Source organism: Pleurodeles waltl, chromosome 1_1 (genome assembly GCF_031143425.1).
Source record: "Pleurodeles waltl isolate 20211129_DDA chromosome 1_1, aPleWal1.hap1.20221129, whole genome shotgun sequence".
NCBI classification, from domain to species: Eukaryota; Metazoa; Chordata; class Amphibia; order Caudata; family Salamandridae; genus Pleurodeles; species Pleurodeles waltl.
Genome location: NC_090436.1, coordinates 223,592,195 through 223,664,283, shown reverse-complemented (window position 1 = coordinate 223,664,283; position 72,089 = coordinate 223,592,195). Strand labels below are relative to the sequence as shown.

The following is a 72,089-nucleotide window of genomic DNA, read 5'->3' as shown; positions in this document are numbered from 1 at the left end:
ACCGCCAGCAGCTGAACCGCTGCCCAGGACACCACCGCCAGCAGCCCCGAAGGGCAGAACAAGACCGCCAGCAGCTGAACTGCTGCCCAGGACACTGCCCCCAGCAGCCCTGCAGGGCAGAACAAGACCGCCAGCAGCTGAACCGCTGCCCTGGACACCGCCGCCACAAGCAGCGCTGCCAAGGACACCGCCACAAGCACCGCTGCCACAAGCAGCGCTGCCAAGGACACCGCCACAAGCACCGCTGCCCAGGACACCGCCGCCAGTAGCCCCACAGGCCAGTCAGCGCAAATGATTCCGATGCTACTGAGTCCGCCACGGGCAGGATGAAGCACTCTGGGCACCATGCCCACTCCAGAACCAGTGGAGAGCTACATCCACTACCTCTGTCCTTAGCAGGATGAAGCACTCTGGGCACAAGGCCCTCTCCAGAACCAGTGTAGAGATAAAGCACTACCTCTGTCCTTGGCAGGATGAAGCACTCTGGGCACAAGGCCCCCTCCAGAACCAGTGGAGAGATACATCCACTACCTCAGTCCTTGGCAGGATGAAGCACTCTGGGCACAAGGCCCCCTCCAGAACCAGTGGAGACTGTTATCCACTTGAGAGACTGTGCCTTTGCACTCCCCAGGATTGAACAGTGGGCAAACCACCCACTGTAGAGACTTGAGAGACTGTGGCTTTGCACTCCGCAGGATTGAACAGTGGGCAACCCACCCACTGTAGAGACTTGAGAGACTGTGGCTTTTCACTCCCCAGGATTGAACAGTGGGCAACCCACCCACTGTAGAGACTTGAGAGACTGTGGCTTTGCACTCCTGAGGATACATCAATGGGCATGGAGCCCACTCATGGATCTGGCGTTGTGCACTCAACCGGCTGAGGTGCCCACCCTTCCCTTCCCCCTCAGGTGCCTGTTTTATTTTTACCTGATGCCCCTGCAGTCTTCTCTCCGTTTTGATTTGGTATTGAGTGTGGGCCTCGCCCATGCCTTTTGGGCCCAGTGATCCACGGACTATGATGATGGTATCCCTTAGATTTGTGTTCTTGGTGTATATAATTGTATATCGTATAAATGTATATATTTGTATATATTTTAGATTAATGTCTTTGAATATATCCAATTATTCGACTCATTTCCTTTTGTCCTTGCATTCTTCCAGGGAGCGGTGGGGGGTGTAAATGTGATGTATCAACATGTACTTGTGTGTGTGTTGTAGTGTGTGAGGGTGGGGGTGGGGGTTTTGCGTGTTGCTTGTGTGTGTCACTGTTTTTTCCCTCCCCCCTCCCCTGTGTCGTAGGTGCAGTACTCACCGTGGTCTTCGCCACCGGCATTCGTGTTCCTGGTAGAGGAGCAGGAAGATAAAGGCTGGCAGAATTTGGAGCTCCGGTTCCATGGCGTCCTGGTTCCTCATGGGGTGTGTAGAGGTGAGCGTTTTCCCTTCGAAGTCCTGTTTCCGCCGTGCTTTTGTTCGCGGTGAATCCGCCCCGGAAAAGGTGGAGGATTGGTGGGTTGTAATTCTGTGGGCGGTACATTGTCCTTCGCCTGTCTATTGGCGGTTACCGCCGCGGTGTTTGTTTGTACCGCCGTGGCGGTCAGAGTGTTGAAGTGGCTGTCTATGTTGGCGGTTTCCGCCACGGTCGTAATTCAATTTTTTTTACCGCCGGCCTGTTGGCGGTTTTACCGCCGCTTTAACACTGACCGCCAGGGTTGTAATGACCACCAATATGCCAAACGTATCTCAGAGGATACCCTCACTAAGAGGTAAGTAAAATACACAAATTATATGTACACAAACCAAAATCAGGTAAGTAACAGTAAGAAAAGTATTGCAAACAATGTAGAATCACAATAGAATGCAATAGGTAGAAATAGGCCTAGGGGCAACACAAACCATATACTCCAAAAGTGGAATGCGAATCACAAATGGACCCCAGGCCTATGGTAGGTTGTAGAGGGTCGCTGGGACTGTTAGAAAACACAAAGGGAGTCCAAGATACCCAACCCCAAGACCCTGAAAAGTAGGAGCAAAGTTATCCTACTACCCCAGAAAGGCAGTAAAGTCGAGATAGGGGATTCTGCAAGAACAACAACTGCCAGCAAAACACTGAAGACGGATTCCTGGACCTGAGGACCTGTAAAGGAAGGGGATCAAGTCCAAGAGTCCAAGTGTCCAGGGGGGGCAGGAGCCCACTAAATCCCGGATGAAGGGCTGCCTCTGGGTGGAAGAAGCCGAAGATTCTCCAACAACAGAAGGTGCCAGGAACTTCTCCTTTGGTCAGAAGATGTCCCACAGCGTGCTGGAGGACGCAGAGTTGTTTCAACGCAGAAAGACTGCAAACAAGCCTTGCTAGCTGCAAGAGTCACGGTTGAGGATTTTGGGTGCTACTGGGGACCAGGATGGACCAGGATGTCGCCCCTTAGAGGAGGAGGCAGAGGGGGCGCTCAGCAACTCAGAGAGCCCCCGCAGAAGCAGGCAGCACCCGCAGAAGTACCGGAACAGGCACATAGAAGATCTAAGGACAGCGGTCGACTCAGTGCCACAAAGGAGTGTCCCACAATGTCGGAGTCCAACTCAGCGAGTTGGGCAATGCAGGACGGAGTGCTGGGGACCTGGGCTAGGCTGTGCACAAAGGAAGTCTTGGAAAAGTTCACAGAAGCCAGAACGGTATTGAGTGACAAGTCCATGATCCTAGACATATTACATGCCCATGTTCGGAGTTACCATTGTGACACCACATATAGGTAGTGACCTATATGTAGTGCACGTGTGTAATGGTGTCCCCGCACTCACAAAGTTTGGGGAATTTGCCCTGAACAATGTGGGGGCACCTTGGCTAGTGCCAGGGTGCCCACACACTAAGTAACTTGGCACCTAACCTTCACCAAGTGAGGGTTGGACATATTGGTGATTTATAAGTTACTTATGTGCAGTGAAAAATGGCTGTGAAATAACGTGGACGTTATTTCACTCAGGCTGCAGTGGCAGTCCTGTGTAAGAATTGTCTCAGCTCCCTATGGGTGGCAAAAGAAATGCTGCAGCCCATAGGGATCTCCTGGAACCCAAATACCCTGGGTACCTAGGTACCATATACTAGGGAATTATAAGGTTGTTCCAGTGTGCCAATGAGAATTGGTAAAATTAGTCACTAGACTGTAGTGACAATTTTAAATGCAGAGAGAGCATAAACACTGAGGTTCTGGTTAGCAGAGCCTCAATGATACAGTTAGGCACCACACAGGGAACACATACAGGGCATACATTATGAGCACTGGGGTCCTGCCTAGCAGGATCCCAGTGACACATAGGCAAAAGCAAACATACATACAGTGAAAATAGGGGTAACATGCCAGGCAAGATGGTACTTTCCTACACAACTCCCCCCCCCCTCCCAAACGAAGGACAATAAGGCTAACCTTGCCCAGATGAGTCTTCATTGTCTAAGTGGAAATATCTGGAGAGTCCATCTGCATTGGAGTGGGTACTCCCATGTCTATGTTCCACTGTATAGTCCATTCCCTGTAGGGATATGGACCACCTCACCAATTTAGGGTTTTCACCTTTCATTTGTTTTACCCGAAGTAGAGGTTTGTGGTCTGTCTGAACAATAAAGTGAGTACCAAACAGGTATGGTCTCAACTTTTTCAGTGCCCAGACCACAGCAAAGGCCTCCCTCTCTATGGCAGATGCTTTTCTCTAGGGGTCAACCTCCTGTTGATAAAAGCAACAGGTTGATCCTGGCCCTCAGTATTCAGCTGTGATAGCACTGCCCCAACCCCTAATTCAGAAGCATCAGTTTGTACAATGAATTTCTTGGAGTAAGAAGGGCTTTTTAGGACAGGTGCAGAGCACATGGCCTGTTTGAGCTTCTCAAAAGCTTTTTGACAGCTGGCTGTCCACAATACCTTCTTAGGCATCTTCTTGCTAGTGAGATCATTAAGAGGGGCTGCTATGGAGCCATAATTCCTGATGATTCTCCTATAGTACCCTGTGAGGCCTAAAAAGGCTCTCACCTGGGTTTGTGTTGTAGGGGGAGCCCAATCCATAATAGTCTGGGTCATCCCCTGTAGCGGTGCAATCTGTTCTTCACCTACCAGGTGGCCCAGATAAACCATTTTCCCCTGCCCTATCTGGCACTTTGAGGCCTTGATAGTGAGGCCTGCCTTTTGCAGGGCCTCCAAAACTTTCCATAGGTGGACCAGGTGATCATCCCAGGTTGAGCAAAAGACAGCAATATCATCTAGATATGCTGCACTGAAAGCTTCCAACCCTTGCAGGACTGTGTTCACCAACCTCTGAAAAGTGGCAGGTGCATTTTTCAAACCAAAAGGCATTACTGTGAATTGATAGTGTCCTCTAATGGTTGAAAATGCAGTCTTGGGTTTAGCATCTTATGATAACCTAATCTGCCAATACCCTGCAGTTAGATCAAAAGTGCTTAGATACTTGGCAGAAGCCAGTGTATCTATGATCTCATCTGCCCTGGGCATAGGGTGAGCATCTGTCTTGGTTACTTGGTTGAGCCCTCTATAATCAACACAAAACCTCATCTCTTTCTTTCCATCTTTGGCGTGAGGTTTTGGGACAAGCACAACTGGGCTAGCCCCGGGGCTTTCTGAAGGTTCAATCACCCCTAAGGCCAATATTTTTTGTACCTCTTGTTTAATGCAGTCCCTGACATGGTCAGGCTGCCTATAAATTTTAGTTTTGACAGGCAAGCTGTCTCCAGTATCAATTGTACGTTCACACCAAGAAGTAGTGCCTGGTATAAGTGAAAAGAGTTCAGAAAACTGACTTAAGAGATTGACACAGTTGTCTTTCTGTTCAGCAGTAAGACAATCTGCTAAGACCACTCCCTCCACTAAGCCATCAGCTTCAGTGGTGGAGAAGAGATCAGGGAGAGGGTCACTCTCTTCTTCCTGTCCCTCATCTGTTGCCATGAGCAGGGTGAGATCAGCCCTGTCATAGTAGGGTTTTAGGCGGTTGACATGAATCACCCTAAGGGGACTCCTGGCAGTGCCTAGGTCTACCAAATAAGGAACCTCACCCTTCTTTTAAACAATTAGATGGGGTCCACTCCATTTGGCCTGGAGTGCTCTTGGGGCCACGGGCTCTAATACCCACACCTTCTGTCCTGGGTGGTACTGAGTCAGGACAGCCTTCTGGTCATGCTATTGCTTTTGCTGCTCCTGGCTGGCCTGGAGGTTTTTACTGGCCTTTTTCATATACTCAGCCATTCTTGATCTTAGGCCAAGTACATAGTCCACTATGTCCTGTTTAGGAGCTTTTAAAGGTTGTTCCCAACCCTCCTTCACAAGATCAAGGGGACCTCTCACAGGGTGCCAATAGAGGAGTTCAAAGGGCTGAAGCCCACTCCTTTTTGAGGTACCTCCCTGTAAGCAAAAAGGAGGCAAGGTAACAGGACATCCCATCTCCCTTTGATTTTTTCATGGAGTCCCATTATCAGACCTTTGAGAGTTTTATTAAACCTCTCAACCAGACCATTTGTTTGTGGATGGTAAGGAGTTGTGAACTTGTAAGTTACACCACACTCCTTCCACATTGCTTTGAGGTATGCAGACATGAAGTTACTACCTCTGTCTGACACCACTTCCTTAGAGAAACCCACCCTGGAAAAGATCCCCAGGAGTGCCTTTGCCACTGCAGGAGCTGCAGTGGTCCTTAAGGGGATGGCTTCAGGATACCTAGTGGCATGGTCCACTACCACAAGGATGAATCTATTGACTGAAGCTGTTGGAGGGTCAAGGGGGCCAACTATGTCAACCCCTACCCTTTCAATGGGCACCCCAACCACTGGAAGTGGAATTAAGGGGGTCTTTGGAGTGCCAACAGTCTTGCCACTGGCTTGGCAGGTCACACAAGAGCGGCAAAACTCTTTAGTGTCCACTGACATATGAGGGCAGTGAAACAGGGGGACAAGTCTCTCCCAAGTTTTCGTCTGGCCCAAATGCCCAGCCAAAGGAATGTCATGTGCCAAGGTAAGAAGAAACTCTCTGTACTGCAAGGGAATTACCAATCTCCTGGCAGCTCCAGGTTTAGGGTCCCTGTACTCAGTGTACAAGAGGTTTTCTTCCCAATACACCTTATGGCTATCACTGACATCCCCATTCTGCTGTTTGACAACTGGCTGTCTTAAACCCTCTAGTGTGGGACAGGTTTTCTATGCCACACTCAGCTCTTCCCTAGGAAGCCCCCCTGCACCCAAAGGCTCAACTGCGTCTGCTGCCAGCTCCTCTGGTGTAGGTTCTGCACAGGAAGAGGATTCCTCTTCCTCAAAAGGGGAATCTTCTGTAGAGGGAGGGATAGTGGGCAGGGATTTACCCTTTCTACCCCTAGCTTTTGGGAGCACTTGGTCCATTGTTCCAGGATCCAAGTTTCCCTGTCCTTTTTGCTTCTTGGCCTGAGCCCTTGTCAAAGCAAAAATATGCCCAGGAATGCCCAGCATTGCTGCATGAGCCTCCAATTCCACTTCTGCCCAAGCTGATGTTTCCAAATCATTGCCCAGTAAGCAATCTACAGGTAATTCAGTGGCTACCGCAACTTTCTTTGGACCAGCAGTAACCTCCCCCCCCCCCCAGTTGAGATTCACAACAGTCATGGGGTGGCTAAGAGTGTTGTTATGAGCATCAGTCACTTGGTACTGCTGACCAAGTAGGTGTTGATCAGGGTGGACCAGTTTTTCTATCACCATAGTTACACTGGCTCCTGTGTCCCTGTAGGCCTCAACCTCAACACCGTTGATTAGGGGTAGTTGCTTGTACTTACCCATATTAAGGGGACAAGCAACCAAGGTGGCAAAGTCAATGCCACCATCAGAGACTAAAACAGCTTATGTGGTCTCCCTAACAAGACCAACCCCAACTATATTGCCAATAGTGAGCCCAGCTGCACTCTTGGATTGGCTATTAGTAGTAGACTTCCCACCACCACTGCCATTACTAGGGGCACTAGAGGTTGCAGTTGGGGTTGTGGTGGTGGGAGGTTTGGTGTTTTTCTTTGGACAAGTGGAATCACTTGCCCAATGGCCTTTTACTTTAAATAAATAACACCAAGGCTTTTTCTGATTGTTTGAAAAGGATTTGGACCCACCACCCCCAGAGGCTTTTTATGGGCCTGATGAAGACTCAGAATACTTACTTTTGTCCCCACCTTTGTCAGAAGACTTACCATCCTTCTTCTTGCCATCCTTGTCACCCCCTGTATGAACTTTTCTGTTCACTCTTGTTCTGACCCATTTCTCTGCCTTCTTCCCCAATTCTTGGGGAGAGGTCTGATCTGAGTCTACCAAGTACTGGTGCAACAAATCAGACACACAATTGTTAAGAATATGCTCTCTCAGGATCAGATTATACAGGCTTTCATAGTCAGATACTTTACTGCCATGCAACCAACCCTCCAATGCCTTCACTGAACAGTCAACAAAATCTGTCCAGTCTTGAGAGGACTCTTTTCTGGTGTCTCTGAACTTAATCCTGTATTGTTCAGTGGTTAAGCCAAATCCATCCAAGAGTGCATCCTTCAAAACTCTGTAGCTATTGGCATCACTTTCTCTGACAGTAAGGAGCCTAAACCTACCCTTTCCAGTGAAAGATAGCCACAAGATAACAGCCCACTGCCTTTGAGGGACCAACTGTACCATACAGGCCCTCTCAAGTGCAGCAAACCACCTATTAATGTCATCCCCCTCCTTGTAAGGGGGACTATCTTATGCAGGTTTCTGGAATCTTGCTCTCTAACAGGATTGCTATCAAAAACACTGCTGCTGCCACCATGGGGAACTAACCCCAACCTCTGCCTTTCCCTCTCTATATCCAGGGATTCACTGTCTAAGGCCAGCTGCTGCTGTTTAATCTTCAGTCTGGTCTCTTCCAACCTCAGCTTTCTGAGTTCCCTTTCCATTAAGTTATCCTCAGGGTGGGAGGCTTTCGAATGTTTGGACACAGAGGATATTTGGGAATTGGCAGAGAGAGACCTGTCCCTAACTGGCTGGATCCTAGTAACCTGGCCTCTAGGAGTGAAAGATGCCCTACTAATGTGTGACCCTCTAACACTACCAGTGTCACTAGGTGGCCTGCTAGATGGTAGGTCTTTGTAATAACCCTCCCTAGCCTCTTCAGGGAACTCCTCTGAGTCTGACTGGGCAGCTTCCCCTCCTACCTCCTCTTCCTGAGATGGGCCAGACTGGTTCTGGTCACTTTCTAAGAGCAGGTTAAAGAGAAACTCTTTTGTAGGATTCTTACCAATACTTAAACCTCTTTCCAGGCAGAGACCCCTCAAACTTTTATAGTTTAAACTCTCATAGGTTGCTTGAACAATTTTGGGAGTGGGCTCTACTGCAGACATGATAGAAAAGGTTTAAGACAGAGAGAGAAAAAGTTTTAGAACTTTTGAAAGGACAGAGAAAAAACATTTTCAAACTTTTAAAAGTTTTCAGAACTTTTCAGAAACTTAGTAGAAAGTTTTAGAGCAGAGCAGTAAACTGTTTTGGTTCAATGTGGTAAAGCAGTTACAAGTACTTATCCCACCGCTGCACCACCAATGTAGGAGGCTGGCCTGGCTTATAGTGGGTACCTTGTGGTACTTACACCTTGTGCCAGGTCCAGTTATCCCTTATTAGTAGAATAGAGGTGTTCTAGCAGCTTATGCTGATAGAGGTAGCTATAGCAGAGCAGCTTAGGCTGAACTAGGAGACATGTAAAGCTCCTACTACACCACTTATATCATATAGCACTATATCACAAGAAAACACAATACTCAGAGTTACTAAAAATAAAGGCACTTTATTTTTTTTGACAATGTGCCAAAAGTATCTCAGAGGATACCCTCACTTAAGAGGTAAGTAATATACACAAATATACACAAATTATATGTACACAAACCAAAATCAGGTAAGTAAGAGTAAGACAATTAGTGCACACAATGTAGAATCACAATAGAATGCAATAGGTAGAAATAGGGCTAGGGGCAACACAAACCATATACTCCAAAAGTGGAATGCGAATCACAAATGGACCCCAGGCCTATGGTAAGTTGAAGAGGTTTCGCTGGGACTGCTAGAAAACACTAACGGTGTCCAAGATACCCAACCCCAAGACCCTGAAAAGTAGGAGTAAAGTTACCCTACTACCCCAGAAAGACAGTATAGTCGAGATAGGGGATTCTGCAAGAACAACAACTGCCAGCAAAACACTGAAGGCGGATTCCTGGACCTGAGGACCTGTAAAGGAAGGGACCAAGTCCAAGAGTCATGCAAGTGTCCGGGGGGGGCAGGAGCCTACTAAACCCCGGATGAAGGTGCAAAAAGGGTTGCCTCTGGGTGGAAGAAGCTGAAGATTCTGCAACAACGGAAGGTGCCAGGAACTTCTCCTTTGGTCAGAAGATGTCCCACAGCGTGCTGGAGGATGCAGAGTTGTTTCCAAGCAGAAAGACTGCAAACAAGCCTTGCTAGCTGCAAGAGTTGCGGGTGAGGATTTTTGGGTGCTGCTGGGGACCAGGAAGGACCAGGATGTCGCCCCTTGGAGGAGGAGACAGAGGGGGCACTCAGCAACTCAGAGAGCCCCCGCAGAAGCAGGCAGTACTCACAGAAGTACTGGAACAGGCACTTAGAAGATCTGAGGACAGCAGTCGACTCAAAGCCACAAAGGAGGGTCCTGCGACGTCAGAGTCCAACTCAGCAAGTTGGGCAATGCAGGACGGAGTGCTGGGGACCTGGGCTAGGCTGTTCACAAAGGAAGTCTTGGAAAAGTGCACAGAAGCCCAAGCAGCTGCAGATCACGCAGTACACAGGATTACTGTCTGGCGTGGGGAGGCAAGGACTTACCTCCACCAAATTTGGACAGAAGGGTCACTGGACTGTGGGAGATACTTGGACCCAGTCCCTCTGTTCCAGGGACCACGCTCGTCAGGATGAGAGGGGACCCAGAGGACCGGTGATGCAGAAGTTTGGTGCCTGGGGGAAGATTCCATTGACCCATGGGAGATTTCTTCTTGGCTTCCAGTGCAGGGTGAAGGCAGACAGCCCTCAGAGCATGCACCACCAGGAAACAGTCGAGAAAGCCAGCAGGATGAGGCGCTACAATGTTGCTGGTAGTCTTCTTGCTACTTTGTTGCGGTTTTGCAGGCGCCCTGGAGCAGTCAGCGGTCGATCCTTGGCAGAAGTCGAAGAGGGAAATGCAGAGGAACTCTGGTGAGCTCTTGTATTCATTATCTGAGGAATAGCCCAGAGGAGAGACCCTAAATAGCCCAAAAAGGAGGATTGGCTACTGAGAACGGTAAGCACCTATCAGAGGGGGTCTCTGACGTCACCTGCTGGCACTGGCCACTCAGAGCTGTCCATTGTGCCCCAACACCTCTGTATCCAAGATGGCAGAGGTCTGGGACACATTGGAGGAGCTCTGGGCATCTCCCCCGGGAGGTGCTGGTCAGGGGAGTGGTCACTCCCCTTTCCTTTGTCCAGTTTCACGCCAGAGCAGGGCTGGGGGATCCCTGAACCGGTGTAGACTGGCTTATGCAGAGAGGGCACCATCTGTGCCCATCAAAGCATTTCCAGATACTGGGGGAGGCTACTCCTCCCCAGCCCTTCACACATATTTCCAAAGGAAGAGGGTGTAGCACCCTCTCTCAGAGGAAATCCTTTGTTCTGCCTTCCTGGGACCAGGCTGTCCAGGCCCCAGGGGGCAGAAACCTGTCTGAGGGGTTGGCAGCACCAGCAGCTGCAGTGGAGACCCCGGAAAGGCAGTTTGGCAGTACCCAGGTTCTGTGCTAGAGACCCGGGGATGCATGGATTTGTCCCCCAATACCAGAATGGTATTGGGTGACAATTCCATGATCCTAGACATGTTGCATGGCCATGTTCAGAGTTACCATTGTGACGCCACATATAGGTAGTTACCTATATGTAGTGCACACGTGTAATGGTGTCCCCGCACTCACAAAGCTAGGGAAATTTGCCCTGAACAATGTGGGGGCACCTTGGCTAGTGCCAGGGTGCCCACACACTACGTAACGTGGCATCTAACCTTCACCAAGTGAGGGTTAGACATATGGGTGACTTATAAGTTACTTATGTGCAGTGAAAAATGGCTGTGAAATAACGTGGAAGTTATTTCACTCAGGCTGCAGTGGCAGTCCTGTGTAAGAATTGTCTCAGCTCCCTATGGGTGGCAAAAGAAATGTTGCAGCCCATAGGGATCTCCTGGAACCCCAATACCCTGGGTACCTAGGTACCATATACAAGGGAATTATAAGGGTGTTCCAGTTTGCCAATGAGAATTGGTAAAATTAGTCACTAGCCTGTAGTGACAATTTTAAAAGCAGAGAGTGCATAAACACTGAGGTTCTGGTTAGCAGAGCCTGAGTGATACAGTTAGGCACCACACAGGAACCACATACAGGGCATACATTATGAGCACTGGGGTCCTGCCTAGCAGGATCCCAGTGACACATAGGCAAAAACAAACATACTTACAGTGAAAATGGGGGTAACATGCCAGGCAAGATGGTACTTTCCTACAGACCTTAATAAGTAAACATACAATGGGACGTGAATAGGTCGATGAACCTTTTGACACACAATTAAGATGTTCTTACCATAGATCCCATACATAATCAATAATCAATACACAATAATCTATAATCATTCCTAATCAATAAATCAATAATCAATGGAGTCAGTAATTGTCACGCACCATGACATTTCAGTCATGAATAACCACACCTTTAGTAAATGATTAGAATGTTTATTTCCCTATATTAACAATGCTAAGGTCATGTAGATTAATCTCAGAATCAGATAAAGCACATACAGAAACAACACTGGCTTTCCAAAGTGGCAGAAGAAACGTAATCTAAGCAAAGCTTGAACAACAACACATTCTAAAGTTATGGTACAAATCAGTAACAAAGTCAGTTGCATCAATATTATGATGTACGTGAAGTTCAGCAGAGACATTTTTCAAAAATCAGTCCCTGTTATCATAAGTCATAAGTGAGAATCCTTAACTAACATTAAATTAGCATCAGCATGTTGGGCTTCATGCACAACAATTTAGTAACACAAGTTTGGAAAAACATCTAACTATGGTAGAGCCATAGACAAAACAGCGCATCTGGTACCTAGAAAGAAAAAAGCAAATGTGCATAATAATCACAATCTGGATATACCTATCCTCAGGGTGGATCAGCAAAGCAGAATCAGTCTTCGTCCTCAGGACACCAGTCGATCAGCAAGGATCAGGATTCATCATCAGAATTTAAAAGAGCAAAGTCTTTAAGCATTAAAGTTAAGCACATCTCTTGTCAAGACACATAGGAAAGTAATAACCTCCCGGGCAGGAAGAAAATCGGCAATAGGTTATCTTCTCTCAGAATGAATCTCTTCTCTCTCTGCGGTGTCGTTAAGTCAAAGTTACCTAAACTACCCCCAAATCTCTATTGGTCAGTTAATCATATGTTCACACTCCGTCCAATAAAACTAAAATCCCAAATCGATGAATTTTAATATTACTCCGTTCACATATCGTTGATTGGTTCGTCTTGCGATGTCCTCATCATCCGGCTTGTCAGGTAACAATATTGTTGCAGCTTCTACTTTAGTCAGTATCTTCATTGTTCTTGTCCTGGGAAAGTCAGTCTCACACACATTACATATAAAATGTTGCATTAGTGAGAACATCATCTCCTAGAAGTCGGTTCACACGAGAAGCTTCCGTTATGAGCACATTTAAACAATACAATAGAAATTCACAGTTTAACTTTCTTAGTCAGCTATTTTATTAAACGCTAAGAAATACAGCTTTTACATGAGGCCTGGCAAGTGGGCCAAGACACTCGCTAAGTTAAGGTCCACAATTAATAAAGCTTAATTCATAACCCTTAATATGACATATTACTGCATTAGTCTAACATATATTCAACATTTCATATTATTTAATCATTGATTAGTACACTTTGTTAACATTGGTGGCCATTCTTCGTGATCAAATTTTCAAATGCGTGCATTATTTTTCTACATTATTTTATTTTCTACATAAACTTATTATTCAAAATACATAAACGCTCATTAATAATTGTGGTTAAAACATCTGTTCTAGCAATAGATAGATAGATAGATAGATAGATAGATAGATAGATAGATAGATAGATAGATAGATAGATAGCTAATCCCCCTAAATCTCCTTGTACTTATCCCTACCAATAGACATTTACCTTTAACCAGCTTGACCATTAATAAAAAAATAAATGAATTATCAACTATTATTAAAAATAACGAGTAATGTAAAAATCATGAGGTAAAGGTACACATGATGACATGAGATGTTGACAGTAAAATAGTTTAAAAAAAGAGTTTAACCACAAAATGATGAGGAACTAGTTAACCAGGAAAAAGCTGCAAAGAACAGAATGAGGAAATGGTAGCAATCCAATATCATTAGCTAGATAGGCATGGGTGCAAGTCATAATGGCTTTGTAGATGATGCAGCTTATTTTGAAGCTGGTGCATGCCTGAAGGGAGGCAGTGGAGTCCCATAAGGGTAGGGGTGATGTGGTCATATTTATTCAGGCCCTTGAGGAGGTGTGCTGTGGCGAGAAGGATGTGCTTGACGGGAATCTCGGAGGCCATGGAGCTGGGGGTTGCTACCGTCCAGATGTAAGAATATAAGGACTAGATTAACAATTCTGAAGTTACTTGCTGTGAGGAACACTTTCACTGTCTCAAGAGAGACAGATGGCACCAGCTCGCCTTGGTTTTCTTCATAATGTGAAAGTCAGGTTGACAGCCACAGTGAGTCCAAATTACTCGGCATTGTGTGAAAGTTTGGGTTCAATCAAACCAGGTTCTGTCATGAAGCTGATGCCTGATGGAGAGTCTCTGGGTTACGACTCAGTCCAGTAGCCCAGGTTTTCAGCATCTTAGTCTACCAGAGGTACTGATGACCGTTTCCAGTAGCCATGTTGCTGCCAACACTAGATAGCGCCTAAGCAGAAGGTGCCTCCTGGAAAAGGCACTGAATGGAGGAAAAATCCCAAAGGCAAAAAAAATCTGAGAGAACACAGAAGTCCTCAACTGGAAAGTTGACCACTGCTGACCAGGACTCAAGGCCAGACCAACATCTTGAGAAGAAGAGATCCTTCCAGAAACAAATCAAGAAGGATCCAGGAGAGGTTTGGAGAAGCAGGATAACCCAGAGGAATGATGGATAGGATGAGACCTGGAAAAACCCAAAGAGAGAACTGCCATTCAATCAGGGGAGCTGGAACAAGATGACAGGTCTGCACAAGGCATTGTGAAACAAGGAATGAACCAATTTCCCTCCTTATATAGGCCAGAGCAACAGGAAACACCTAAGGGTTTATATTAGTTTGGGGAAAAGGCTATACACTTCAAATCTGTGATGACCATCTTGAATTGTGTTAAATACTATTCCTCTGAAATCCTTAAAAGGTTTTTTGGGAGGGAGAAAGGACTTGAAGTATTGATGCGCTGATGGCATCTCCAGATTACAACTCCCCAGGTACAGAAAAAGTATTGTACGGAACAACATTGGCTGATCGCCAACCTGAAGGTATGTCTAGACTGAGAACATGGTGGCCTTCCAAAACTCTTACAGACCTCCCAGCTCTGTGGAAACCTTGTGCCCTACTCACTCGATATAGCCTTGGGCACTGACATCAGGAGGGACCCTGCCAGCCGTGCAACAGTATGGTCCCCTTCCCCCTTGGAAGCTCCAGGTTTGTCTGGAAATTGTCTGAAAAAATGTTTAAACACAACTGGGATGTGAACTGAAGAAGCACTTTCCCATGACCTTTCCGTAGGGGGATATCCCTTCCAGTGAATCGAGAATTGTAATTTCTTCTTAAAGAAATGTCAATCACAAAACTCTTAAACTACAAATTCTGGTTTGCTGCTCAGCAAAATATGGGGGGGCATAGAAAAAAAGAGTTAAAACGGATCCACACACTAGGGTTTGAAATAGGGGGAAATGAAACACTGGATGAATCTTCTAACTTAATAGCAACTGAACTTTAAAGACTACTAGATTCACCAATAGGATAATCTTAAATGGCCCATGGAACAGAGGTTTAAATTTGTTGAGGGAAAGGTGAGAAGACAAAATGACCATCAGAGTAGAACTTCATTCTCTTTTTTAGATTCCTGAAGATTGAACAAAATCTTACACTGAATAGTTTGCAACTGTAAAACAAGGTGGCAGCTGTAGGAACCATAACTGGACCTTTAAAACAGAAGGAAAGTTTTAAGGATAAGGACAAAAAAATGACAAATGGAGAAAAGTGACTAGTACTACGAACGGACTTGTTATAGGAAAACTCATCCAGAGCTAAAAACGACCAGTCACTTAAAGCAGAATTGTAAAAGCATTGAAGTTATTGTTCAATTCCCTGATTAAGTTGTTAGCTTGACCGTTGGACTGAGGATGAAATCTGGAAGACAGGGCTACATTAATGTGGAGAGATTGCAAAAGCTCTTCCAAAAACGGGGGACATATTAAGGTCCCCTATCGGAAATAATAACTTGAGGTAGCCCTTTAAACAACAGATTTCTCGTAAAAAAATAAATCACCAGTGACCATGGTAACATGGTAACCTGATTATTTTCTGATGCAGGGCTACAATGAAATCAGTGTAAATAGTATCAATCAATCAATCAATCAGTGAATTTATAAAGCGCGCTATGTACCCGACAGGGTTTCGAGGCGCAGGTGGTGGGGGGGGGGGTGCTGCTAGCGTTCGAAGAGCCATGTCTTGAGGAGTCTCCTGAAGGTGAGGAGGTCCTGGGTCTGGCGTAGTGAGGTGGGGAGAGAGTTCCAGGTCTTGGCGGCGAGGAAGGAGAAGGATCTGCCGCCAGAGGTCTTGCACTGGATTCGGGGGACGATGGCGAGGGCGAGGTTGGCGGAGCGGAGTTGACGTGTGGGGACGTAGAAGTTGAGTCTGGTGTTTAGGTAGGTGGGTCCGGTGTTGTGTAGTGCCTTGTGTGCGTGGGTGAGGAGTTTGAAGGTGATCCTTTTATCCACAGGGAGCCAATGGAGGTCCTTCAGGTGGGGGGAGATGTGGCATCGGCGGGGTATGTCGAGGATCAGGCGGGCGGATGCGTTCTGTATGCGTTGGAGTCGTTTGATGTCTTTCGTTGGGATGCCTGTGTAGAGTGCGTTGCCGTAGTCAAGTCTGCTACTGACGAGGGCTTGAGTTACCGTCTTCCTGGTTCCTGTTGGAATCCACTTGAAGATCCTGCGGAGCATGCGGAGGGTGTTGAAACAAGAAGAGGAGACGGCGTTGATCTGTTTGGACATGGTGAGGGCAGAGTCGAGGGCGAAGCCGAGGTTTCGTGCGTGTCTGGCTGTGGTGGGTGGGGGTCCGAGGGCGGTGGGCCACCAGGAGTCGTTCCAGGCCGAGGGGGTGCGTCCGAGGATGAGGACTTCCGTTTTGTCGGAGTTGAGCTTCAGGCGGCTGTTGTTCATCCACTCGGCGATGGATTTTAGTCCCTCGTGGAGGTTGGTTTTGGCGGTGAGCGGATCTTTGGTCAGGGAGAGGACGAGTATGCCATGACTCTGGTGGTATTGGTAAGGGCTGCAAAAGTCCAGAAGACTGAAAGTGAGAAACCTTCTCCTGGGCACAGAAGGGGCATTATTTAACATAAAGTTCAGTGTTAGGGGCATTATTTAACATAAAGTTCAGTGTTACTTCAAACAAACGGTTACTAGAAAGAATGAAGAAGGATCTCCAGGGTAGATTTAATTCCTCTGTGTCCAGCAACGGGAGAATCATGTCACATTTTGAAGACTTCCATCCTTAATTCCTTGGAGGAAATGAATGAGGCCTTTCCTTTGAATGCAAGATCCTCTTGTTTGTGGGTTTGCAATCATTTCTTTCGCCTTTATAATAACTGGCTTGAACTCTTTCAAGAAAAGATTGTCATCCCAGTGATCCTTTGTAGAGAAAGAATATTTTGACCGAAGGTTGGAGAAAAGTTTGGGATACATATGTGAGAGGGCAGAAGCTAATGTATGCTGAGAACCATGAATATGAGTAATAAAGAAGTCATATTGATGGAAAAGAAATCAGCCCAACGAGCTTGATGGCTGATCCTGCACTGCATGTTCCTGGGGCACTGCAAGTTGCAATGATCTGTGCAAATTTTGAAGGTTCACAGGCTACCATAAAAAAAAGTCTCCATTGAAAATAAGTCATTTTCATGATCAGATGTTTTCTCTCTAAGACAGAGTAATTCCTTTCGGAATCAGTCAAAAAGATGTATGATGGAACAACGCATGCGCCAACCACGCATGCCTGAACAACGTGATCGGATCAATGACCGCGTTGTTTCCACTAATGCCTTTACCACGATTTTTTGTTAAAAGGCATGCCTAGTAAAGGCATGTGTGGAACGGCATGTGTTGTTTTCCCATGCCACCTCACCTGCCCTTTAAACACAACTACCCAACCCCCCACTCGCCCTAAAAACACAACTACTCCGACCCCACCACCCGCCGTAAAAAATAAAACCACCCCGACCCCCTCCCGCCCCTAAAATAACGACCCGATACCTCCCACCCACCCTGAGCCCTGAAACCTACCCCGACCCCCCACATGCCCTAAAAACAACCGACCCCCACCGCAAAAATTAAAACTACCCCGCCCATAAAAACAAAATTACCCCACCCTAAAAATAAAGCTACCCTGATGTCCCACCCACCCCAAAAAATAAAACTACCCTTACATCCCCACCCATCCCTAAAAACTACCCCGATACCCACACCCTGAGCCCTAAAACTTACCCCAACCCCACCGCCCTAAAAACAACCCACCCCAAAAATAAACTACCCTGCTCATAACAACAAAATTACCCCGACCCCCACCCCACCGTTAAAAACCCAACCCCCCCCACCCGCCCTAAAGACAAAATTACCCCAACCTCCCACCCCTAAAAACCCACCCGCCCTAAATACAAAATGACCACGATCCTCTACCGTCCCTAAAAACAAAACTACCCCGACCCCCCAGCCCTGCCACTTAAAAAAAATAACTCAACCACCACCTGCTGCCTAAACTCTACCTCCAGCCCCACTTACCTGACTGTGTCCTACCCCGATCCCTCCACCTCCGCCCCTGAAAACTCGACCTCCCCACCCACCCTAAATACAAAACTACCCCAAACCCTCAACTCCGCCCCTAAAAACCCACCTCCCCACCCAGCCTAAAAACAAAATTACCCCAACCCCCCTCCCCGCCCCTAAAAGAAAAATTACTCTGACCCCCCATCCCGCCCTAAAAACAAAACCACCCTAAAAACTACCCCCAGCCCCACTTACCTGACCGCATCCTCTCCCGATGCTAACTCCCTTTTTCTTAGCCTTAGCCACGCATGTGCGTTGTTCAGCACATGGGTGGTTAAGGCAGAGAAAAAGGGAGTCATTGTTAAAGAAAGCGTGGTTATGCTTGCATTAACAATGTTGTCGTGGTTCTGGCGTTGTCGTTCCGTACGTTTCCCAGTCAAAATATGAGAGAGGTAAAATATTGAGTGTTCTAGCCCAAAATCTTCTTGAAGCACTACGACCAATGGCATGGTCAAATACGTCAGTCTCAACAATAAATGTCTTAGTTGGATCTGGATGGCGTAAGACTGGGGCTTAAGTAAAAGCCTGTGTCCATTCTCTAAAAACCTTTGTTAGCTGGGGAATCCCAATGGAAGCCATGGCTAAGCACTTCTTCTTTAGTAAATGGATGATGCTACTAAGTAATTGAGCAACATTCCCTACAAATTGCTGATACAAACTGGTAATCCTAGGAAAATACTGGGCTTCCTAAGTATTAGAAGGGGATGGCCAATCCAGAATGGCAGATACTTTATGTGAGCCCGTTGAGATTCCAGTGTTGTTCAAATGTTAAACACAAATATTCAACTACAGATTGGTCTAACTCATACTTTTCAGGTTTGCAAAAGAAGTTGATTCTGATTCTGACAGAGTCTAAGTAACACTTAACAGGCATGCTGGTGGTGTAAGAAGGGATCATTACAACACAGCAAAATATCATTGAGATATATTACAAAGAATCGGTTAAGCATGTCAGCAAAAATGTGTTCAATATAATGTTGAAAATAGCTGGAGTATTAAACCAAAAAGCAAAACTAGCTACTTAGATTGACCCAACAGTGTTCTAAAGGTCGTCTTCCATTCGCCCCTTTCCTTTACTCAGAGACGATGATATACTGCACAAAGATCTATCTTGGTAAACATCTGAGCGCCTCCGTCCGACTCTAAAATATCTCTAATCAGATGTGGTGAGGTGGTGGGGGGACCCAGAAGTGCCCACTATCCAAGAATGGAAATCAGAGATGCACCTCTACATCGTGGCAGAAAATGTTACCTCTCCCGGTAGGTTTTGTCCCCGTACATTTCACAGAGTTTGGGGACGCTGGGGGGAGTGCTATGAACTGGGGTTGATGGATGAAGCCTGTGGACCCACAGACTGTGCAGAGCCCTGCATAAATTAAGGGAGGAGTTGCGATTTGTAACGCATATGACGTATTGTGTTCAGGGGTGATACAGTTGTTACACGTGTACTGTGGAAAACTGTTGAACCTATATTGTACTCTTTTTCCGGATTTGTGACTGTCTGCACACATGTATACTGTGTGAATTTTGTCCTTTAGTTTGTTTTAATGTTACGATAAGAATATAGTTATTACAAAATAAAATAAAAATGCATTATATATATATGTGCATATATATACATATATATATATATATATATATATATATATATAGATATATATATATATATATCTATATATATATAGATATATATATATATATATATTATAAATGCTTTAATTATGACCATGTTTAACCCTCTAAAGTCCATGAAGGGTCTCTGCTCATAAGATTACTTCGGGACAAAGAACATGGCAAAATGCACTTCCCTCCTTAAAACTTTCTGCAAAAATGCAGCAGGTCTGAGGAGACAGACCAAAGGTGCTACATAGGGTGCACCCATGACCATCTGGAAAAAAGAGCCAACACCTCTTCTTCAGACAATCATACTCATGCCCTCTGCGTCATCCATGCACACGGTCCTCCCAGGATAATCCTTGGAGCTTTAAATTTCGCAGGTCTGTCCTGCGTATTTGTTTAATACTCATTTATAGCACTAACGGCGTGAAGAATCCTAATACAAACCTTACCCCATCACTAATCCCACTCTCGACTAACACAGACCCATAAAAACTAATTTCACACATGGAACCTGCGCTAGAGGAAGATTAGAACTTCGTGGGGTGAAACATAAACTCCATCTGCCCTCTCTCTATCTACTGAACACTCAAACTTCCACGGAGTAGCCCGCTTCTTGTCGGAATAGCGCGTCGACGCCTCAAAATTGGTAATAAACACTACTAAATCCTCATATCATATCATTAATTCACACATGGAGAAGAGCAGCATAGAAAAATAGAGAATAGCGTTGCTCTGTCAGTATGCGATTATGTTGCGAAAGATATTGCAAACTACATTAAGGAAGATATTGCAAACTACATTAAGAAAACGTTAATAAAAATACAGAAAGAAAAGCTAAAGATCCGATAACTAAAGGGTTCATCCAGCAAAGAAAGATGGTCTCCACAAAGCACAAAAAGGTCAGCAAAGGTGTATTGTAAAATGTACATGTAAATTCTATTTGCAAGTTGGTAAATATTTGTTATCAGAACATTCTCAGCATGTCAGTCAACAGCGCTGAGACACCCTTGATCCAGGACATTGGTTTTAAAGGAGGGGAGGCCGGGTGAGCGCTACAGTGATAAGTGAGTGGTGATTGGTCGGTGGAAGGCAAGCGGAAGGATGTAGGATGAAGGAAGGGAGCTGGTACAGACCGGGGAAGAGAGGATGCTCGAGAGGAGAGAATGACTTTCGGGAAGAGATGAAACGGGGGACCGAGCGGGAAAGGGCTAGAGAGATAGGGGTTGTGACAGTGAGAGAGGCCGGACAGACGTCTGTGCCATTCCTTCTGGGTAACCAAGAGGCACTGACCTGGGGTAGGTGTACCTACGTGGGACGCTTTGGAAGCAGTACTACAATGTGACAAGTGCATAGCTCTGAAGTGCAGGAGGGGGGCGTTTTCAAAGGGTCCTAGATCGGCAACTCCAGACACTGGTGGAAGTCCAGAACTTCGCGGTCATAAAAACGAGAGGGTAGGCGGGGGGTTTATGGGGATGGGTGCCGTGGGTAGCTGGAGCGTCAGGGCCACGCCATGCTTTGGGGGCACCACCGCCGTCGTTGGTCACGCCACCTCTCCTCTCGGTAGCTTTCAAGAACATTTGTTTCCAGTCCTATCCCAATGCTGGTTGAATTTAGTGTAATTGCACTCGTTGGAGCCTTGTTTGGTGATTACTAGGGAAGTGTATGTTCCTTGTTTCTTCAGAGAAAATATCGGTGGCGGGTCCAGTTTAAGGATCAAAGTGCTGCGCATTTCGCGCAATAGTGCTTTTCTGATTCCACCCTGCCAGCTACAGAAACCATTCTCCCAGATGTATTTATTTCATCTGCTCTCTCTGCCTCTGGCTTTTCACTTGGGTTTCGCCCTGTTGCTTTTGCCTGACCCCCTTTTCTAGCATGAGTCATGAACCCAAGAGGTCTCGGCTGTAAACCGAGAGCATGTAGACGCTCCTGGCCCCCCCGGCTAGAGCAGGAGAATTTACTCGGGTCAGACTCTCGCCTCAAGCCGCTGCCTGGCACGAGCTTTACATACTTTAAATGAAATGGAGCATTTTTGCGAGAGGGCACTTCAGCGTGGCTGCCCCGATGCTGCGCTCACCAGCATGGGCAGGTGGCAGGTGAGCGAACACCCTCCACACACATCACAAGGCGCGCGGATCTGCATTGTGCATCCACGCACCAACAAAGAACATCTGCTGTTTGTTTTCCATCTAAGTAAATATGTCAGAACTGGAGGCAGACACGTGACTGTTTTTCTAAACAAGGGGGGAGACGTCTCGGATTTGAATAGTGTAAACGAGGCGTCATGGGAAGGTCTGTGTGAGAGAGCAGCCGGTGCGCCCCGGTGGGACCCACAACGGTCTGCGGGACACCGCTTGTGCACCTTCATGTGCCCTCCAGGGCGGCACCGCTGCTCGGTGTGTTGGCGTGGGTGCCAGCCTGCATTCCCCACATCAAAGACGGCTGCCTGTAGTCTATTTCCTCAGCAATTAAAACGAGGAGAGGCAGCCAGCACCAGAGCCCTTCTCCGGCTGCCTGCTACGCTTGATATTAAGCTCTGACTTCCCCAAAGAGACATGTGCTAACTCTCAGATCCGTAGTAGTCTGATGGGTCCTGTCACTGGGAGAGAGTGTGTGTGCTCGCGCGCGAATCAGGGGTGTGTGCAAGCAGGACGTCACGGGAGGGAGGCTATAAATGTACCCCCGGAGCGGCTACCCCTGGCAATCAGAGCGCTTCGCACATGGACGGCCACACATCTGCCTTGGACGCGCAGCGCCAGCCACCTCCGGACTAGAGCCTGGGGCTCAACGTGCTGGTCCCAGGATAGGGTGGGCTCAGGGACTCGAGACCCAGCCACCTTCGGTCTAGAGGCGCAGAGGCCACCGCGCACGGCCCGGCACAGAGGCCCCTGTGTTGGCGAAGTTTGGATGGCAGAGGTGACCCGTCTGGCTGCACACATTCCTCTTGGATCTCGTCCTGCCGGGTGGGGTTTCCTGAAGGTCTTAGCGTTGGAGCTTCTACCACTCAGCTGTCGCCGCTGCCTGGGCCAGCTGCCGTCACAGGAGCCCCCATGTCTTCATCTGACCCCCCGCACTTGTTGACCGTGCGTCTTTCTCGGGTTTCCAGGCAGGTTGTGAGCATCCTTCCGAGGTTCCTGCTGCCTGGCTGCTACTGAGTGGGGCGGCTCCGAGGACAGAGTGGCACCCGGGACTCCTTCCAGAGCAAGGACACTCCATCTTTCTGCAGAGAAGCGGTGCATTTTCTTGCGCGTACTCAAGGAGGGCGCGCAGGACATCTTCCCGCTTATAGCAATAGTTGAATTCTGCAAGGACAGGAAACTTCCTGTGGAGAGGCAGAATAATCTCTTCCTGCGACCATCAACACTTATTTCGACAGAAAGGGCAGACAAGACACCTTTCAGAAGAGAAGGTTGCAAGGACACCATCCTGCAGGGAGAGCGGAAGGGATATCTTCCTGCAGGCAGAGTGGATGGGACACCTCCCTTTGGAAAGGGCAAGAAGAACACCTTCCTGTGGACACCAACACATATTCCTGAAGATATAGTGGATGGGACCTCTCCCTGCGGGTATCAACGCATTTTCCTGCAGGAAGGGCATCGATCAGCATCACTACAGGGAGAGTGGCAAGGACATCTTCCCGCGGGGTTCTGGCAGGGACATCTTCTTACTAACATCGACACGTCTTTTTGAGGGGTCATTAATCAGGAGGCGTTCCTCCTGCAGAAAGCCGCTTTTTAGGGCAGTACATCTTTCTGCAGTGAAGAACAGCGGAACCAGAGATGAGAATATAACATATACCTGCAAAAAAAACAGAGTCAAATATCGCACCTGTTGTAGGAACCAAAGGAGCTCACACCTTTCTGCGGACCGCAGAAGAGACCATCACATCTCCTGCAGGAACCAAAGAAGAAGCTTATCCTTCCTGCAGAAACCACAAAGGGAATCGCATCTTCCTGCAGGAAACGGGAAAGCGCACAATATTCCTACAGGAATCCGAGGAGGTCGCGCCTAGGAGCACCAGAGAGATGGTAGCGCTTTCTTGAGAAGAGAGAGGCGATCAGATCTTTCTGCGGGCCTGGGGAAGAGGAGGGAAGCAGAGAGAGGAACTCTCAGGCCCCTGTAGGTCTTGGAGCACCCCCTGCCGGCATCAGGGAGGGACACCCCGTCCCCTCCCCCTCCCTAGAGGCAGGGCTGCTCCCCCTGGGGCTGCCCGGACTGGCTCCAAGGCACAGCCCTCTCCTCTCCTGCGTTGTTGCACTGCCTGCACCGAGGAGGGGATGCGCTGAACTTTTTACAGCCGCTGCGTGAGAAGAGGCGACCCATGTATTTCAGGACTGGCGGATTCGGTCCTGGGAGTTCATGTCCGTCTGGGGTCTGAAGAGGCGAGTAAAAGGTGAGCTAGGGCCCCATGAAAGAAGGGAGTGTGGATGGTGCGCTGGGGCGTCGTATCAAGAGTGTTTCAAAAGAAATACAGAGAGGTTGCAAGGGTTTGAAGGGAAGGGGGAGTGTATGACACGTCAACGGCATGAGCATTCCTAGAGCACACGAAAGACGGCAGGATTGCTGCACGAATTAAAAGGCAAGTCTGCTCCTAGGCAAAGTGTCCGGGAGCGCCCGATGCAAAATCAGCACCGCATGCAAAATGTTTCCGTGTGTTTACCCGATGCTCTGCGGCCCTTCCTGTTGGGAGGGTGGGGGGCAGGGGGGTGGCAAACGCACCAGAACGCAGTGTCTTAGCTCGCTCTTCTCACGGCTCACGAAAAGCGGCACCTCGAAGCAGTCCATGCAGCGCTGCTCTCGGCCCTCTGTGAGGATGGGCCGTTGTGCCACAGCCCGCATGGGCGCATGTGGTGTATGCCACAGTGTGTGAGTGCTGCTCTGTGATATGAGCCGCTGTGCCACAGCCCGCATGTGGTGGTGTATGCCACAGTGTGTGATTGCTGCTCTGTGATATGGGCCGCTGTGCCACAGCCCGCATGTGGTGGTGTATGCCACAGTGTGTGAGTGCTGCTCTGTGATATGGGCCGCTGTGCCACAGCCTGCATGTGGTGGTGTATGCCACAGTGTGTAAGTGCTGCTCTGTGACAGGGGCCCGCTGTGCCACAGCCCGCATGGGCACATGTGGTGTATGCCACAGTGTGTGATTGCTGCTCTGTGATATGGGCCGCTGTGCCACAGCCCGCATGTGGTGGTGTATGCCACAGTGTGTGAGTGCTGCTCTGTGATATGGGCCGCTGTGCCACAGCCTGCATGTGGTGGTGTATGCCACAGTGTGTAAGTGCTGCTCTGTGACAGGGGCCCGCTGTGCCACAGCCCGCATGGGCACATGAGGTGTATACCACAGTGTGTGATTGCTGCTCTGTGTTATGGGCCGCTGTGCCACTGCCCACATGTGGTGTATGCCACAGTGTGTGTGTGCTGTTCTGTGACAGGGGCCTGCTGTGCCATAGCCCGCATGTGGTGCCTACCACAGTGTGTGAGTGCTGCTCTGTGACAGGGGCCCGCTGTGCCACTGCCCGCATGTGGTGTATGCCAGAGTGTGTGAGTGCTGTTCTGTGACAGGGGCCTGCCAGAGTGTGTGAGTGCTGCCCTGTGACAGGGGCCTGCTGTGCCACAGCCCGCAAGTGGTGCCTGCCACAGTGTGTGAGTGCTGCTCTGTGACGGGCCCGCAGGTGTGCACGTGGTGCATGCCACAGTGTGTGAGTGCTGCTCTGTGGTGTTGCACTGTCTAGTGCTGCATGCAGGCTTTCTGGCAGGTTGATCCAAAGAGTGAAGAAAGGCGGGGGTAACAGTACTGAAACACTTTCTTACACAGCCATCTTTACATGTACTGTATTTATTCTCGCGGTTTGTGTGGTTGGCCTGAGGTAGTGATATATTATTCCTTATGTATATTTAGTTTGTAGTGTCAATGAATGCTGTGCCACATTGCTTATGAAGTTTCATGAGATTTTGTGCAGATTGCCCAAAGGGTGCCAAAGTTCTTTAAAAAAAAAAAAAAAACCAAATAACGCCACTCCTATAGTATATTAAGAGTCCCCATAAATTCACGTTGGCTAGGGCTAAAGCTGCAGTGGCGTTGGCTTTGCGCAATGTGCTCATTCTAATAGTGCACAGATAGTGCCCAGACTTGAGGTCTATATCACATCCTCGTCCTTAACCTTTATATGATAAATGCACCAATATTCTGGGAATTCTCACCAATTTCTAAGGGCTAGAGGAGCGGGGTCACAAAGGCATTCAAAAACATGTAAATACTCCTTCAGTATGGCGCAATTCAGTCTCAAACGCTTTTGCGAATTGCCCTCAAAACTTCTAAAATGGGAATATTCATGTGCAATTAGTACAAATAGAAAGGACTGTGACCTCATTGCATTTTAACTAATAGGGAGTTGTACATTTCGGGGCAGATTCAGAAAAGCATTTATGAGTACGTAAAGTGTACGCCAGCAGCACTTCTTCATGCACACTTTGGACTCCGGTGCATAGCCTTTATGGATGGCACAGTTGAAAAACAGTATAGGCCATTCTCTTTTCTTGTTGAACTGTAGTAAAAAGGGGTTTTCTCTGATGTAAACTAAAGATTGTTATCAATTGTAGCGTTAAAATGCCAACACGAGCTGCACTACACTGTGTTGCAGTGGGTTTGTGTCCTACAGCCTGTGCAGTGTTCTGACGTGTAATGTTTCACAATGGGAGATTCATGAATGAGTCTCTGTGGTTTGCATGCATTGGGAAAATGAAGTCATCAGTTACTGCAACTGATGCATACCCTGAGTTTGTATTTTTTTTTTAAGACGACCATATTGATTCTTGTTTTTGATATCGTCCCATAATCTTCAGGATCTTGTCAGTTGTTCAGATACAGAATTACTGATTTTACCTCCAAGAGCAACACGATTCACTTCCACAGAACTCAAAATCAACTATTTAATTGGCCTTCATGGCCTGTTCAGGTGCCCGTGTATGTATGTATGTATATGGTATTTCTATAGCGCAAACCTAAATGGCCAAAAGACAGCTAAATGCTCATGACCCTCAAGGACATTTAAGAAATGAGGTCATTGGCTTCAGATACAGTAATGTCATTGTTGTTGGGTGGGTGGAACGATCATTACAAGGGACAGCACTTTCTGTTGATTTTTATGTGCCTTCCAGGCTGGGCCATTTCACTGATGGTGAAATATTTACACTTTGGGTTCCTAGACACACTAAAAACTGACTGTCCTAAAATGCGCACATAGCCATGTCGCAACACTCAAACGGAATGTTTGTCTTATGTTGTGTTAAATTTTGGATACATACATGAAGTTGCTGTACAAAAATATAAAATTGAAAGGTGTTGTAAGCTAGTATTTTAAACCACTCACAATGGTAGGGTTGCTCAATGGTTAAGCGCCTGGTTTGCAAGCATGCGCTTTCCCCACTTTAGTGCACAAGTATACTAAAAAGAAAGCATTGAAAGTTCTAAGGATTTACACATAAAGTTCGTCTTGTCAGATAAACATCTACTGCATTGTAAGTGGAATTTGCTAATTTGAAAAAATAATAAATATATTCAGACAGAAAGCTCTAAGAATAGAACTTACCACCCATGGTAAGTGTGTGCATCCACAGTGTTACGCACAGCAGCAGTTCCAAAAATCCACTTACAGGATCCACGGCCTAAAATTTTAATGTGTAGGTAACAGTTTTGTTGGATTCCTAAGTTAATTACGAACTCGTAGTGTGTTATGTTTACGAACTCAGATGGCACGTGTTTCGCTGAGGCTGAAATACGCCCATGTGCTTTTTTCAAGTTATAGAAGCATGTCACTGATAGGTCTGTGGTGATGTTCAGCTCAAATTAGATTACTCTCCCAGGGAATGTCTCTCTGTCAGCGATGAGTGTCTCTTTAAGTGCAAGTCATTAGGATGTTAGTTCATTCTGAGACCTGCGTTTGTCCTTATGCAATCTATTGCGCTGTTTGTGTGTGTGTGTGTGTGTGTGTGTGTGTATGCAGAGCTGTATGCACATCGTTAGCATAAATATAGCCTAACAATAATATTGCATCCGAAATATCGTTTGCAAAATCACTGTCAACGTAGATTCTATATTATTAGCAGATATTTTTGTAAACATTTAGGGCATACTATTTCTGTCAGGCGATATTTTGGTAGCATATTGTGGAGACGGAAACGCATTGCTGTATGATTAGGCAGGCGTGTGTGATATGCTGGTATCAGTTGTGCCTTGAATAAACTGGCTCAATAACACTAGCAGTATTTGTTTATGTATATTGGTATATTTGATTCCTCTTAGTTGTGTAATGTAAGGCATGTGGCCCTGTACCATAGAGAGAGTGAACCTTGAATGCCCAACTTTTTTTATTTCGTGGCCCTGAAAGTCTGACGACTTCAAGGCAATGGAGGGAGAATGCAGTCTTTTTATACCACCTTCCGCCCTGGAATATAAGGCCGCAACCCCCAAAAACAGAATCACTATTGGTGGGGATATAAGAATACCAGGCTCATCTAGGAGCAATTGCTTAATAACAATTAGGTTGAATTTATGGGTTAATTCCTAAAAGAGCTAAAACAAATTTTGAAAATTTGAAATGAATATTGGCAGACAAAACAGGCGCATTTTTAAGTCTTGGTTTCAAAACAGGATGCTCATCTATGTTTACGTGTTTTGTTTAAGCCATAAACAAACATATACAAGAGCCCGGACAACCGTTGGGGTGTCTGCGGAGACACAATGGCACAGCGCACTGTTCACACTGTGGACTGGACAGGAGTGGAAGGGAAGGGCCAGGGTGGGGACATCCGTTCTGCTGGTATCTGAAACTCCGCATTACTCCATTCTGACATGTCCTCGGAGCCCCTGTGCAGACGGCTGGCTGTCCTGCGGGCCTGAAGAGCGGCGACTTCCTCCTCGTGAGGGCCTTGAGTCGGACCTCGCAGCAGAGGACTTGTTCTTCCTCCTCGTGTCTCGGTATCCCGAGAGAAAGGAAAAGGAGTTGCTACCAGCGGCCTAGTCATTCCTGTCATCTGTCAGGAGCCCGCGTCCATTGCAGTCTAGCGAGGCCCGCCGGTGTCCACGGGGGAAGCGTGGGTAGGGGCGTGTGGGTGCAAGTGCCCGCAGAGCACCGCCGCCTCCACAGTGCGCCGGCACTGGGGGTAGGACTGGCGAGGAGCTCTGTGTACCACACAGGCCCCGTGGAGCTCCCGCCGCTCATTTAAAGCAGAGCTCCCAGGCGCGAGGAGGCGAGGCTCTTGCTTTCCAAACCCACGGCAGGTTTCGGCTGTCAGAAAAGGCTGCACGTGGGTAGATCACGTCCCGTGATATTGTTATACGTATACACCCAGCTGAAGATTCCAGTTAACCAGTAACAAATGGTTTGTATGGAATATGGCTGTGCATACGGGGTTCTGGGCATTGGGCGATACACGTGGTTAACTAAAAATACCAATTGAAGCCAACTAGCCTTTGATAGCAACATCCGGTTCGTGGAAACAACGGACTCACGTGGGATTTTCTCTTACCTCTTCGGCAGATGCGCACAGTCTCTCTTACCATCCATAGCTTATTGTAGGACCATTTGGAACTAAGCATATGGAATTTTCAGCCAGCTATATTGCTTCGGTGTTGTTTACAAATCAGGTACCGATTTTGAATTCTGCAAGCCAAAATGTCCCATTTAAAGGTACGAGCGATGGCCCTCGCCTTGTGTACTATACGCTACTGTCCATTGTCTTTGCAGCCCTGCTAGAGTGCAGGGGGCGCGTTCAAGCGGCTGAGTACCACTGCCCTCTGGCGGAGAGAACACGTCACTGCGGCCTTCTGGACGGGCTGGCTCTCCCAGGGAGCGCTCGATGTTTTATTGCTGCCTTCGCGTCACCCTCACTCAAAACAGATCCCGAATTTGACAAGTGAAAGTAGGCTAATTACATGTTTGGTTCCTGCTAATCCCTTTATCTGCCCAAAGTGCACATTCTGTTGCCAACGGAAGCACTTCGAGGTGCACAGTTAAAGGTCTAGCAGGCCACTGCAGTGCAGGTGGAGGATCGGGGCAGCATTTAGCCCGCAGCCAACTAATATTTGTCTTGACTTCATCGGCAAGCGTCAAGACACCAGTGAGAAACGCAGGGGCCCTCGCCACGTTCTACCGGAGGGTGGAGGCATTGTTTTGCGTAGCGCCCCTGCGTTGCGTCAACAATTGTGTACGCACTACAAACAGGTACACAAAGAGACTGTGGCATAGCGAAACATGAGGGGGCACCCCCTGCAAACTACACGGAGGGACCCCATCCCCACTTCCGGACGCACTCAGTTGCTCTCAGGCCAGAGTACTGTGCTGAGGGGGGCAGCGAAGGTCGCACCGCGGGGGCTACACTGGCCTTTGTTACACCCCTGGAAAGAGAAAACAAAGTAGCGCGTTGAATAAGATCGTACACAAAGCAGTAGCGAGTAAAAGTGTACACTCGACATAACAGCGTTTTGAACTAGTGCGTGGAGGTTGTACAACGTCCTGCCGAACAGTGGACTGTGCCCGCGATTACTGAATACAGCGCTGTGACGTGCACGCTCTTTATCAACACACTATTTTGCAAAAGGTGTTGTTACTCAACCCCCTGGTATTAAATGGGACAACTGCACTTACAGTATTTCGAATTAACCCAGTTCCCGCGAGGACCGTACTCGTTTTACACATGCACACTTCCCAAACGTAAACCGGGAGAATGTAAATCAACGTTAGCAACACCCCATAGTGAGAGCCGTGTGGTGTTCAGATTGCTGAAGAGTCCCAGTCGCTGTGCATATACACCTCCTTTGCGTGTATGCACTGATGGCATTAAAGCAGCTTCCGTTGCTACACAAACAGTATCTGCACGTTCACTCAAAGCGCGGGAAGTTTATTTTCCATCAGTGAGCGCCTCACCGCCCCCTCTCCTCCCCACACTGTCAGCAGAGGGAGGCCTCACCCGGGATCGCACGGACAGAGCACATCTGAGTCAGATACACCGAGCTCTGCTCTTTCTGTCTGGCTGAGGAAACTGGCGAGCATTAGACAAGTGCGCAAATGATCACTCTACCCCATCACACGGGCTACTGAAGGCAATAGCATTATCTTTACCGCTGTTATTATCGTAATTACTGTTAGTGCTGACAGCATCACCATCAATCAAATAATGCCCGCTCAAAAGGGACGCTCTGCAATCTCAACAATCTCTAGGCACCTAGGCGACCTCCCCTGGATGAAATGTGGAAACAGCCCTGCTGGCTCTGACCTGCTGCATTGATATCAGAGCGAGCCCACTGTGTTACCTCTAAGGCCTGTGACTTATGCCGCCCCCTCTAGCTAGTTCTACTTTAGTAGTTGCGCAGCGTTTCTAGAGCGACCTGAGGCAAGGAAGGCCCTTAAATCTAGGATCCACCTCGCAAAGAAGAGAGGGCCCTGGAACTGCCCGGGAACTTTAAAATCACCTTCACTGGAGTTTAAAATGTCCCAGGATCACACGGGCACCCCCCAATAATCCTGTTTGCTGACATGAAAAGAGTATGTCTGCATTAGGAGGAGACTCCGCGTGAAAAGCATCGGTTTATCCAAATGACCGGTCCGCCCACAATGGCACCTTTTGGAGGGTCCTGTAGGCCGTGTTATAGGATTATTCTGAAACACTTTCATGGGCACGGATATCAGAACTGCGAGCCCCATCATGTTTTCTGAGCCCTTAGGATGTGTGGCAGAAAATAGTGTGGACTGATTAAAAGTGCCCTACACCAGTTCCTCTCATTAGAGAAACAGGTGCAATGGCTCTAGGCCCAGAGCAGTAACTAATTTGTTCTAAAAAATAACACATAATAATAATAATCGTGTCTAAAGATCTTCTTAGGGGCCCACTTCCAGAGCCGAATACAGGGGCTGCTGAGTACCAAGGCTGACTTCTTCCATCCACCACTCCAGAGACGTTTTAAGGCGTGGACAAAGTTAGCAAGTGACCAGGACCCCACTTTCCCAGGATCCCCCTGGGAAAGTGAACTTTCTCTCTGCTTTATTATCTGGATATTCTATTCTCTATCTAAACCCCTATAACTCTTTGTCTAGCTCCACCCCGGACGTTGTCTCTACCCGCTGTCACTTTAGGGATTATAGGGGTCCAAGGCGAGACATATTTCAGCTGTTTTGGGTGACCCTGTTAAAGTTTAAAACATAACTTTGTATTGATCGGCTTCGAGGCACAAAAGTTAACAAGAAAAGGGTAATGAAATATAAGAGCCACCAAAATATGTATCACCGCTTTCTACATCCATCCATTCATCCTTTCTTTCTTTCTTTCTTTCTTTCTTTCTTTCTTTCTTTCTTTCTTTCTTTCTTTCTTTCTTTCCTTCTTTCTCTTGCCCTAGGTCAAAGTCTGATGATAAATAATAAGCTTTGGTCACCAACATTTATTAGTTTTCAGATTTTTCTGTTTAGCACTGTGGCTACTAGTGTGGACCAAGCCTAACACTAAATTAAGTGCCTAAACGCTGGCAAGTCCACACCTCTAAGCGCCGCATAGAAAGTACCTCATCAACTATCATGGCACCCTCACTCAGGATACAAAAACTTTGAAAGCCAGGGGGCGTTCCCGAAGTTGTTGAGACATTTTAGGCAGCACTGGGCAGAAATGAAACGTTCCCAGGCACAGACCACTGGTCCAGCTTCTTTTCTGCTGTAACACTAAGGTACAGCATCACGGGGACACCTGCTCACGTGTCCAGGCCGGGGGACGTTTCCATGCTCTCTGGGACTGAGTCACAAAATTAGTTAGACATTTACTTCTCTACTTTCAGAGTACATTTCAGATTTTTTAAAGCTCACAAAGCTTTCCAATAATTTGCTTGGGTATCTTTAACAGTCACAGATTCCCTAGCTTACTCTGGCGAATATTTTAGAATCCCACTTGGGATATTGCAGACACATTTCTGCATGCATAACTCGACAGAATAGAGTGTACATCTTTTCACATAGGTAACTGTCTCGCTTGAGTGCAGTGGCACCTAGAAACGTTTTGAAAGAATGTTCTAAACTTGAAAAACCCTCTCACAACATCCTTATCATTATTAGGAATCTTCTTTTGCTATTCCAACCCTGGATGAAATTTACTTTTGCAATTGGCAGACTTGAACTTCCAGCCGGTTTCTGGGTGGAAAAGTTTTTGAATATTTAGAAAAAAGGGCATTGATGTTTGTTTCCAAAAGTTCCCTGGCATTCCCACTCCCACCCACGCCCCCTCACTACTGCTCCTGGAGAAAACCTACACAAAAAGAGTGACTGATTACATCTCTTTACGAGTGCAAAACGATGTTTTGTGAAACACTGGTTACAAAAAAGGCTATTTGCGCATGTAAATTCAACTTACATATAAATCCTTTTTGAGTGAAGCCTGTGGCGTCTAGTCATAGACATCAGTGAGGTCGGGCGTCTGGAAGGAAGTTTTGCTGAAAACCCGACCTTAAACCCACGCCCCTGGGTTAGGGGCGTAGCTTGGCCAATAACATTGGGGTGTGTAAACTTCAGATTTCCCAACAGTCAGGCTGGGATATCTTGTTAAAACACTTATATGAGAAGCAGGACATGAGGGGGCTTATGGGGCAGTGGAAAGATAGAGGAGGGCAGATTGGTAGGGACACTTAAAACACCACATATTTATAAATAATCCACATTTATGAAGGCCTTTAAAAGAAAGATGAGAGAGAGTGTGTGTTTTTGTCAATGTCCGCATGTAAAATTCCCTGGTGAAATCCTACAGACCCTTCCTCTTACCCCACTGAAAGCTCTTTTGCCCAACTACTTACTACAGAGGACATTTCTTATGGGGTGTAACACCCCCAAACACCCCCACCCCCCGAAGCTACACCCCTGCTGGGGCTGCATCTCTCAATGTGGGCAGAAGGGATCGGTGGTGTGCAGACTGTCATTTAGTATGATATTATACTACCTCGGAGCAGAATGTGTCTGTAAATGTGATTCCAGATCTATATTCAAAACCGCTTGATCTAGGATAATAATTACAGTTCTCCAGTTTATTGTATTTATTTTTGTGGCATTTCTATTTGTATATATCCATATTGTTTTTGTGCTTATTTTACCTGAAGTTATCCGTTTTCATGTAGGCTTTAGTGAAACAAATGAAGCTGCAAGTGGTATATTTCTACATACCTATTTAATCCATGCATGTGCATTCATATTTGAACGCCTGATAGGCTCCTGCACTTATTCGAAGCATCAGTGCTCATATGACAACATGAGCTTTGTAGCTGGCATGCATTCGGTTCTGCAGCTAGGTTTATTTAGAACACTTTCTCCTTTTTATTCCCCTCCCAGTCAGTCTGCACAGTTACTGATTGGTTTACAACACTGAGAATCATTAAAAATAGTTTTTTCTTGTTTGTCCTTATCTTAATATAAATACAGGCAGAGAAGTAGATGGCCTTCTGTGTTGTAAAAATCAGTAACAAGGGAGAAATTGGAGCCTTAATGTTGATATCAGTTCCTTAGTTTTTAAGGCAGGAGGCAAGGTCTGTGTATTATTCCTGAACGCTTAAAAGTTCTATGTCATAAATCCTGAATTCCATAGCTAGATCGTGCAGAAACATGTGTAACCGGCAAACTTGAACTTAGAACAGGTAGGACATGTCTAAATGTATTAGCATGAGATGTTTATATAGCGCTTGGATTTCAGACTGAGGCATCACCACAGCGCTTTCTGCCGCTCTGCTCTAGCATGCGTGTTTTAGGTCAATGCAATAAAATACTTGTCTTAAATAGCACTAAGGGGCTTATATACACGAGTAGTGGCGCTGGGCATTGTAGTAAGTAACCTCCTGCGCTGCCCTGTGCCATAGAGAAAGAACAGAAATGCAATGTATTTACGAAATACAGTGCACATCTATCCTTTCCCCTGCGCTGGCGCCCTTTTGTCTGACTAGTGCTAACGCAGGCACCCCGTGCACCATGGTGCAAGGGGTGCCGGCGTTGCATGCAGGATTTGCTTTTTGCACAAAAGCAATCCATGGAGGTGTTTTCCTCTTTCTGAGTGTGCTGCAGATCAAAGTGATGGTGTGTCGCCTCATAGATATGGGTCTGCACTCTGCGCCGCTGAAGTGTGAAAAAAAGTAGCGCATCAGCATTGACGTCAATTAGGGATCGCCAGAGGTTGCAGCTGCGACCCCTGGCTTGCCCTTCGCGATCCCTGGCACTGTCTTTGCGACCTCTGGGCTCCGAGTTGGCAAATTCAGTGTCAGGAACATAGTGGCAGCTCCTCCTTATGGACGTCAGTTGGGACTGAGCTCACATTGTTTTCTGTCAATCTTTATAACGCTAATAGTGAATTAAAACATATTATTCACTATCAGTGTAATAAAAATGGGGTGCGGTTAGCTTAAAAATGCCCTTCTATGGCAGCTGAGGTAAGTAAAATGCTTTTAAATGAATGTTGTGTGCGTGCTTGAGGCTGAGAATGTATTTATGTGAGAGAGAGCGTAGGTGTGAATTTGTTTGCATGTGTAAGTGTGTGTCTGTGAGTGGAAGTTCAGGTCAAAGGGGGTGTGATGTCACTTCTGCTACCCATGGCTTTTTAGTGAATTGGTGTCCACGCGCTCAGGGCTGGTAAATATGCCCCTAAGTATATAGGTGCATGTCCAAAACCGGTTGCACATACACACATTGGTGTATTAGCATACCCGCAGGGCCTGAATTCCGCTGCTGTGGAATGCATGACTGAATAAAGCGAGCTGTGCTGTATAAACACGTTGGAGGATGTACACGGCACTGCTGCTTTCCGGGGGATGTCTGACGATGAGTCCTTCCCAGTGCGTGGAGCAGTCCCTTGTGTAAACAGCTTTGCCCCCTTCTCCAGTGCAGAAAACGCTCCTCAATGAGACATATCAACAATTGTCTGCAGGTAGCGTGGCAGCCACCGGGACTGTAACTCGAGGCCGTGGCTAGACTCTCCCTGAAATGCAGTAATTATGGATCAATGGGGTCCCAACACAAAGCGCCTCTCCCACAGAGTGCCTCACTCGGAGAGTAATTAGTGGGGTGTAAATCATATCCACCCCACAGGAGACCCTGCCCTCTCAGTCTGGGGTATGTGCGCGCCTGAGTGGGAGCAATAGCAGGTCACACGCCAGGGGGCTCTGCGTTCCTCGTCACAAAGAAACAGAATCACACATGCCACGCAGTGGGGCAGCCAGGATTAGAACTCGGAGCTCCTGCTAGACCAACCTACAGACAACAGGAGCAGGGCCGCCTTCCTTGAATCGTTCCTAGACTGCCCCGACTCCCCTCAAGTACATATTTATTTTTCTAAGATATACGCAGCCCTGCCAAGTTTCCCAGGTCCATGCTTGATGTGCTGCCTCAGTCCCTCTGTTTTTCTTTGAGTTCTGGGACTTGTAGACTTGTTTCATCCATTATAAAATGGGACTATAAATCCCAGAATTTGAAAAAAAAACCTGGACGGGGCAGAACATCACGCATGGACATGGGAAACTTGGCAACTAGGTATACAGCTACCAATGTGTGGTAGAGTAATTCCAGGAAAGATGTCTCCTCGTTTATCTTACCCAAATGGTGACCTCGCCCACAATATCGCAAACTATTCATGTCAATGTCAACTCTATTGTTTAGTTAATAAAGACCATAACAAACGATAGGTACGGTTTATTATAAATGGAACATTGAAAAATAAGTTACTTTGCTGTAGACAAGTATGAAAAAATAAAAGACTAAAATACTGATCAAGTTTGAAACTAGTTGAATTAAAATTTGGATATAACCAGCAGCGGCTGCTGCAAATGTCAAGGGGAGGTGTGGCAGGGGGTGACGATGAGGACGTGGGAAAAAAAAATACAAAAATAAAAAGTACCTTTTTCGCCATTCCTGCCTGCTCGCTCTTCTTCTTGTCTCTCAGCAATCAATGGATACCAGCACAGGCTCTCCAGCAATCCTGGCACTGCTTTCATGGAAAAGGTAGCATGAAAGCAGGATCAGGATTATTCTGAGCAGCAGTGACTGCCGCTCAGATTCAGCCCTGGGGGTCTGTGCAGTTTCTCCAGCCCTGCTGTTAAACACAGTTGGGCTGGAGAAACCTAAGTGCGCATGTGTGTTTGGCCAGCCTAAGACGGCCAGTCAAACACACATGTGCACTTAGTGCACTCCCTCCTCCTCCCACGGCCCAGCCCGCCCCTCCCTGTACTGCTGGCTGAGCCAGCAGATGAAAAATAAAACAATAGTTTAACTATTGTGTTATTTTTTATCTCCTGGCTCTTGGCCAGGGGGGTGACGCTCCTCCTCCATGGTGGAGGAGCCGCCCCTGAATATACCGCCGCTACATAAGGGTAACCAGTCTCTTAGGTGCTGCGTGCTGGGGGTCACCCAAGTGCCATATAGTTTACGATAGCTAAAAGGGTTACAACACTGGCATGGACTTAACCATTGTCTAAAGTGCTACATGCAGAGGTCCACCCTTGTATCAAATGGATTGGTTGGTTTTTGGGGTTGGTTGGTTCTTGGAAATGTAGTCTGTTATGAGTCTTTGGCTGTAATTGATAAGAGTTTGAGTTTTTTGTGTGGGGTCGCAGGAGAGCTCTGAGGTCAGTAACATATTTGGCGCATCTTGCCAGCAATGTTGTGTCAATTTGGGAGAAGCAGAGCAAGGAAGCCACCTGGCAAGTACGAGCCCCCTTTGCCAGGAAAATGGGTTTCAGTAGGGTCCTCCTTGTGGCATCTAGAGAGAGAGGCAGCACTACAGAAGGTGCAGCCTTGATTCATGTTTGAAGTTGCACAGTCTGCAAGCCCCCACGTGGCCTGAGCTGGCCCAAGCTGGGTTGAAGTCTTTCATAGGTAGCCCAAGCATTCTCATGCGCAGGATGTCACTGGACACTGGTTGTTAATTGGATCAGCAAGGTAGGGTTGAGGTCTCTCTTCCAAATATGAAGTGTTCGGAGGGAGCAAGATGTCTGAGGTATTTAGAAAAGCAATGTCTTGCTGATAGGAAATTAGACGCAACTGCCTGTTGATGAACTTTTTCCAGGTCAAAAAAGGGATCCAGTTCAAAGCAAACTCTGAGTCGTCGATTCAAAAAGTTGCCAGGGCCTTCTGGAGTTGCTCAGACCATGGGTTCCCAGGGCTTTCAAAGGTTCCCTACAGGCAAGCCTTTAGTGCAGTGGTTCCCAACCTTTTGACTCCTGAGGACCCCCAATGAATCATTACTGGAAGCCGGGGACCCCCAGCAATTTGTATGATTTAATTTTCAAACATTAAAACAGTAACTCACAAAAAATATAACAAATACACACCAAACAAATACTTAAATTACTAAAGATAAAATTCTTTTATATTGAAAAAATATGCAAAAATTGAAACATTTTATTGGGAAGGTTGACGCTGCATCTCGGCAACTACCTTTTCAATGTTGGTTTTATTTAGGAAAGGTGAATCCTCAGGTCAGATTCTACATTTCTGGAGTGATTTCTGTTTTTATTTTTTAGGTGTGAAAGATCTGAGAAAGCTTTTTCACATAAATAAGTGAAGGGGAAAGGAAGTAAACCAAAAGGGCCTCTCATCTCTCCCTAGCTTCTCTGTCACATGTACTTAATTTGTTTTATAGCACCTCTCATACCACTGTAGGGTGTCAGGGCACTTTACAGGGGACTACAAGATGCAGGATTCACATGTCATCCACACTGGTAGGCATTTTCTAAGAGTGCTTGGTCCGGAGAAGCACAAACTTAGGATTCAGAACACAGCACAGTGATTAGCGATGACGTAAGCACAGCGCTTAATTTGTAAATAAAAACGTGCCAATGCCCAAAGCCCTCCTCTTAAACACGTGGCTGCTGCAATTAAATGTGGGTACACGGAATACTGATGCAGCATAATCCTAAACACTCTCGGGCCTCTTCAATCCATATAAAGTCACTCCCTGCCACTTCAGCTCACTCTAGCAGCTTTCTACTTTCTCCCTTTGTGAAGCTTTTTCATTTTTCCCTCCCTCCGTCTTTCCCATATGTGTCTTTTGCTCACAGCAAATGCTTGAGGCAGAAGAATAAGCCCCGGCCCTCAAAAATAAGTGCCGGTGCTCAGCACCGGAAACAACAAGCACAAATTAAGCACTGAGTTAGCAATAAGAATGTATTTCTACACAAGCAAACCTTTTTAGCAGCATAAGGAAAATGAAAGACTAGGAAAAAAACAACTTTCTAATTTGTGCCATGCGGTTTGCATGCAGCTCTTTTTAATGGCAGTTCACAGCTCCCTGTGCTAGATTACGATTATGAACTGCATAGTAACAAAAGAATCTCTGTGACAAAAGGAGTAACCCACTGTGCCATGCACATAATACACATTCTTTGCAGCAGGCATATTAACCATCTGCGCTACTTTGGAGTCAAAACTGCCACTGCACAAAACTCCCATCTCTCTCCAGCAGATACATTTATCACTTGAGTTAGCTTGACGGTTTTATTTTTGCAGTACAAAGAGCTTTGCAGTGCATTTAAAACTGCTCAACAAAGGAAGTAATAAATATGAAAACACACAAGCACCTTTTGCCAGAGGCCCCAGCTGGAGAAGTGCCTTCCTCCCAGCCCAGGCCTGCAGACCCCCTGGGAATGTGTCACGGACCCCTGGGGGTCTGCGGACCACAGGTTGAGAACCAGTGCTTTAGTGAATTCCTGGGCACCTTCAGTACCCGGAGACAGTGTTTCAAAAAGTCAGATTCACAGATTAGCTCTTGATGAGTCAGGCTGAATGCTAGACAAATTAGGGATCTACGCAGGTACCTGGGTAGGTGAAATATTCTTTTATGGCATGAGGACCGTGGTGCTCCAGGGTAGATGAGCAGGCACCAGGAAAGGCCAAATGCCCATAATGAAGGGAATAAGGGTGTCCTTAATGACTTTAAGTATTGGAGCAGTGGATGGACTTTTTAGTTTCATGTTGAGGCGGGCAAAACCATATGTAATCAATATGTAATCACTGCAGCTTTCTTCTATAGGGAGGCTATATGGGCTAGGGATTTGGCAGTGTCTGTGAACCGAATTCAATACTATTCTTATCAATCGTTTAGCTGATACTGGTGTTGAAGGTCCTGTACATGCCTGGATTACTAACTTTCTAGCAGATATACATCAAGTTGTCACACTCCTCTTTTTTTCTTCTATTAAGTCTCTAGCTGGTGGGGCTCCTCAGTGGTCAGCCCTCAGCTTCATGCTCTTTAATATTTAGTGTGCTCCTTGGCAGAGCTGGTTTGCAATCTTGGCATTATTGCATGTAGATGACTCACAATTGATTGTGTCTCTAAGAGGAGGATCTCTATAATCAAAAAAGGTACAAATAATGTTTAGTCTCTGTTGCAACCTGGATGAATAAAAATAATCTAAAATTAAACTCTGATACGATTGAGGTCTTAATCATAGGTAACAATCACTTGGCATGGACCGCCCCATGGTGGCCACATGAACACGTGGCTCTTTACCTCCACCAGTGAAAGTGGTCAGAAATTTGGGTGTAAAGTTTGATTCTAAACTTTCCTTCAAAATCAGATTTATGTAGTCATATAAACTTGTTTTGGCCTTCTGAAAATGCTTTAAAATGTTCACTTTCTTGACCATTTCAGTCAAAAAAGCTGTGACACATGCCTTAATTATTTCCAGGCTGGATTATTCCAATACTCTATACCTGGGCTTCCAGCCTCCGAACCTGTTCAAGCTTTATGTACTTCCAAGATATCTGAAGCCAACCAAGTCCTTTTCCATCTTCCCTCCTAAATCTCTTAAGTAAAAGATGAGAGGGAATTCAGCCGCAGTTCTAGGTGCCATTCTATGGAAAAAAATGCCTCTCTAACATTAGGCGACATAGGATTGCACCCGGTTTTTGAATGACCTTAAAACTTGGCTTTCTAAGCAAGTCTAGTGGTGTTACTTGGCTATCCCTCTTCAATCTATTAGTTACCCCTGCGGTATTTTAGGTATTTCTTGCTTCCTTCTTTCAGGAGGGTCCTAGCCCCTAGAAGTTTTTGAGCAATAGAAGCACTCCATAAATATCCATTACATTACATATATTGGAGGACACAGTGAAGGAGCATACTATACTTAAGATAAATGGTCTCATTATTGTTGAGGGGGCCTAAATCACACCCTCCACTCCATCGCTTTACACACCACTGTAAGTCTCAAAACATCTGAATGTATCAAACCCTCCCCCACTTAACTCCAGTGCTCACTCTCCTGTCTGAACATCATCCTTCTCTGGGCCTTCCATGGCCCTTCCAGGTCTACTGACTACTTAACCTTCTACTAACCTATCACTGTTTTCCTCCCTTCAACCTCTTCTAAGTCTAACCACACTGGACCAGTACTCTCTACTTAGCAGTGATTTCCTCCTGGACCTCCAGTGCCTGAATACATCCTATGGCACTCTACTGGTCTGTAAGACCTTTCCTCATCTGGACATGTAGATAAACCTGCAAACATAAATGTACGTTATAACAGTGGTGCCCATTGACCCACCAAGCCTTTCTCACTTGTTGTCTAAATGTCCTCATGAAAGCCAGTCAGGTAGCTGTACCAGTGCTGCTCTCTCATCCACCGGTCCTCTAGCGAGCATCCCACTCTTCAGGACCTGGGACACCGTATCTCAGAACACTCAAAGTACATCTCTAACCTCCAAGAAAACACATTTTTAACTAAGTTGAATCTAACACTTTATCCAGGCGGGATTTAAACTACTTCATGCTAAATCAGAAGCCCCATATGATCTTAGAGACATATATCATCTCTTTCCTATACTCCTTCAAAAGGCAAGGGCATCTTACGTAAGATGGACATCTCAAACCACGAGGAGGAAAGAATTGCCTTCTTCAGGCTGTGCAGATGAAGTTCCTCACTGCCCAGTCATACAGCGTATCATTACTGAGGTGTACCCCCATACTCCATTTACCCATCCTCCAATGTCCCCAGATAACTGAAGAGGATGCCCCTTATTTGCTTCGGGACCCCTTGCAGTGAATATATCTTTCTCAAATTTGTGGCAGTCAAAAAATTACAACAATTTCTGAATTCATTTGAGTGATAAAGAGTCCCTCAAACCATTATTCTTTCCTACGTTTGCATAGAGAAGGAAACAAAGATCTGGTTGTTTTCTAAAGGCCATCCAGCAAAGAACTCAGTGTGTGAACGAGGAAGCTCTGCGTGCAAACTGGCATCATATAAAAAACAAGCATTTGCAACGTAATGGGTTTCACGTTTTCTCGAGTTAGAGCTATAAGCGTTGTAAACTCCTAACCAGACTTTTCTTGACACATAAATTGAAAATAAAAAGTAATACAATTTCACATAAGCAAGCAAATTCAAAGCACCACGGCATCAGTGTGAAGGAGCACACAAAAGGAAAAAGAAGTTCGCTCGCAGTCAAACGTATCGGCAAAAGTGCAATTAGCCGTGTAACAGGGGCAATGTCCAAGGCGGTAACTAAACCGCCCCAAGGAGAGACAAACGTAAAGCACTTACCAAAGAAAATAATGGATTTTTGAAGGGCAAGCCTACGAACGAATGATAGTGATGGGTGTGCAGTGGGCGTGGTTAAAGGCCCAGATACATACCAACACGTCAGAAAAGCAGTGCTTGCGCTCTGCTATGCTTGACCTAACAAGCACTGGAACAGGTATAGATTTTATATGTTAGCTCAAGGAAACAGAATGTGTGCAAGCCTGTATGTGCTTGTGTGAGCTCTTTAAAGCCAGACCTATAGACTTTGGCAAATCAGTTTTATTTACATTAAACCAATGACGAGGAAGAAGAATAAATAAGAGAAACATAGAAGAAAGAGGGGCAGAATTCGTGCAGGAAAAACAGGAAATAAAGTCACATGCAAAGTCATAAGGAAAGACTCCAAGTTGAAAGAAAAAGAACAGTGGGTAAGAAAAGGAGAACAACATGCACCCAAATCCTGCATGAAACAAAATAAAAAACATGCTGCAGTGAAAAAGAACTGCTTTATGCCTAAAATGCATGCATGGGAAAAACGGTTGAATGTGTGATAGTCCCTCATGGCTGCTATGCAAGCTCTCCATAGGAGGCAAAATGATACACCAACTACAAAACCGAATGAGGCAAGAGTGTAATACGTCTTAGAGTAGAGCCCAACCCCACCACTTGCATTTTGAAAGGATTGTTAAAAAAAAGCAACATTATTAAGCCAGACGTAAAAACAGATATAGTCTGCCTCCCTTGTGCGTACAACATCTGTGTGTGCCTGTAAAGCACAGCAGGGTTTCAGCAAGGGTATCTTCCTCCCCCTAAGGGTACCCTGCTGGCCATCTTCATTTAATGGGTGTGGGTTGTATATGTGAAAACTTTGTTTATGCAACTTGGGCTCAGAAACTAAACCAGTTTACCTGCCAGCTGGGCCGGCTTTAGCGCTGGTGGTTCCCTGTGCTACAGTTTTTTTGGCACCCCATGACCACCTCTTTGGATTCACTCACTACCACCCCGCAAATGTGCCCCTCATCTCTCCGTAGCCCCCTTTCACATACATTCATTTGTTTTAAAACACTTTTAAAGGCTAGCTTTACTAATCCACTCAGCTGTCCACGTAAAATATAGTTATTTTCTTTGCAGCAGGCACATTAACCCTCTGCACTACTGCATGGGGAGTCAAAGCTGCTGCCAGACAAAACTCCTCTCTCTCCCTACCAGGGACATTAATCACTAGAGGTATCTTGACATTTGAATTGTTTCCTGAAGGCTGTTACAAGGAACTTTTCAGCAGGTGCTTTTAAATGGCAAGTTTGGAAAGTCATTCTAAACACAGCGCCCCCTCCCCGCCCCACCTCCTCCCGAGGTCAGCGCCACCCAATGCAGTTCAGCACCGGGTGCGGCCGCACCGCTCGCACGCCCTAAAGCCGGCCAGCTAGTTTTTATTTAGAAAGAGCCCGACCGTGGTGGGTTTTCGTCATCCTTCCCAGCCCTGTAGCAGACAATCCCAAACCTTTCTTCGAGGCCTCTTTGCCTTTATACATGCTTTCCCAATGGGGTCAGTGCTTGGACACAGGGGGGTCCCCATATTTACATACAGCATTCATCTCAGCAAATATGGGATGTCCCCTTTAAACTGCTGGGCACTGTAATAGCAACTGCTTATTTTGTGTTACAGAAGGGCCCCTGTGACCCTTTTAATCATAAGGTACAAACTGCACCAAAGTATGTGGATATCTTGTAATATGGCCATGAATGATCCCCTGAGTTAAGTCCAATACCGCTGATAAAATGGGATTAAGTAGGGCTTAATTTGTCAAGATGGTTGTAGGTGGCAGAGACTTGTGCTCATATTTGGGGACGGAATTTTATTTTTCATCACCAGACTTTGGAACAGAGCAAGAGAGGGCACGGCAGAAACGGAAGAAAGAAGGGGACTAGGAAGATAGGAAAACTAACATATGGAAAAATCAGATAAAAACAACCTTCAATGGTGAGATAAAGAGATATCATTCCTGTATGTAGTACTCACCGAAAGCCACATTGTCTGTTCGTGTTTAATTAGTAAGCGCTATGATCATTGAAACTGTGCTCGTTTTGTTACCAATCGAAGGGTGTGAGCCTGAGTTGGCATCTATGGCTTCCAGGCTATGTACACACATTTGCAGGTGTGGCCCTTAACCCGCTAGCTATGGCGCCATGGCTACCGTCCGACATTAATAATTACCCAAAAAATGTTCAGCAGCTGCCCACTTTCGACATACTAGCGTGCCTCCTCGGCTAGGGGACATGGTTCTCCAAAATGAAACAGCAGTAACGTAGAAGACTGGATACAATTATATATTGCAAAAACTCCCCAGCCTGGTTACCATTACAGAGCGGAGGCAGTTCAAAGGGATCTGTTACACTGCACCATCTCCAAAGACACAGTCGCACCCACCGTTAGCTCAGAGTCGCAGTTACTTGAGTTGGAAATGTTCCACTGGTTGAGTTACTACATCGAGTACGTCTAGACAAGAATACTTGCTGAGGTGATAGGAGAGGCAGCAAAGCTGTCACAAGGAATGTGTCTTTCTTCCCGGCTAGAGAAGAGGCGGACCAGGTGCGTTAACTTGCATCTGGCCATTCCTTGCTAGTCCAATTCACAATTTCCTGAGTTGGGGATTCTCGGATAGATATATATACATCGACTAGTTTATGGTAAGTGCAGGACCTGAGAGGACGCGCGGAAGCGCTGTTAGAAGGTATTAGGTATGGACAGCCAAGGCATGTACCCCGCTCCCCTCAGAAGGGTACACAGAACCTAAATAATCATTTTTTAGAAAATATGGGTCTTATTTATTCTAAAAAAAAAATGTATATATCTGATAGAAAAAAATCAACATCAGCATTGCACCAGCCCAGAACCCATCTCACAGTTTTATTATGGCTAAGCCAGAATGGTCAAGAGATCTAAAGCTTTACCATGGCCCCTAAAAATGATAAACTAAGATAAAAACCTTGCCATCATACTCGAGTGCCAGTAACATCCTTGAAAACCCTCTGTGGTTGGTCTTGGGTAACCATCACTAAACCTCCCTTTCAGGAACTGATCCCCCCTTTTCACCACATGGACCTCCTGGGTTTAGGATACGGGGATCAGAAATATGGGCCTGTAATCCAATGTGGCCCAAAATGATGGCAAAAATTGTTCATGCAAGGCCTTTAAGTGTCAAACTGTGAGAGGTAAAGTTCCCCAACAGCATTAAAAAAAACAACCGGATCGATACAAACCCCTCTACCTTGCATGGTGGTGCTCAGCTTATATGTTCCGACCCCCATTTGTTGTGATTTGTGTGAGGCACTTCTCGGAAACAAGCAGGTACTCTATCACAGAGTACCTGCACTTCTATTTTTCCATTTAAAGCACTGCATGCAAGCGTATGTTATCGGCAGCAGATAGGACGAAGCGGAAATGTGAGCTGACTGTGTCCAGCAGTCATTCTCGTCTGGGTTTGTAATGTGTTTTCTTTTCCCTCTCTTATTGGCGCTGGGAAGGTCCCTCTCTTGGAAGCTGATCTAAGATGAAGTTATGGGCTGTGGTGGCTGTCTGCGTGTTGCTGCTGAGCTCGGTCTCGAACTCTCCTCTGCCAGCAAGTTGGGAAGCCGCTAAGAAGCCACCGATCCTGCAAGAGTCTGAGAAGGAAAAGGAGCGCCAGATCTCCCCGCTGTTCCCGAAGCTTCCTGGAGATCCACCACCCGGCCTGGCGCGCAAGGCTGCCCCCTCCCACAGTAAGAAACACTTGATTTACAAATGGGTGGGAGGCAAAACTGGTGCACTGCTCAGAGGTAGACTGAGAGAGTAGGACAGAGGAATGGCATCTGAAAGTAGAGACGTTTTATGGCATGAGCAAGGTGGGAAACTGTCCAGAGACCTCACCTTCCAAAGGGGTCCCCTTGAAAATGTAACTTTCTCTCTGTTTGACCTCCTTCTATCCTATATTGCTTTCTTAAACATCTCTCCCTTTGCCTACCTCTAACCTTGACTTAGTCTCTCTACCCTGTGTAATCTAAAAGATTTATGGTGTCACGATCAATACATATTTCATCTGTTCTTGTGTGACCCTGTTTAAGTTTAACATATCATTTATTGTTGTTTGGCATCACTGGGGGCTTGAATTATCTGGAAAGGGGTACTATATTTCAGATTTGTTCTGTACAAGGGCCCCCAAAATACTTCTTGCCTGGCAGCTCCTAAAACTCTTAAGATGACATTATCTGAATGGATGGGAGGGTGGAACTCATGTCCTCACATGTCAAGATTGATAAAAGCTCAGTTCTACAGGGTGGCAATAACTCCATGTCATCATGGACATGGTATATCCAGTTCTGGGCTTGCCACTTACAAGTCATTGCTATTGGTGGGGGGGATACAGTAATTAGTGCCAACGAAGTCCACAAGACCAAGAGTGCACTAAGTTGACATACAAAAGCCCAGGACTGTAAACTGATTCAGTTATAAGGGGAATGGACACCTATCTAGCCTTTACACCATTTCGAAGCCAAGCATCTCTGTGCATTTCCTTCTATTTACCAATAGTCCTACCCACCTTTAAGAGTGTTGCATTAAAATAATTGAAATGTAGGATAATGGCATTCGGATGTATACTGTCCCATCATTTCAGTACCGGTAGTATTGCTATATTTAGAGGCCGAGGTATCTGGAGGTCTACTCGACTTTCACTGAATTCATGCTGCTTTTTAATGTTTGTCTGGTTTCTTGGTCAAATATGCCAACAGATTTGACATTAGCTGTATAAAATATTAGACTTTTTTAGGAAGCCAATATATACGAGCTACCAGGTGACTCCATGATACCAGTCGGGTTCCCATGTTCTCAGTTCTAGCCTTTCATTATACACATCAGTTTAATTGCAATTAGCTAAAAATAAGAAAAACAAGAGTAGAGCTCCCAGAATTAATTTAGTTATTAAACGAAAGCAGATTACATTCACGGTAACAAAGTGGTCCTATAAGCCAGTGATACCTTAACCGATGTGTCTATTTACTTCTGACAGAGCTTAGTGTATCATTTCCCTTGCTTTGTGATTCATAAAGGGTGTACACGATCAGAACAATTCTTTGAACACTGCCAAAGGGTTCATATTCTGCCGGGCACTTGCATCCTCTACTTCAGTGGTTCCCAACCTTTTGATTTCTGTGGACCCCCACTTTAACATTAATGGAACCCAGGGACCCCCACTGAATCATCCTGGGAATCCGGGGACCCCCGACTGAGTCATTACTGGAAGTTGGGGACCTAATTTGTCAATATTTATTAATATTTTTTAATTTTCTAGGCTCTCGCGGACCCCCTGAGAAAGCTTCGCGGACCCCCAGGGGTCCCCGGACCACAGGTTGGGAACCACTGCTCTACTTCTCTAGTATCTACGGACCGGTTAGTCAAAGGCCGCAGATCATTGTGACTGATATTAACTGTAGAAGGCCAGTTGTTAAGAACCGAGATTGCAACTGCCAAAATGCATACGTTGTTAAATGCAAACCCTTAACTGGGTGACACTACAGGTAGTCACTTGGTAAGCCTACTAATAAGCGCGGCCCCAAAATATGACCTATCCTCTACCATAACCCACAACCTAATCTGATGGCTAACCCTAAAGTCAACACTACCCACAATCCTTCACCTAACCCAAAGTTCCCCTAACACAAACACCAAGTTTCTCCCCTTTCTCTAGCCATAACCCTAATCTAAACCGTACACCTAAACTCAACGTCACCCTAGCCTCTCTAGCTCTAATCCTAACCATAAACTTCACCCTAAGACTAAGTGCGCCCTCTACTCTAACTCTAAACGTAATCCAAAGGCTTCCCTAAACACAAAACTGCCCCAGCTTCAAGCCCAAATATAAGCGTACCCCAATCCCACCTGTAAGATTGCTATTAACCCTAATACCCTGGGTTCTAGCCAAAAACGACCCAATACTCTAGCCATAGCCCTATACTCCTAAACCTAAATACTAACCCTACAATTAAGCCTAATTAACACAATCCTTACCTCTAGGTAACATTATCCCTTAGCCTACCTGCTACTACCCCTAGAACAAAGCCCAACTACTACCCCTACCTGCAGCTACCACTACCCCTCCCTGAAATCAGAGCACTTACATCAGACTCGATGCAGTGGTATTTCCAGCGGCGGTAATTCTTCTCAGTGGTAATTATAATACAGTGACAGCTATGCAACACTACATCGATGCAGAGCATCATCGGCAGTAAGGTTTCACCACAACAGCACCCACGAGGTCTAAGCGCTATATAAAATGCAGCGAAACAAATAAACACAAACTGGCCAGTAAGACATCAACACAATTCAGAAACACTTCAACCCCTGGAGCTGAAAAGCATATCCTCTCCTCGCTGCAGTCGCAAGCAATCACAGCCAGAGAAAGGACAGAAATAACCCAAGAAACCGCAGAGTAAGGACCAAAAAAGCCATGGAAAGGTTGCTTTGTTTCCCTTGCACTGTGCTTTGAAGTTCACTAAAGCCATTAAAACGCATTAAGGGAACTACAACAAAGCAGGAACAATGTTTCCTGGGCCGTGGCCCTCCCTCATAGGTTACCATGAAAGACTCTCAAGCTAGAAAGGCTGAACAGGTTTGCAGAAGCACTGAAGTTTGAGGTTTGTTGAACTTAGTGCAAAGATTAAACGCTTTGCACCAGTGTGGTCCTTGCTCGGAGACAAGCAACGAAAATGATACCCAAGAGCTAATTATTATATAGATGGTAATGTGGCTGTAATTCGCCTCTATCAAAAGTATTCATAGGGTTCTCACAATAAAGTCAAGCAAGCTGTGTGTCTGTAAGGGGCATGGCACCTGCACTAGGCCTTACGGAGGGCCGGGGACTGCAGGTCCAGGCACCCCCACCTAGAAGCCACACAAACAGGTAACCGAATTAAAAAAAACTTTGGGCCTGATTGGGCGGTAATGTCAAATCCTTATTCTTCCGTCAGAAAGTCTTGTCCACTGGTATACTGAACTCAACCACACATAGTATTGTGGGAAAAATTCCACTGATGGTCTCCCCTCTAGATTTAGCACCTATCAGAATATTTTCTATTACCACCCAGCTCTAAAATCTTCATTCTCTCCTGCAGAAATCCCAATCCAGGCGAAAATGCGAGTTTGAACCCAAACTAGGATTCCGAAATGTGCAGGAGTTACTGCACACTGCAGAACTTCCACTGCACCATTGTTACCTGGTGAAACGTGGCTTATTCAGGTGGGAAAATACATGCAACATTCCGACATCCACACCTCAGAATAGAGGAACATTTCATAGCACTGCCGCATCATACCAACTTCTTAGATACAAGACTTGAAATGGTACGTTATACCACTCCTGGTAAATACTGCACTGTTTCAGTATTTCTTAGGTGCAGCATTACCGCACCACAATACCACAAGGTTATGAGCCCCTAAACTAAGCTTCTGTGTTTGTGTTGTGCTCAGTCATGTTGCTTACCTTAAAGCAGGACAGACAGGTTATACAAGAATAGTTCATATTTTGTTTGCCTTTTATATCATTATTTGGTATTGGTGTACCGCACAACCGCGTCTGGTGTGGTGTGATGTCATAGCTTTGGTGCCTTATCTGGGATTGTTTTCTGCACAGAGCTTGTACATGTGTTTAGAATGTGCATGCGTGGAAGGTGTCCCATGTGGGTGTGATGTGTGAGGGCTAGAGAAAAGCTCCAATCTCTCCATGGTGCATTTGTCGCTAAAGCTAAGCACGCATGTGTCACGAGATGTGTTTAAGATCCTACAGAAAGAGCACATTTCATGCATAGCCTGGCAGGCCTCCCTGATTCCATGTCTGGATGGATATAGTCCTGAGGACTGAGCAAGTCTGGTCCTGGAGACAGAAGCCATGTTTAAAAGCTCTCCAGTGGACCAAGTTGAGTAGTATTTTCCAGAAGCCTACTGGACGAGTAGAAAGTGCTTCTAGTCCTGAGGAGGGGACACAGCCAAGTTTTTAGACCTTACTGTACTTTCAACGTGTGACCTGGTAAAGAGTTTCACAGTTTGGACTGAGAAAGAGGTATCTTTCTCCCATGAAACATGTACCATTGAAGAGTCTCAAACCAAAGCAGATGAAAGGCTTCGCTTGGGCTGGTAACTTTGCAATATCTGTTGTCTGACTTTGGTCTGATTCCTTGGAGTACATGGTATGCAATTCAAAGGGACTTGTACAGATTCGCTGGGCGACCTTCACCCAGTGCATTGGCTATTCCACTAGCAACAGATGGTTCTGCTGAGGCAGGAAGAGTCATGCGACTGTTTTCTAAGACCATTGTCATATTACATAACTTTCGATGCCTGCTTTCATAACCCTTTTCTTTAAATATACCGTTTGGTACCAGTGGCTTACCGCCTTGTAGCTCTGCTAATAACAGGTGTCACCCACTTCAGCGATACACAAGTTATCACATTTGGAAGAGGGAAAGGCCTTGCTGGGGGCCGATCCAGTGACGGCTGGCTGCACTCAGATCTCAGCACGTGACTCACTGAGCTATCCTACTGGTACATTATTACGCGTTTACTTTCATCCTGAACCTACTGTACAATGTATTTAAAATTCTCTTGTGAAACCTTTTAGGGCCCTGATGGTAAAAGTCGTCTATCCCCATTTCTGAATGTACACATCCACAATACTTTCAGGAGCGCTCTTTACCCAGTCCTGCATCTCAAACAACCCCCAACAAAAGGCTGTCTAGAATGCTACTTTGTTTGGTGATGTCAGCGGGGTATTGTGACATCATTCACTGGATGGCCCCTTTAAGCGGACTGGGTAGTGCTTTTAAGCATCATAGCCCATATTGTGCTGTTTTGCTTCATTTATTTTTCCGGTTCTTTATGGTTTTATAGAGACAAGATTGGGGCAATGTTTTTATTGTAGCAAAGCAACACGAAACACTGCAAACAAGGAAGAAAATCGCATGCCCTCACAATATGTAATATTATCCTAAGTAGTACCTTGGTGCAATGTAGTCCCACACTGGGCAGTTAGTTTAAGTGATCTAGTCTTTTATATGCATTAATGATGATAGCGAAAATAGACAGAGAAATTGCCTAATTAGCGCCGCTAAGCTATTTTTGCTCCATTTTTTGTAGCTGTCAGAGCAGTTTTGCACCAGTAAAGATCACCGTATCTTGTCTTTGCAAAACAGTAAAGCACTGCAAAAATAAATGGAGCAAAACAGCCCAGAATGGGTTACGCATGAAATGTTACTTATTGAGTGGCTGCAACAGTTTGCTCCATTTCTTTTTGCGGCCATTAGGGCAGTGCTCAGTGTATTAGAACTATTTTCTAAGTAAGGAACCCTTTCCAGTGTCCCTGACCCTGTGCTCGCTGCATTGCTAGGAACTGGGCATCTCTGGCTCAACACGCGAGGTGCTTGGTGATGGGGAGGGTGTTGTGTTACCAGTGCAGCGGGCTCCATCTGATATGTCCAAAGATGGCCCAGTAGGGTGCGGCCGGCAGGTTACATAACACTTCACCTCGCTGGCAGGACAGGTGATACCCGGGCAGTGTCAGATTCTACAGGTCTCCTCCGCCAAATAATAGACACACACTGTCTTTTCTCTTTCCTTGGCAGGTCGCTGAATAAGGCAATGAGCAGGACAATATTAATCATTAAAAGGCGGACTGACCTCGGCATCTTTGATGTCCTGTCCCTCATTGATTTCCACTGACAGGTATCTCTTTGACCCCCATTTTGCCCCTGGCGTCACACATTATCAAGGAAATCTTCAAAGCAAAGATAATCCTCGAGTGGGTATACACTTATAGCATTTCAGAGTTTGTAATGTTTTTGTTGAAAAGAAGTTTGACCAGCATTCCCCTAAAGGTGCAATGCCACGACTTGAAATGATTTTTTGGAGCAATGGTCAAACAAGGCAAAACAAACAAATACAAAAAGCAAAAGCATAAAAATGAATAGTCCTGTGGCTACAATGTTAAAACCATATAACCAACGTTGTGATGGTCCCCTCAACAATATTATTCGTTACACGGCTAATTTTGTTGCATTTTCGTGTTCCTTTGGTTTCTCTGTGAAATTAAACCCTCTGTAAGGATGGGGGCGGTAGCACGTGCTCAATTCACAAAGACATTTGCACATTTAAGTTGAACATGTGCTCAAATGGCATAATTTACAAGTGTAAGTTCACGTTTGGTGTTCACAAAAGTTGAATTTACATGCTCAACATCACTTAGATTTGATATTACACCACTATGGTAAAATATTATATGTATGAGCAAATTAGCCCACAGGGATGGGGTGTGAACATCCCAGAGTGTGAATTTATACTTTTAAATTTAAACCAGTTTATCAACATTTAATTTTACATCAATATCGAAAAATAATACCTCTGAGCAATTCTGTTCACAGGAAAAGGAGTGGCCATTCTAGAGTAGGGATACTTTGGAAAGTAGGTGAACACCCACAAACCTCTATTTCCCACCATGGATATGGTTGCATATTTACTTCTGTCAAAGGAAGGAGTTAATCTGTATCAAAGATGAAAATGGATACCCCTCCAAAAACTGCTGGTGGTAGTGGGGAAAGAGCCTCTCTACAGAAAATTATTTTTCCCAGTAGGGGAAAAAAAGAAATTGCAAGCGCTATTGTGAAGTAGCCACACTTGCTTAGAGTTACATTTATGATCCTTACACAAGTGAACATGATTTGGCCTCCGAGGAACCGTTCATGAAAGGCTGTGCCTGTTGCATCTTCCCACGTAAACTCCAACATCCTTTCAAATTCACAAAATAAGAGTGTTCCCACTGGAGTAAATTTATGGATAAAAAAAAAAGAAATCAGGCTCTATAAGAAGTACCAAATTTATTATTGAAAAAGTGTAAAATCCTCCAATGTAGCAGATTGGAAATGCTTACAGGATTTATATGTCAGGTTGTAAAAAGCCTCGGCAACATATGTTATATGTATATGTAACATATGTTATACTACAACTTGGAGTTGTAGTATATGTATATGTAACATATGTTATACTACAACTTGGAGTTGTAGTATATGTATATATATCTATAGATATAGAGAAATATATATATATAAGTCCATTGAGTCTGTCCGTTTTTCTGCCAGTTAAAGACCTTTCTCTAGATCCATATTCAGTATTTATCTTCCAAAGCCCAGATGTTATCGAGACAATCCACATACACATACCGATTCTCCACTGCACTATATATACAGTGAATGTTACAAACCAAAAGTAAGGCAAATGGTAATATTTTTGATACGGCGTGCAAAAGCCCTTGTCAGATGGGACGTATAATTAAAAGTAATATGAACATCACTTTGCCTACATTCCCATCCTGTACTAAACTTGCAGACTGGCTTCTGACCACAAAGTGGTAACAACAGTCAATATAACTTTCCCCACAGCCCATTCTGCTAAATATCGAATTCCAGATATGCAATGTTCCCGCTGCAAAACACCTTTGATCTCCATTTGCTCTGAAGCCACCACACTTTCCTGTGAGTAAACTCCTCAGACTCCGAAATCATCAACAACCCATCCACACATCACCCATTGCTGCTTCCCTTTGCACCCCCTCATAGTAAGGCCACAGGATTGATACCATGCTCCGCAATCACCTTAGTCAGAGCGCTGCTGCTGCTGTCCACCTAAACTCCTGAGAAAGTCTCTTTTTATGTGAAAGTGTGCAGTCATAACATATAAACAAAGCCACTCGAGCCAAGCAGCAGCACTGCTAAATTTCGGATCATGTGTGAATCCATTCCGCAGCATAGAAAAGGTAAATTATACAATGTATGTCAGTAAAATTAGTTTGTGGTGTGCTTTCTTTGGTACGTTTACATATATAAGGTGCATTTAGACACACAGCTGCACTCATCAGACATGACAGAGACTTGAGCTTTACAGATTTTCTTTTATTAGTTATTGATTTGTGAAGGCGTTTTAAAGAACGTTACAAGTCTTCTGAAGAAAGAATCAATCAATAAATCAGGAATTTGTAAAGCGCACTACTCACCCGTGAGGGTCTCAAGGTGCTGAGGAGGGGAGAGGGAAAGGGAGGGGTGCTGCTACTGCTCGAACAGCCAGGTCTTGAGAAGTTTCCTGAAGGTAAGGAGGTCTTTGGTCTGGCGCAGGTGGGTGGGAAGAATGTTCCACATTTTGGTGGCGAGGTGCAAGAATGATCTACCGCCGGTTGTAGTTCTGCGGACGTGTGGGACGGTTGCGAGGGCGAGGTTGGCAGAGCGGAGATGCCGGGTCGGGGTGTAGAAAGAGAGTCATCTGTTGAGGTATTCTGGTCCGGTGTTGTTCAGTGCTTTGTGAATGTGGGTGAGGAGTTTTAAGGTTATTCTCTTGTTGACTGGGAGCCAGTGCAGGTTTTTCAGGCAGTCTGTGATGTGGCAGGGGCAGGGGATGTCCAGGATGAGGCGTGCTGAGGCGTTCTGGATGCGTTGCAGCTTCTTCTGGAGTTTTGCCGTGGTTCCTGCATAGAGGGCATTGCCGTAGTCCAGCTTGCTGCTTACGAGGGCTTGGGTGACTATTCTTCTGGTTTCGGTCGGTATCCATTTGTAGATCTTTCAGAGCATGCGGAGGGTATTGAAGCCGGAGGAGGAGATGGCGTTGACTTGCTGGGTCATGGATAATGAGCGGTCCAATATGAATCCTAGGTTGCGTGCGTGGTCGGTGGGAGTCGGAGCGCTTCCGAGAGTGGCAGGCCACCAGGAGTCATCCCATGTGGAGGGGGTGGAGCCAAAGATGGGAACTTCCATCTTGTCGGAATTGAGTTTGAGGCAGCTGCTCTTCATCCATTCAGCGATGGCCTTCCTTCCTTCATGGAGGTTGGTCTTGGCGGAGTCCCTGCTGAGGGAGAGGATCAGCTGGGTGTCGTCGGCGTATGAGATGATGTTGAGGTTGTGGGATCGGGCGATGTTAGCGAGCAGGGCCATGTAGACGTTAAAGAGGGTCGGGCTGAGGAACGAACCCTGGGGTACACCGCAGATGAAAACAATGTAGATTTAGCAGAGTCTATGAGTTTTCCTGCAGTAAAAAAAAAAAACTTGATTCTGTAAATCCTATGTATGCTTTAAAATGGGTCTCTTGGGGAATCATTCTGGGAGGTATTTTGTGCGCATAAACAGCAGTACTGCATGCCAGTAAAACTGTTATCTTAATGCCCCACTAAGACAGATTTTAAAATGAAGACTTCAAACACAACAAATGCACCCAAATCGTTTTGAGATTATAAATCCTGCACAGAAAGCAGAAACCTAGATTGAACAATAAAAAAACTTTTAAATCGCCAATAAAAATGGTGCTTGTGGAACATTAGTTTGACGTTTATATTTCCCTGGTCAGGAATTTCTATGTACACCCGGCGTTTATTATCTGAATCTCAGGTTTTTAAGTGATCCTAACTTCTAGTGCTTGCTGAAAAGAGTATTTAAAACAAAAAAAAATGTTATATTCAATATCTATATTTTCTACTAAAGATTAAATACAAAACATAGTTACAATCTTTCAGGGCCTCTATGAGATACAATAATCTGATCAGGATAGAGATCTACACCTTTGAAATGACGAATAAAGAGATGAACAGCCGAAACGTATGAAATAACTATCCCAGGATTTTGAAAGTAGTATTCTGTTCCACATGCTGTCTGTAGATTTCTAAAATATGCTCGATTATGAGAAAGAAATATTTTATTTCTGAAAGAGCAGATTATTCAGTTGATGATGGATTCAGATGCAAATGTAGTAAATTTCCAAAAACGCAGACTTCGCCTCTGGTTAAAGTTTTATAATGACGAAGCTTGAATCTTAATAATATTCTGACATTGAGTTCTGCATGAACTCCACCGTTTTTACCCATTTTTTAGATATAAAGTTGGATGTGCGGTACAAGAAAGAGGCCATTTTAGTTACATGAGCACACATCACGAACTTCAACTTCCACTCTCTCTCTACAAAGCAGCAGAAATAGCCACAATCCTAAATGTCATGAACTCCATTCCTGCCTTTCCCAAGTCATCAAGCAGTATATACTCTACACCACTCATATTATGACCAGTCTCTCCTGTGCATCCAGCCATGAATCCACTGTCCTCTACTAAAAGGCGCTTTCTTTAGTCATAGAGAAACGCACACTCATCCCTTAGTCTACCACCCATATCCAAAATTATGTTGTTATTCAAACGTCTACAAAAATATCTAACCATATGACTAAAGGTCCAGGTCAAACCTACCTAATGGGTGAATGGCCATAAGGTTTCAGACCAAGACAGTAACAAGAGACTGCGCTGCTAAAGACCACACTGGGAAGACTATACTGCTAGATGTAACAATCCACCTTCAAAATATTAATGCAGGACAGACCAGTTTTATGGCCATACTGTAGTAGTGTTTAGGACCTCAACTTACAACCTTTCCAACAAGCATCTGCAATGCAATGGGTCTCGCATTTGCTCTAGTTAAAGCTATTAGCGCTGTAAATTCCTAACTGGACTTTTCTTGCCACATAAATTGAAAATGAAAGGTAATACAGTTGACATAAGTGAGCCAATTCAAAGCGCCATGGCCCCCTTGAGCGCGAATGAGAGACACATAAAGAAAAATATGTTTGCTCGCAGTCAAACATACATGCAATCATGCAAATATCCATGTAACAGGGGCAGTCTGCAAAGCGGTAACTAAACTGACCCAAGGAGCAACAAACATAAAGCATTAACCAATGATGATAAAGGATTTTTGAAAGGCAAGCCCACAAATGAGTGAAAGTGATGAGTGTGCGCTGGTCATGGTTAAAAGCCCACATTACTTACAACAGGACAAAGCGCTTGCGCACTCGACCTAAAAATGAGATCTAAGACATGACATAGGCTTCATCTCCGGAAACAACATACTATCCTTTTTCACAGGCCACTTAAAAAAACTAACAAAAGGCACACAAATTACCAGTGGCATTGCTTGCCATCTGCTAGTCAACAACCCTTCTTATAGCCCCAGAAAAGGCCCCAAGTCCCTGAAGATTCCTTCCATACAACAGCCTTTACACTAGCCCCTTTAAAATATATTGGGATGTTTTAAAAAAGCACAAATATACCAATACAAATTAGGGGTGTCTTAAACCCCACCCCCCACTGTCGCGTCTTGAACCGGGGATGAGGGAGGGAGATGTCAACAATGGGCAGTTCAATATAACATAAAACATTTAGGTTGTGATTTTTGACTCCTTTAACTTTGATTGGAGACTGCAATATTAAAGAAAGTCATAAAATCGACCTCTTGAAGTCAAATGGAAGGAGAAGTGGAGAGAAATGAAGAAAAAATGGAAGAACGGGTGGATGCAAAGACATCCATAAACAGGAGAATGGAGGGATGATGAAGAGAAGGATGGACAGAGGATGGATGGATAGGTTGAAAATGGATAGATAGATAGATGAATAGGGGAGGGTGGAGGAATGGATAGAAGGAAGATGGAGAGATGGATAGAGGGAGTGACAGATGGAGAGGAGTGAGGATGGCAGATGGATGGAGAAAGGATGAATGCAGAGAAGTATGAATCGATGGAAAGATGGATTATGAATGAAAAAGCAAGAAAGGAAAAGGATGCAGATAAGGAAGAATGGATACAAATTAAGAGGAAGAGATGGTTGGATGAGTGCACTGAAAAGACAGATGGATGAATGAATAGATTGATGAGTGGATGGAAAAAAGTACAGAAAGGATGGAAAACAGAAGGAAAGAAAGATGGGAAAAGACAAAAAAGAGAAAAGGAGTGACAAAAAGACTGACAGAAGCAAAAACATTAAAAATCATAAATGTCATTAACTCCACGTTTTCCCTTCCCAAGTCATCAGGCAGTGTGTATTCCACACCACTCATATTATGACCAGTCTCTTCTGTGCATCCGGCCGTAAATCCAGCATCCACAGACTACTAAAAAAAGCCATTTATTCACTCAGAAAATTAAGTCGGAAGCAAATTTAGGACTTTTTAGAATTCCCTAGGTGGAGCAATCATCTAAACAACTGCCGGATTCACCTTTCCCACCCCTATACTCAGAGCTACTTGGGGCAAGGAAAAAGGGTATTTTATTTTTCTGGCTTTTCCCTTGGTAGGAACATACATCAAAAGAGATTGTTTATCCATATCCTACAAATATCTTCTTTGATTTGCCACATTAGCCACGGAAAGTTTCAGAGGACCTTCACCTAAACAGTGTAAAGATGCCTCCCTTCCCCACTTGAAAAAGTGTATTCAACCCTAAAAAGCATTGATTCTACTTATAACCTAAAGCAAACATAGGGTACAGAAAGATGCATTTGTCAATCATTCCATAATCTCAGCTAAAAGACACGGAAGAGCATATCTAAACACTGAACAGGAGAGCAAAACTGCATAATCTTTAAATCCTCCTATCCTGTCCATCCCAAGGAACTCAGGATGACTAAAACGCCAAGGAACGAATCCAAGACCAATCAAAGGGTTGCAGTGTAATACCATAATACCAATGCAATCATTATCCTCGTGTGAAGATAATGGGACAACACTGATGTCAGTAACAATAGGATATAATCGCCCTAATGGTATGCTACCGATAGGTTTGCTTAATTTAACTACTATTACCTCAGTGACATCTAGTTGTGCTACATGATGATATAGAAAGGAAAAGAACTAGCAAAGTGGACGGCATCGCTGCTTACCTGAGAGGCGCAGAGCAAAGCTTTCATTCAATAAAAATATAGTGGACATAAGAATACTTTTAAAACCATTATCATTTCAATTAAAGGCACAGTTACAGAATCGTCCAGCTCAACACTCTACTGAGATCACATGGTGCCACCATGGGTATTCCGACCCCCTTACCGCCAGCCTGGCTCTGGCGGTTTTGACCGCCAGAACCTGGCTGGCGGTAACGGGTGTCGCGGGGCCCCCTAACAGGGCCCCACCAAGATTTTCAGTGTCTGCCAAGCAGACACTGAAAATCGCGACGGGTGCAACTGCACCCGTCGCACCCTTTCCACTCTGCCGGCTCCATTCGGAGCCGGCATCCTCATGGAAGGGGGTTTCCCGCTGGGCTGGCGGGCGGCCTTCTGGCAGTCGCCCGCCAGCCCAGCGGGAAACTCAGAATAACCGCGGCGGTCTTTTGACCGCGTAGCGGTATTCTGGCGGTTCCCGCTTGGCGGGCGGCTCCCGCCGCCCGCCAAGCTCAGAATTACCCCCTTAGTCAGTTGATCTATCGTAGACTTCATAATAGATTAAGGTACTGATAAAATAAATGAGAATGGATGGAAAAGAGTAGAGGAAAGGGGCAAAGGGAAGGACAGAGGAGATCTTTTTTGAAAAAACATTACAATTTAATTGTAAAATTAACTACGATGGTACCGTTCTCATGCTGGTTGTGATAATTTAAATGATATCATTAGCAATGTGATTAAAGTGAAGGTTTTGTTAATTGTGTTGATGTGTGTAGGGGTTCTTATTAGCGTCAAATGATCTACACTATTTTTAGCACATTATTTGTGGTAAGTGTAACAATAGTCCTGGTAGTTTTCTCTAACCGTTCTTTCATTGACTACATGCCCATGCTAAGTTATGAGAAGAAAATATTTATTTTAGAGAAAATTAAGGTCACGATGCAAAACGCCAGCACGGCAAGACGTGGCAGTGCCGTAGCTGTGAGATTTCGTTTTTAATGGACTGGATTTAGCTAAGGTGTCACGCTCTTTGGCTAAGCACTCAAAACACTCCTTCCTGAGGGATGCATCAGTATTGAGATCTGGCTGCTGCAATATTACTGAAACTTGACTGCATCATTATTTATGAATGTAAACATTGTTACCTCAGTGCTGCAAGTTTACCGGAGGAAGCAGGCATCCAGGAGAAGATGGTGAGCTCCTCACACACAGTGAGAGGTAGCATGCTGCTTGATGCTGGTCTGCGCTCAGCATTTGGTCCTCTGTGATAAGACTGCACTGGCGTTTTGTACTCACGGTCACCTGAGGAGGTGATCCACTGGCCAAGCATACCATTGTGTGAGCAGGGCGGTGAAAGAACTACAAGATGAAGTAGAGTATTTTCTTGCGATGTCGGATCCTGCTTGAATCATATGTAAGGAGGTGTAGACATGTGATGATCGCAACACATTTATTACCTTATTTTGTGCCATGTTCTCTGCTCCCTTGGTACTTTTTTGTCTCTTGATTTGCGGTTCTCACAGTTGGAATTACTACTGCAGCCACTACTGGATATTTTTGTTGGCTCTTTCCTCTTCCCTGATGTCAGGGATATTTTGGTGCCTTGCTAATAACTTCTGTATCAATCTTCATCTACATTCAAGAGCTACAAGATTGCAAGAGATTTGTTTACCATTTGTGATTTTTTTCCTCTCTTCACTGGGAACCCCTTAAGGAGACATATGACACCTTTCATGTATAATATGAAGTGCCAGCTGGCATCCCAGGACTACTGGGTGCAGACGTTTCCTCAGACAATTAAGGAGACTCAACAAACTTCAGCATCTTGCCCTTCCACCCACACTTACTCACCACTGTGGTGCTCAACATTACACATTTGGGGTCTATACACACGGTATCATAATGTTTGCTGCAGCCAGCCATGAAACAATTTTAGTTTGAAAACTTATCATTTGACATCTGCAAGATGTATTCCACTGACACTACCATAAGTAAATGTATATCCTATAATAGACCGACTAGTCACAACAGTTTACCCATATAACATGGCACTATGGGAGGTAAAAGGCCACGGCTAATTGTCACAGCTAATGTTTGACTATACCTTTATACAATGATATGTCTTCTCTTTTTCTTTATGTTGAAATTCAGTTATAAATATATGCTTTTTACCTGCAGTCACACACCTCTTTGGTTTACACAAGTTAGCCTAGTTATTTTCTAGTATGTACTTTATTAGATAACACTAAATGCTGTCCACCACATCTGTACCTAAAAAATAAGACTACTGTGTCTGCTATTGGTATTATATTCTTGACATTTTAATGGTGACATCAAACTCAAAAGTCCAATAAGTCTCTACACCTTACAAAGTAAACTGTGCCTTGCACACACAGCATGGAGGTGTCATTACCAAACGTACAGAGCTTACTGCCACTGATTTTGTATGCTTATATCCAGTTTCAATGTGATGTTTATTTTCTACAACAGAAGTATTTGGCATGAAAGCAAAATCCATAAGATCTGATGTATTGTTGTATTAGTGTCTTGGCAGCTGGATACAAAGGCTTCTAGATGATGGTTTGCATTTTTGACCATCAATGTATTTCTCAGGTGTGATACGAAATCGAGGAGTGGACTGTGCACTGGGCAACGACCAGCTCTGTCTTTTTCATTCTCAGGCCCATATTTATACTTTTTGACGCAAAACTGCGCCAACGCAGTTTTGCGTAAAAAAAATTAGCGCCGGCTAACGCCATTCTGAAGCGCCATGCGGGCGCCGTATTTATTGAATGACGTTAGCCGGCGTTAGCCGCCGGCGCTGTCTGGTGTGCGTTAAAAAAAACAACGTACACCAGGCAGCGCCGGCGTAGGGGGAAAATGGCGTATGGGCGTCCAGAAATGGTGCAAGTCAGGCTGAGGCAAAAAATTCGCCACAACCCGATTTGCGCCATTTTTTTACGACGCCCATCCCCCATTGAAATGACTCCTGTCTTAGCAAAGACAGGAGTCATGCCCCCTTGCCCAATGGCCATGCCCAGGGGACCTCTGTCCCCTGGGCATGGTCATTGGGCATGGTGGCATGTAGGGGGGCACAAATCAGGCCCCCCTATGCCACAATTTTTTTTAAAAAAAAATACTTACCTGGACTTACATTAATGTCCCTGGGGTGGGTCCCTCCATCCTTGGGTGTCCTCCTGGGGTGGGCAAGGGTGGCAGGGGGTGTCCCTGGGGGCTTGGGAGGGCACCTCTGGGCTCATTCTGAGCCCACAGGTCCCTTAACGCCTGCCCTGACCCAGGCGCTAAAATCCGGCACAAATGCGGGTTTTTTAGACCCGCCCACTCCCGGGCGTCATTTTTGCCCGGGAGTATAAATACGACGCATATGCATCGCAGTCATTTTTTAAGACGGGAACGCCTACCTTGCATATCATTAACGCAAGGAAGGTGTCCACGCAAAAAAATGACGCTAACTCCATGAACTTTGGCGCTAGACGCGTCTAACGCCAAAGTATAAATATGGAGTTAGTTTTGCGTCGAAATTGCGTAAAAAAAAACGACGCAATTTCGGCGCAAACGGAGTATAAATATACCCCTAAGTGTACCGAGAATGAAGAAAAATATCTGCAAATGTTCCAGTGTGCTGGCGCTGTTTTAGCAAGTTCTTATTCTTGGTTTGCTAAGTAGTAGTTGGAATACAAGTTTTTGACATTCCCATAATTCTTGGAGTGGTTTCGGCATGTAATGAGAGATGCAGCGAGAGATGATGATGTGAAGTGTGGTATGCTTGGGGGTGTTTTGTGCAACATTGGTTGGCAGTAATTAGAAGCAGAAGTTGGGGTGACATTCTGCCAGTTCATGCTTTGGGTGTTCGTACCATCTTGATTTGTTATGTCTAACAGGGATTAAAAACTTCAATTTTTACCGCTCCTTCCAGGTAACTCTGCAACTCATACACACAGTATGAATCCCTATAACCACATTTGCCACATTGACATGCAGAAAGCTGTTTATTTGACAAAGGCTGTTCTGGTTAGCTTTTTGACTTCAGAGGAATCAAAGGTGGTATGCAGAAAAATAAGGTGTTCATATACTAGTAAAGAATGAACTGATAACCCGGATGAGCAGAACTATACTGAGAATATGACAGAAGCAATGATCGGCAGGGGTACAGAAACATACAGCTCGGTAGCAGTGAATTTGTGATTCATTAAAGTTGCACTATAGGTAGGCCAATTTCTAAACAAGTGGTAAAGGCCGCTGTCTAGTAAGGCCCTGCTGAGGGGTATTACTGCTCACGTGGGACTGTCCGTCAGAGCCAGGCCACGGAGGCAGAGCAGGCAGACTGAGAGTAGCAGTGCCTGTCTCTGCCCACACAGTGCTGTGGCTGGGACAGTACCACCCTCATAACACAGAGCTGACATCTAATTGGCGAGTTATTACTATGATTATTCAGAGTGGTGGCAATTCCCTTTGCACAGACTGCATGCTATGTTAGTAGTATATAAGTCGGCAATTCCATTATAGCCTATGAAAATCATAATACAGCAGATGGGATATCGTTCACGTTTGTGACAGAGTAACACCTCCGCCAAACTCAATCAGGCCCACATGCCATTCATGCTTGACAGACAATTAGGCCTGGCTTGTATGTAACATATATGTATTATCAAGAAAGTCCTGCCACGCACATTCAGGTTTCAATTTAGAACCTTGGGATCATTTTGAGTAAAGTTTCTTCAGTGAATATTAAACAAAGCTCACTACTGATGACAATAACCATAGTTCACATGTGCAGAAATACTAAGCAAGAGCAGCAGCCTCTTTGTGAGAGACAGTGGTCATATTGCATACTTCAGAATGTTGAACAAACTTTCAACACACTTTGCATAAATGTGTGTAAAAATGTAAACTGTAAGCCGGGCTTTGTGGAAATATAAATCTATTGTTTTGGGTATTGATAGTAGATATTAAGTATATAATTTTACAGTTTTAAATAATATGATTTCAAAACATGCTTACATTAAATTCACTTTTGTGCTGGGAATAGATTTTGATTTGCAAACTGATATCACATTATTACAATGGACAAATTTACAATATAAATTAAAATAATAACCAAGTACTTAGTCATTGAGGAACGGACAGTAGATGGAGCACCCTCAAATTTATTTCACCCTAAACAGAGGTAACTATATTCCAGCAGATCCACAAAGGCTTCACAAAGGCTTTGTACTTAAGCAAAACTAGCACTTTCCAAAATAGAATTTCACTTTCAATCATCTTGTCAATATTGGCAGAATTTCAATTTTTAAAAGTGTACTTAAGAATGCAGAAATTCAACAAGGGGGCAGAATGGCTACAATCATGATTTTAAGGTTAGGAGCGCGATTGGTGAAATTTTTGGCAGTGGCATATTTCGAAATTTGAAGAATATCAAGAAACTTGTTAATTTTTTGGCATTCACAAACTTCTTTCATGCATTTGTTTTCACTCATTTTTTTTCAGTATTAACTCTTCTAATATTGTGTTTCTAGTGCAATGATGGCCTCATTCGGTGACTGTTCACTTAACAAACATTTAATAGTGTTCCTAAAGCGGTTAACATTTATCTATACTGAATTGTCAATGTTGGGAACATATGCATGTATACCTTTTATGCACTGAAGTGCTCAAGGAAATCTACCAAGGCCATACATTTTCTAGAATACTCCTAGTATCCTTTGTGAATCCCTAAAAAGCCAGAAATCTATAGAAAGCTACTCCACTGTAGGAGTAATCCTGTAGGAGATTTGTTAATTGGCCTCCTTTGGATGTGGCTCAGCGATGATAGTATAAAATATTCCCAACCTTGCTTTCACATAATCAGTGAAAAGGAGTAAAGATCTAAAAGTACAAAACCATTGCCCGTGTGGGTCCATTTGTTAATTGACTCAAGTTTATAGATATTATTATTGTTTTATCAAATGGATGGTAGCACATCAGTGTAGTCGCCTTAGACTAGTAACAACAATATACAATTTTATATATCATCCTGCCAAAATTTAGTATCCAGAATACAGACTATCACAATATCATGAAGGTGAGTATATATAAATATAGTTTTATTTACATGTATAGTTGTATTTACGTTCTAAACTCCACATATGCACCTTCATTATATTATGTCAGTAAATCTTCTGGACATTATATTTTGGTATCACTCAGTATTGGGTGGTCACTTCTAGTAATCCTGCTAGGAGTGGTCACTGTTGTGATTGTCTCTAATGTGATGACTACAGCAACACTTTCCAAAGTGCTTAATGGCTCAGGGCTATTTTCATCAATTAGAAGTAGCTCTCATCACAGAAAAGGTTGGAACACCCTGAAATATTTCCTTCATTAAAATTCAAGGTGCAAATAATCAGGTTTTTGTTGGATTTATTCATTGTTGGTTCCAAAAGCCAGTGTAAGGATTGTAGTATCAGTTACAATGAAAGCAGACAACTCTTCTCAAAAGACTTTCTCAATATTCCAGGAGTAAGCTAGACTATTTGATCAAAGCCTCCTTAACTGGTCTGTCCTAGTGTTAATTAGACCAAAAGATGGTAGTGGTATGTTGATGGAATGAGTCTGTACTTGCCATGCAGGGAAAAGAATGAAATTGATGCTGCGTTGGGGTGTAAGTTAGAATGTGATAGTCAGGGATGTAGTGACATCAAAGTGGACTACTATAAGCTAAGAATAAAGAACAGTTGAATGTACTCTGCTCTGATGTCAACGGTAGAAAGGTGTGATGGGCGCTAAAGTTTAAGTCCTTTTGCTATTGGCCGGTAGTGACATATCCCATCAATCTATGACCACAGTACATACAACCTTTTGGCCTAATTACCATTAGAAGGTACACCAGTTACTTTGTCATTGGTTAAATATTCCAATTTACTCTCAGAGGTTTGAGATTGCACATTGGTCAGCTACTCACATGTCAGCTGATAAAATGTCCTGAATGAAAGTCACAGAGCCGGGCTGCAGGCAAAGGCCTATAAAAAAATAGAGGACTTCTACCCAATTAGAGGCCTCTGTTGCAGGCTCACACCTATAAAGATGGAGAAGGCCTTAGGGATCAGTGCAGCACTAGGCAGAAGGGCTATACTGATAGTAGATATTTCCATCCGCTGAGAATAGAATGTCATAAATTACGAAGGGACAAACAGCAAGACAAATATTGCAGTGCTGGAGCTGAAGGGCTATACTAGCTATCATTAGCCCTCTGCCATTCCATTGTTATCAGTAGAAATCCCAATGTTTCAATGTTCATACACTGCATGCAGCATTTAGAAAGGTTTTCTGGACAGTACACTTCTGAGGGTTTCAGGTTCTGGAACCTCGCAAATGAACGGCTCACCCACCAAAACACGTGTATTTAAAGGAACTAAATACTGTTCGCTTTTGCAGTTGACAGTTGGCATCTGGACAGTTGGTAAATGTACCAGAGTCTCGTCAAGTATTAGAATCTCACTTTTATTTGTTCAGTTATCTCGGTGTAGCAAATTACTACAACTAGTACCAAGTTATCCCAAGTGTGAAGAACAAGAGGAGGAACACCTACTGAAACGGATATGTATGACATAATACAAATTTTGCTAACACTTTTGGGAGGGGCACAAAGTCAGATATGATTAAAAATGTTCCCCATGTTCTGCAACTTATGGGTGAGTGTTGGGGAAGTACCCCTCACTGGTGGACAATCTAAAGCAAATGGGATAGACTCCACTGGGCTTAGAAGCAAAAAAGCTGTTTTTGGTAAAATGTAGACACAATTCTGTTGTATCATTTGCCATATTCTAATATATAGTAGGGGTTGACAATGGACATGGTATCTTAAACCCTATACTTTCCATTTGACACTGTGTTTTGCTAGCAGAGGTTTGTACACCACTGCGTTGCCATCAGTATGGCCTTGCAGCTCTGTTAGGCACCTTCATGCTGTGTCTAGAGGTGTTAGTAGTGTTCTCAGTCTCATGACTATATTTATTTTACACACCATATTTTATGTGCATAATCTGTATTAATAATTAAAATGTGATGATTTATATCACAACTCATTATTACCCAAATGATTTGAAAACAATTAGCTTGAAAGTTGTTATTACAGTGTGAAGAAACAAAATAAAATTATTATCTAATTAATGGGTTTGAGTTTCTTTTGGTTTGGTTTGGTGAGCTTTTTTGATGATAAAAACTTCCCCATTAAGCACCTTTCACACTGATTGTCCTCTCTTACTGTCTATTCATTTCCCACCTGGCATTCTTCTTTCTCCTTATTTTGCATAAAGTTTGAAAAATACTTTTGCTAGATTGATAAGGAGGATATTCTCTGTTGGGGTCCTTTATATGTTTTCCATCCCTCTCATTATTACACCCGTACCTTCTCCCTCCCACAATTACATCTGTTTCTTTTCTATCTTTGGTTGTATTACTTTTTAGGGTCGAGCCTACGTTGCTTGCGCTCGCGCATCGCAGCAAGACGCTTTAGGGTTTAGAAAAGGGCTCGGAGCCCTGTCGATGTCACGTCAGTGTTTTTCATTGGTTAGTGGGCTTGCCTATTAAAATCTGCTTGCTTTCCTTAGTCGAAGGCATGCCTACATTCCGGTGGCTAGCCCTCTTCGAGCGCATCTACCAAGTACAGAAAACATGCGAGGCTCGCTGTTTTCTGTCCGGCTCGCGGACTACTTTTTCTCTAATTTACTAGCACGATTTTGCTTGGCAGAAGGCTCGGCTTTACATAGTTAAATGCACTTTTTCGGCTTACGTACATAAATGCACTTTTGCCGATAGGTGAAAAGTCGGGTTAGGAGTTTACAACGCTATCAGCTCGAACATGAGCAAACGCGAGACCCGTTGCATTGCAAATGCTTGTTAATAAATTGTTTCTAGAATCACTTGATAACAAAAGTGTTTTTTTCCCAAACAAACCTATTCAAACAATTGTCCAAAAGCATTTAGATGTTGTGCACAGGCTTTTAATGGGATTTGCTGGAAAAACGTAAAGATATTCTGAATCATATACTGTTCATTAGCCAAGTTTGATGCTGATTATAGTTGTCAAGCAGTTATACAACATTTTATCATTTTATTTTGCAGCAAATATGCCTGACCACTATCCAGATCGGCTTGACGATGTGATGGAATATATCCAAGATACCATTAAAAGACTGAAGAGATCATCGAACAGACAAACTCTTTCAAAAAGAGAGCGGAGTCGACAAAGTGCAGCAGCAGCAGCAAACATGGATAATTACTCTAAAAAGACAGGAAAAGAGAGAAGGCGCAAGAACAGGGGTTGTGTTTTAAAGGAAATCCATTTAAACGTGACTGACTTGGATCTGGGATATGAAACCAAAGAGGAGCTCATATTTCGGTACTGCAGTGGGACCTGCAATGCTCCAGAGACCACCTATGACCAAATAGTAAAAAATTTAACTAGAAAGAAAAAGTTTGCAAATGACAAAGTGAAACAGGCTTGTTGCAGACCCATCGCCTTTGATGATGACCTTGCATTTTTAGATGATAATTTGGTTTATCATACATTAAGGCAACATTCCGCAAGAAGATGTGGATGTGTCTGACGGGCTGATATCACAACAATAAAGTGTGTAGTTCCATTCCTGCGAGTAGTGCAAAGAGAGGGATCAGGTTCCTAGAAAAGAGGTTTCTGAGAAGGAAGAAGAGGACCAAGGATGATGGAGTGCAGTCGACATGGGAGCCTCCAGGGGACAAATAGCCAGAAAACAGAGCCACGGATAGGACAGAAGTCACTAAGAGTTGTTTATGGCTGGACTGGCAGCATTGATGGATGGGTGGATGTGCTTTAACCATTTCGTTGGGCATGGTTAACCAAAGAGGATGGTGAGATCAGTTTATAGGCTTGAACACAACCAACTATGTATTGTATTCTTTAGCATTTTGTTTCAACCACTTTTTGCCATTACAATGAGAATTGTTACTGGGGTGATTTAACGTAACAACATTTAAAATCAAAGGGTTCTTTCTTTTTGAAGATGGCATTTCAAAACATAAGAAAGAGTGTTTTTTTACTTTAACAAGCACATTTAAGGATAAACAAGACCCACTTGCCTTAAGTGTTTAATTTGTGGCAGGATGAAGAGAGGGACACCTGTAAAGTGTTTGAGGAAATTGTTCGAAGTTTTGCAGGTAATATTGTAAAGTACTGAGATCTCACTGGACTGTTGCCCTTCACAAGACATTGTGGTTTTAAGCATTGTGTGTAGTGGGGAGTTAGTGTATCCTGCTACACAACACACTAGGCATTTCTTCTGGTTTACAAAAAAGACTAATTTCTCTTGCATAACAGTACATCTATGATTGGTCACTGAGACCAAAACTTGACTATTTGATGCCATGCATCCATTCAGATTCATAAATATATAATAGATATTTATTGAGATTTAAGTTATTGTTATTTATTATAGTCCAATTATGAACCTTCTCTCTTATCTTATTTATTAAAGACTTTCTTCAAAGGTGCCAAAGTGGAACATGTTCACAAACGTTAAGCTGGGAACAAGAATCCAAGTGTTAACATTTACAAAAAACAAAAGAATCACTCACTTTACCTTTCTAACAAAAAACAACTTTGCTGTTGCAAAGAAAATGGATCTAAGGTTGACTGAGAACGTCCCAAGATACATATTTAGTAACATTATTTCCCAAACCTGAACATTTGTTTCCAGTCTCTATTCTGGCTAGCACATTGCAGTGTGCTGTAGCAATGTGTTATTCAACATACAATGGTATATTATGGATGACTTTTCACCATTATGACTAATCTATCAGTCCTCCAAACGTTCTGTCTAAAATATTCAGGACATTTCTAAATGATTACAGAAGGCAAACAAAACTTTGTAAAAGAATGATTTGAGAGTCGGCAATTCAACGCAATACTTCATGATCCACTTGGCACAAATATATTACTCATCCACTAAGAACCATTCTTTCTACACAAGGTGGGTAGTGTTTCTTTGTAAGAGAAAGAAGTGCACAGAGGATATTAACTGCTTTGCAATTGGCTCAACATAGATAGCCTTCTTTCTGCTGCTAGGAAATGGTTAATGCGAGCCGCAAAGTGCACCTAGACTGTCAGCCACAACATCAATTTAACATTTTTGTTAAGTATTAACTCCTACAAACATACTTCTCCATTCTGGTTTGTGTTGTTAATACTAGTTACTGGATATTATTAGGTTTCAAGGAAAGAATTTCCAGTATTCTTAAACAACGCCCCACTCATAATTTCCATTGTACTTATAGTAAACTAACATTGTAAAATGTCAGGGCACATTAGCAAGATCTAGTTTGTGCAATAACGTTTGCAATACTAGAAGATTGTTGACATGCGTTTCTTGATGTTTCCAATTTATTAGTAACTTTGTTACAGTGGTCAACAATTTCCATTAGGATTTCAAGAACAACATTATTGGGTCAGACAGGGAGTCAACACCAGTTTAAATGGTTTTAATTCAAATTGGTGCATTGGTAATAAACCCTTTATTGCTGCTTCACTGGTTGTGGACTGCCTGCCCAAAGAAATGTGCACCATGCCACCAACAGGCTTTATTAATTAACACTGTGTTTCCTAAAGAAAGAGGGTAAAGTTTGTGATTTTTCCCAACTGTATCAAAGAAAACAGTCATACTTCTCTACCGGTTTTTACTTCACATGTCTCCGTCATTTGTGTCATTCAACCAAAGTTCTCTACAGACTTTATTTTTGTACAATATTCATTTTATAACTTTTTACAAAATAAAACTCATTTCTATCATCATCTGCATTGTATTTGTCGATGGCAAACAGCCTTCTAACATATCTACCTACAGACAGTGATACGTTTTGTGGTTTAATCAATCAATGTGTGTATTGTGAGATACAGATTTGAATCCTGGAAGAACACTTTCTTTCTTAATCCTCATGAGGTTCCTAAAACAAGGACTACGGATCTGGGTAACATTAAATCCTGCATCCTAAGGCAGTGTGAAATTGCATGAATGTGGAGCAAGTAGATAGCAAAAAAACAATACAAACAAGTGTTCACCTTTTAAAAAATCGATTAAAAAAAAACGAAATGGAATCACAACAATTCTATCTTAAGCACTTAAGTGACTGTGTTCAAGCAGGAGATAGTTACAAAAATGAGGATTGTTATGTATGCTTTGATTCAGAAATCTGACATGGTCTTGTTATCATCAACATTCCAGCTGTTGCCCAACTGAACAGCCCCCTCACCCCAGGATATTGCAGCATGGTTTAGGGCATTTTACAGCACAAAAATTGAAATTCTGTAACACAATAATGCGTATTTGCACCACCTTATGACATTTAATAGTTATGTCTTAATAAGAAGATAATCTGGAGGCAAACCCATGGTGTATTCTCTCCTAATCACAAAATAGGGCTCCCGCTCACACTGACACTTTTTTGGGGTACCAGTGTGGGCCACAAGCCTGGTGGAGGAGAGTTCCTATATAAGAGGTGGTGTGGGTGTCAGCCTATTTAAGTGGAATCGGCAGGAGGGAAAAGGAATGGTGTTCAACTGGAATTTCATTGTATTGTAATTGCATTTATGTAGTGCTTACTGCCCCTCACAACGCATTGAAGAGCTCCAAGATGAGTAGCACACGACTCCGGATTCCAAAGTTAGTGTTTATTCCAGTGGTTGTGGTTGGTTATTGGGATTAGTCTTATGCTCTCAAGGAAATCATTCTATACATTTACACCAGTTCGATCCACTACAGGTAATTGTCACTACTGAACCAATTACCCAACTAACAAAGTATCTCACTGGAAGCGAGAATATTTGACTTCAGGTTCTGTGTGTGCTGCAAGTACATTAGTCAAGTGGTTATTTTAAACAGGGGTGGATCGTATGAGCTGGAGATGGGTTACAAACATCTCGGCAACAGGTGCATTATGCTCGAGCTGCTAGTGCAGCTCAGATTCACACAGAGGAAGAAGTTAAGGGCCTATCAGCGGTTCAAACTGGCATCCATCAAA

General features: G+C 44.6%; 1 protein-coding gene across 1 annotated transcript; it reads left to right on the top strand.

The window, feature by feature from the left end:
* Nucleotides 1-22,470: 22,470 nt before the first annotated feature.
* Nucleotides 22,471-70,863, top strand: GDNF (glial cell derived neurotrophic factor). Its single transcript, XM_069221259.1, has 3 exons — nt 22,471-24,164; nt 45,819-46,052; nt 68,163-70,863. The coding sequence occupies exons 2-3, from the start codon at nt 45,845-45,847 to the stop codon at nt 68,645-68,647; spliced, it is 693 nt and encodes a 230-aa protein (XP_069077360.1). The 5' UTR covers nt 22,471-24,164; nt 45,819-45,844; the 3' UTR covers nt 68,648-70,863.
* Nucleotides 70,864-72,089: the final 1,226 nt, after the last annotated feature.

Excerpts from the sequence above, each read along its gene's own strand:
- GDNF (XM_069221259.1), top strand. The coding sequence starts at position 45,845 with ATGAAGTTATGGGCTGTGGTGGCTGTCTGCGTGTTGCTGCTGAGCTCG. Across the intron at positions 46,053-68,162 it reads CAAGGCTGCCCCCTCCCACA|CAAATATGCCTGACCACTAT; the intron begins GTAAGAAACACT and ends TTTATTTTGCAG.